The following is a 60,948-nucleotide window of genomic DNA, read 5'->3' as shown; positions in this document are numbered from 1 at the left end:
CTGTTCTCCCACTGGGGAGGGGGGGACCTCAGATAGGACGAGAATCTTCTAGTTTGGTGGTTGATTCATGCTACCAAACTGGGTAGGTACAGAAATGAAGGCGGATCAACATGTTACTCCCTATCGATGACAGGATGTACCACTCATGGAAGGGATAGTCGTAGTCCTGGAAATGGTTTTTGGGAGTCAATCTCAATCCCATCAATCAGATTTTACAGTGTACCCCAGGGTGGGTTGGAATAGTATTATTTCAGTTATTTTCAATTATTACAGTCTGTTATTGCAACTTAATATTTTTTTAGTAACTGTATAACACTGCTCCGTGTAATTTCTTCATATTTTAAAATTTTATCTACAGTGACATAGTGCTGCAACTTTATAGAATTTATAAAAATAAAATCCAACATATCATCATAGAAAAACTCTTTTCTGACCTATCACAATGATGTTGAAATACTAACAGTTAATATGTTCATAAAAAAAAAAAAAAAATTCTGAATGTAATCTAAAATCCACAGGATTTATCATAAAATTTACAGCCAGACTATTTATCATAAAATGTTTCAAAACAATAAGTTCCTCTGTTGTTCATGAAATTACACAAGTTTTAATTTAGCCTTTCAAAGACAATAAAAAGTGTACTTACCATTAAATTCACCTGTTCCATAGATAAACTATTTTAACACCACTAATTAAAACAGTTATTTATTAATTTTTTATATTATTAAACATTTTGGCAACATTATTTGGCTTGAATATTTTTTATTGTTGTTTTGACAACATGCCAATATCTAACAGTGAACAGAATATCACTGTTAAATAATTGTCATACATTTGATGTGACAAAAAGCTAAATGTTTCAATTTCTAATCCCAAAGTGTTTTGATTTTTTAATTAATCACCAAATCATATTAATTTTATCCAATCAGCTGAAATTTATTTTTAATTTGTTATTACAAGAAAAAAAAATGGACCTTTAAGGAGATAAATTATAAATAATTTCCAAAATAAAGTGCTAACCTGAAAAACAGTTGAGCCCTCACGGCAACAATAATAAAAAGTAAAAGGAATAAGAAGTAGGCACTTACTGTTTCTTTATTTTATCTGCAACTCCATTTCAAAATATAAAGAGTCCTATTTTACACAAAATGGAACAAATAAGAGTGAAAGAGGATTTTCAATAATTAACAAGGACAAGAAAGCTTCGGATCTGTATCAATAAATAATCTGTAAAAGTTTATTTAAAAACAATAGATCACATTTTTGGCCTCATGCAATCGATATACAAATATTTACAGTAACAATATATCGTCTCTGATGAATATGTAATGATGTGGATCCTTGTTGTGACAACAAAACATGATCATGCTACAGCTTGTTTCTATACACTTTTCTTGCTTTCATAAATAGCTCTCGGGACAATGCACTTGCATTTGTTAAGGATCAAAAAGTTTTTAAAATTCAATAATACACACAAAGTTTTCTTTTTTAATCACTATCAAAACCTAACAAAGTTCTTTTTTTCTTCCTAGGTTTTGGTTTTATTGCTTCATCGTCCTGAAAGAGAAATCATATTTCAGTTTAATTTATTAAAAATGTAATAATATAAAAATAGCTCAGTATAGAAATGAATTATACAGTGGATGATTGATTAACAAACACAATTTGATCAAAGACGACACTTTTTAAACATTCCCTCCTTTAGAAAATTCAATTTATTCATTCTAGAAACAACAAAAATTAATAAAAAAAAGTTCTAATTTTATCAGTCTGATATGTAAGTTTTCCCACTAAATTATAAAAGAACAAGGTTATTTGCTTAAATTCGGCTTAGAACAATCTTTTCAAAATTTTATGAGCAACTGCCACATTTTCTTGTAGAAAATGGAAAATCAGAATACCATATTTGATTTTATTGATGGATTAGGTATCCATATTTGACTTGGCCATTTCTTGAAATTTTTTTATGAATACAAAAAAGTTTTTAAAATGAGATATGACAGTAGTGCAGTAAAAAAATGAAGCTATGTAAGTTGACTGAAAGGATCACAATGATTAGAATCAACAGAGCTCAATGTCAAATTTCTTTTCATGGCAGCAGAGTTGCTGTATATGTAGCAACATTAAAGATTTCAACATTAAATATTTTTTTCTTCTTTTGCAGCAGTAAGGGTCATTTCTAAATTTTCTATAAAAATTACTTTTTAAAAAAAATATTATTAATAGCATGTTTATTTTAGGTTTCTTGTATACTATATAAGATATTAAAAGACTGGAATTTTTTTTAAAAATTTGTTTGAATTATCACATTTTTGATCCATTATTATTATTAAAATTACTTTTTAAAAAAATATTATTAATAGCATGTTTATTTTTGGTTTCTTGTATACTATATAAGATATTAAAAGACTGGAATTTTTTAAAAAATTTGTTTGAATTATCACATTTCTGATCTCCATTATTATTATTAATAATAATAATAAAATGCATTTTTGGAAGTAGGTCAAAGAACATAACTCAAAACACATTGAACTAAAAGGAAGAAATTTGCTATGTGATCTTTAAAATCAAATTAGTAGATTTCTATCAAATTTTGAATCATATTGAAACACTGGAAATTATATTCATATTAAGCTTTGAACCAAATCTGTTGAGGTGTGGATCATCAGTTGCTTTATACATTTGATCACATGTGAATATGGTAGACCAAAAATGCAGAAATTTAATAGATGAAATTTATTATGTGATCTTGTTACAGCAATTATAGTTTCATGTCAAATTTTAGTTTCATCTGTTGACAAAGAAGCATCTAACTGCATATCAGTTCTCACTAAACAATGAAAGAAAAAAAAAAAAGCTTTATGAGCAAGATTCTGAAAATAAAATTCTGAAGACTGGTTACATTCATGGTCTTGATCAAGGTTCCTAATTTTTACACAGAACAGAAAGGTGATAAAATTTTTACCAAGGAATATGTGAAAAAGTTTTTAGGATACCATTGTTTTTTTTTTAACAATAATTGTTCATACAAGTGCTTTTTTTTTTTTTTTTTTTTTTTTTTGTGCAGTCTAATAACAGTTAACCAATTATCCACTATATGTGCAATAAATAAAAGGAAAACTCATCATTAAAATTTCTATTTAATAATTCTTTACTACTATTTCAAAAAGATGCTTAATTAATTTAAAAATCATTTTATGTCATATACACATATTATAATTCATCACTGCCATTTCAAAATAATTAAAAGTTTTTGAAAATAAGAAAATGTGCGATGCAATTCGTGCAATTATAAAGACTAAGAAGTAAAAATAAAAATAACCTCACGCATATCGGAAGCCGTTACAAAAATCTTGTATTTTCTCTTTTTATGATATACAGTCTAAATGAAAAACAAAAATAATTAAATTAAAACGAAATAAATTTGTTTAAATTTGAAATTTAAAAAATATAAAACAAAAAATTATAATTTATACCTTTGAACATTTAAATTATTCAATTAGGAATTGCCTGAAGTAATGAAAGAAATAATAAATTTCATATGAAATTTTAATCTGTAATCTACATAACAATGACATAAATTTAACGCTGGTTTTTAGAGAAGTTAATGCAGCCAAATCAAATAAATACATTATGAAAAATGCTGATTTAAGAAATGCAGACTAATATTTACACAGCATTTATTTAAAATAAGATTTATAGATTTTTAAAAAATACCTCTGTACTATCTGTTTCTGTATCTGAATCTAATATTGCAGGTTTATTTTTCATATTCTTTGGTCCTGATACTTTCCCTCTACCCATTCTACCTGATTTTGATGTTTTTATATCATCCAGTTCTTCTACTAAGGCAAATAAATCACTAAACCTGTAAAAAAAATAATAATAAAAAAAATCATCTAACTAATTAAATTGACAAGAAATTGTAAAGTAATCATGAAAATGTTAACAGTTAGTAATAGAACTAAACATTACATTCCAATTATACAATCGTTAGAGTTTCTACTCTGAAAAACACTGAAGAATTTTTTAAAAATGGTTTTAAGAAAATTCAGAGATTATTTAATAACCTATTTTTAAACATAATAATAGAAATTAGCTCAATTTTTCCTAAATTTCTAATTTATCTTTGCTATTTTGTTGACAATCTTTGAATAAATAAAAAATAGTACAGCACAACCATTGTAATGATATTTTACCATGTTTAAATGAAGTGTCACACAACATGCAAACTACAATTATTCAAATTTATTAACAATGGTGAAAATTTTTTTAGCATTTTATCATTTAATAAGTTAAAAAAAAAATACCTTCTAATTTATTGAAGGATCATTCTTAAAAATACATAAAGCTTTTCTAAAATTTAATTCTTGTATAGAATTACAAAAGGCACATAAAATATATTTCTGCAGTACAATCTCTCGTTTTTTTTTTTTTTTTTTTTTTAAATTTTTAAAGCAAATGTTTAAATTATTTTATTTTATTTACAAAGATTTATTAAACATTTAAATAACACACTTTTAATGTATGGAGCCACGCTAAATGATATTACATAAAAGTATTTTGTTGACCGACAAAAGAAAGTTTAGGCAATTATGCTGTTTGAGTCATTTTTCAGAATTCTCTAATTGAAATGTTCTTGTAAAAATTATCTGAATAATAATTCCTCACACTTTTCAAAAACCATTCCAATTCTGCGTCTATCCACAATCTGAAGAAATCATGAATATTGCAATAGTATTATATCTATTAGAAAAGCCTACAGTTGAAAATATTCCTATGTCAAATTCTATTTCTATTAATAGAATTATTATGGCAAAACTAAGCACTAAGTCGATTTCTTCTTCTCTTCTAAGAAATAATAGATGGACATTTTGCTAAGAGAGTAACTAAAATAAAAGCATATTCCTGATAAATAATTCTAAATTTATAGAGAAAAATAGCTAATTTTTTTTAAAAGAAATTTTATTATTATTATTATTTTACAACTGATAAGATAAGCATTAACATTATCCTATTAAGCTAAATCTTTGACCATATCATTTTTATATAATTGACAATTATTAGGGCTTCCTACAGCTGCTTGCTGTGTATAAATTGCTTAAATGTAAACTTGAGTTTAGTGCAAATTATTACTAAAATAATATGCCCTAAAAAATGTTTGCTTAAAATTTCCTATATTTACTAAACAATTTCAAATTTATGCAAGTATTGTTTGCTTTAAACCACAAAATATTTTGTATAATTTGAACAGATGTAATTCTACAATAAATTTCATTATCCTTTTAAAAATGCAAGTTGAAAATATTTTATTAATATTGAAGTCACAGAGATAATACAAAACAAGATAAATTTATTGGTGTCAACTTACTTTGTTTTCTGAGTATCGGAACAAGATGCTTGTACTTGCAAAAGAGCAGACTGAATGACATCTGAATTAAAAACTAATAAGAAAAAAGAAAATTAGACCTTTGTTGAAATAAAGATAATATTTCTACAGGAAAAATTATACAGGAATTCTACAGGAAAAATTATATCAAATTCTTTTTCTTTTTCCCCCACCAAAAACTTTTACAAATCTTTCATTAATTTTTATAAACATTAGTGGAATTTTTATATGTTATATCTATTTATCCACATATTCGTATCGAATAGTCAAAAACAATATTAAAAATTAAAATGGAAATAAAGAAAATGTGGTGGGGGTGGAGCTGCCTCAGCAATGGTTATGGAATGTGTTACAGGAATGTTCAAATAGGTTAGTGAACTAAATATTTTGCATTGTAATAACTGAACTCTATTTCATTACTTAATTTGAGAATATTAAATTAACTTGGATTGCTAATTCATATAACTTTTTTAAATCATAATTTGTATAGCAATATTTAAAATTCATATAAAATTTACTGAAAACTATAAAAACAGTATTGCACTATAAATATGTGACAAATTAAAATATGCTAACAGAGGCCCAGCATAATGAAACAAATAATTTTAAAAATAAGTCGAAATCTGCAATATAACAGAATTGTCAATATATAATTCCTTCTATTCTCAGATAATGCGATTTTGAAGAAAATAATAAAAGCGTTAGAAAGAAAGGACGGAACCTAATACTTACAGGCATTTTGTTTACATGTAATTCGAAGCTGATCCAAATGTGCAAGTGTTTGATCAACAGTTGGTGCTAGAGCTTTGCTATTAGGTTGTCTAAATAAGCAGAAAAAAATCATTACTAAACTTTTATATATAACAATGCACAATTAAAAAAAATTATCAATAAACTGATTACCTTCTAAAAGCAGTATAGTGAAATCACATGATTTTATTATACTGCTAATATTTTGATACTAATATCCATAAATATTTTAAAACAATCATAATAAAAAAAGGAAAATTTTAAAATTTTAGCAATAAAAATTTAATCAATAGAAAAGCAGTGTAATAAAGTGTTAAATTTAATTTTGATTTACAAATTAAATTAAAGCAGCTGACGTTCTATTTTTTAATTTTTTTTTAACAAATTCAAAACAATGAATTAAACAGAATTATTAAAAAAAAGAAGCAGATTGATGATATTTATTTTTAATTGACGATATTATTTTTTAACTTTTATTTTATGAATGAATACAAACACATACAATATATCACAAGATAAAGAAAAAATTCAAAACTTTATGCAATCGACATCAGCACTTTTTGCCATGTGATAATCGCATCAGAAATCCATAGTAAATGGTTCTAGATTGTTAAACTCATTATTATAATAGTCTGATCTCATAGATTTTTTGAATAGCAGGCATAAATTATATACAAACATGATTTTTTAAATATCTCAACAAATATGGCTACATTTCTTCCGATTATAGTTGAAAGCAATTAAGATATGCTCAATATTTTCATTTGATTTGTGAGGACGACAAGTAAATTTAACCTTCATATATGCAACCATCTTCTAAATATTTCCTACAGTAACTTATACATCTATTTATGATAATAAACTTTTTACAACAAAATACACATTTGGTTGGAAGAATGGATTCAGTCTTTGTATTTTGCAACATACAAAACAACTTTTTGAAGTGTTGCCGTTTTTTTAAAATAAACAATACTTCTTTGGTTGGGATTGTCCAAGTGAATAAAATAAAATTTTGATCATTTATCTAGCTATTGGTATATAGTATGTGTTTATCTACTATTATTCCTTATAAATAAATATTTTAAATTTACTTCTTTGCTGAAAATTACTTTGAGAAGTCAAAAATAAATAAAAAGATAATTAATACTTACCTTTTTCGCTTCAGAGCAGACCCTGATTTTAAAATATGAGATGAAACTAATTCTGCTAAGACTTCTTCATGTTCTTTTGCCCAGTATGTTAAAACAGTGACTGCAAACTGGTCATTTGGTTTCACTTCTCTGCTCATTATGTGCTTTAAAAGATCAGCAGTAGGCCTAAGTGCAATAAATACCATTTTAAACTAAATCTAATTTATTAAATGAATACAGTCATTTAAATAAAACCAATTTAATCAAGTTTTTAAAAAACTTTTTTTTAAAATTCACATCTTAATATACTTACATTAAAATTTTAGTAAGTTAGAAAAGATTTACAAACTGAATTATTCCTATTACCCCAATAAAAATCAATTTCAATTACAGATTTCTCTGAATTTTTTAAAACTTAAGTTAAAGCACCAAGATAATCACATTTTATTTTTCATAGAAAAATAATTATAATAATTCGATTATTTTTCATAGAAAAATAATCAAAGAATTGAATGCAAACTATTTCAGTTTTACAAATAAACACTGGATGATTTCCAATATCTAATAAAATATATATATTTTTTTTAAAGTTATACATGACTTTCACATTACATTGAAAATAAATTAAAGGATTTTTTTTTCACAAAAATAATTATACTTTGAATTCACAATCTGGCTAATTGATGGTATACATCTGTTGGAATCATTTTAACAATTTAGGATATATATTAGGATTTACATAAAGAAGGGGAAAAAAATGCAAAACACAGTTGTTCTAATCACATTTTCAAAGGAAAACATTGTGTATTAATGGGTTAAAATATTTACAGGTTTCAAACATATGAATTACTTCAAATGTTTTATTGTAATTTTCTTAAAAAATATACAGTTTCAGTTTCTTTAGTTTTAGTTATGCATTGAAAGAGCTATATATCATTATGATATACATTACAACGAGGACAGATATGAAATAGAAATAAACAAAAGCTTACTTTTCTTGCTTTAATAGCAATGCTATGCTGATTAATGCTTCAGAGTGAGCTGCAAAAAATAAAGGTTTCTTTTTTTTTAATAAAACCAATAATTTACAAAAAATTGCATGAGATTAAAAGTACATATAACAATTTATTTGAACACAGTCCCCTTATACATATAAATTACTGCTGATATTACAATAATTTAAATTGTCATTACATCAATTGTCTATAAATGAGCTAAAAATGCAACACAACTAGAAACAAATTTTATAAATGTTTTATAATAACTCAAATTTATTGTATTATGCAAAAATTGATTTTTAAGCATATACACATGTAAACAGATTAAAAATCATTGATTCCTTCCATTTAAAGGATTTGAATTCTAATACTTAGATGAGAAATGAAATCCAAAGAAAAAGAGCAAAGTCAATTCTTAAAAAGTTATATAATAAAGGATAATGAAATAATTAACAGAGAGAGGAACACTACTTCTATTATTTGGATGTACATTTTAAAATATAGTTACTAAAAAAATATTACAAAAAAAAAAAAAAAAAGGAAATCAAACCTTACACAGACCTTATAATTTTAAATCATGGTTAAATAATACAAAATTCTATTTCTCCAAACTACACACCTGAAATTTGGAGAAATAGAAGGCATTAAATATCTAGTGTACGGCCTGAAGAAGGTCATGCAACAGATATTTGATGGAACCCTATCTCGAGTTTTTATGACAGCGAGGTAGTAAAGATGATTCATAACAGAGATAACAAGCAGAAAACGATTAAAAACAAATCATAACATCTTACCAGAAAACTCTAATTTAGGAAGCACTGGAAGAATATGTTCAATGGGAATACTTTGGGCAGATATTAACTGCCACAGACAGAATTGCTCAAAAGATTCCCACTCTAAACTAGCGTCTAAAATGAAAAGAAAATAGTTAAAGTAAAAATTCTGAATGTAAACAAATAAAGTTTCCTTGTATACAAGAAAAAAAAAATTGCAAAAGCCTCATTTAATAATGTATATACATTATTCTTTCTTAAATAAAAATCATTGTACCTATGTATGTTCTAAAAAAAACTGGGCCTAATTCAAATTTTACACATTTAATATTTAAGACAAGAGAAAAGAATACTACCAATTTTTCAAAATTGAAAAATTAATAAGATATTCAATTAATTAGAAATTAACCAAAACTTTGCTATTTCCCAAATTCTCATTAAATTGTTTTCCATGTTAAAATTTTTAAAAAAAAATCTATTTCAATTATGTCAATTTCATTTCCATGTAACTAACTCTCCCTTTCAATTTCATTAATTTTTCAAGATTTAATAAATGATAATTGAATAAATGCAGACAATTTTGAAATAGGGTAATTTACAGATAATTGCAAGGTAACGATGAAATTTTCAACTACTTTACTTTTGGGTGAGAATTATCTATTGACTGTTTTTAAATATCACTAGTTTTAACGAATATTTTTAATTTAATTAAAAAAGATTTCAGACAATAAGAGCACTTTGTATATCATAGCATTTCATACAAAATTAACTTTTGAATTCGAATTATTAAGCATGAAAGTATTTTAATCCTGAACAACATTAGATATATCAACTAAATACCGGACAAACCAATACAAATACATTAGACTTATAAATATAACATGCAAAAAAAAATTAGTAGTTTAATTTACAATGTTGAAAATAAGTGAATAAATAAATATTACATAAAGAATATATAACCATATTACTATCAGCACATACATAACTTCATACTAACATCAAGTTCAAATTTTATATACTGTTTCATATATAAATCACAATAAAGCATTCACTGCATCAACTTGTGATGGAAAGGATACGTTGACCAAAGGACAGGGCAATTAATTTTTCAAAACCGGATACCCATAAATTTTTCATAAGAAAAAATTAAATTGAATCACAATTGTATGGGGAAGCAATTTATATCAATGCAATCTTTAATTCAAAGACTTTTTCAAAACATTCTTTAGAAAATTCTTCCAAGGACCATAGAATTACATATTTTAGATATAGAAATGCAAATAATAAGTTTACATAAAATATTTTCACAATTAATTAGCATGCAAAGCAGCAGCAAAGGTATTGTGACCTCAAAATCCATTTTGAGATGTTTGCTTTAGCTTATTAACTGAAGATGAATGCAACAGATCTTCTTAGTGCTCTTTTAAGCATTAAGCAAGAAAATAATCATGAATGCCTTTGCTGCTGGCCATCACATGGAATTACTAACTGTTATTTTTGCACAAACTATTAAAGGACAACCACAAGTACATTCACAGTTTAGTTGAAACAAAATTCATTAAAAAAGTATTAATTCCAAAACAATCTTTTGACCAGTGCTTGTTACGATTTTAAGATAAATCTATATATGACAGTTTTCATTGTTTAACTAAAAAAAAATAATAATAAATTATAAAGTGACTTTTATTATAATATACAAGGGACATTACTCCCTTCTCCTGCAAATTCTAACAGATTATTAAAAGAGAGAGAGAGAGCAAAATGAATTTATTACCAAAAGTTATGTACAATCATTGCCCTTTAAGATATAATTGTTGTAAAGATTCAGGTATCTGTCAGTGGATCAAGATTGTTAGTTCAATCAAGTTTACTGTTATCTCTTTCAGAAATATTGCCTGCTCCGTGATGGACGATGAGCATTATTCTTTTAAATTTCTTAAATGGTTCAGAAACTTTTGGCTTCCTAACCAGTTTTTCAATTTAGGGAAGAGAACAACAATCGCAGATTCTAAATAATGCTCTTGATGAAGAAAGATAAGGGTGCAAGTTGGTTGCAACAGAAGATCTTCAATTAATTGATCAAGAAGGTTTTACAAAGAAACAGAAGTTCAAGAAATTCCAGGAAACAACCTGCCTGATCAGAATGTCAAAATTTCAATTTTGGAAAGTGAATGTTTAGGCAATTCAGTCGCATATTATTTCCTTAAAAGAAAATTCAAAGAACTTCTAGACTATTCAAACAACTTCTAGGCACTGTTCTTAAGAGAAGGGAATATGAAACCTGGTCCAACACTATGACAAATGCCTGTATCTTAATGGTGAATATTATAAAATGTAATCCTGTTTGAACATAAAATTTTAGTAGTAAATTCATTTTGTTCTTTACATTTGAATGTTTCGAGGGAAAAAAACATGCCAAAATTAATATTGATTTTTCCTTTAGTTGAAATTTAAAATGTTCAACAATACAATAGCTATCCATTAAATCATTTTTCCATTCCATTAAATGTAATAGTTCACTAGAACTTTCTAAACCACTTCAAATCTTAAACAATGTTTTTTGATTATAAGGTAAAAAAAAAAAAAAAAAGAAAAGAAAAGAAAAGAAACTCAAAATTTTCATTGATTACTTAGCAGTCAATGAATTTTTAATAACTTCTTAAATTATGAAATATAAGCAGTATCTGAAGCAGTGTAAGCAGTTAACTTGATTCAAATATCAAACAAACTTAGAAATTTTGATTTCTGGTCATAAAAAAAAAGAAGGTAATCTCAATCTTTGTCTTTTAAGCAGAGTTTCCTTTATTTATAAAAATAAATATATAAAATAAAAGGTATAATCTTTATTAAAATAGATACAATTCTTTAAATTCTGAAGATCAGTAAAGATATGATACTCTAAATTAAAATACAAAATTTAAAACCCCTAAAATAGCAATTTTGTTATTTTTAACAACTGACTCCCGAAAAATTTTACTAATTGCTAACTTAAGCTAGACAGATTTTTTAAATTTTGATTTTATAAAACCTTTTATAATCATTTTTTATTAGAATGATTTTAAATGAATTAACTTTTCATTTCAATGTAAACTTTTTCACTTAAATTATTTTTAATAAATTATTAAATAATTTATTAATAACTAAAACAAATTATAATTTTTCGAGAACTGTACTCTTTTTACTAACAAAGAACTTTTTCCTACAAGGAAGTCCTATGAATTTCTAATCTTAGCTAAAAATATTTCATTATTTTTATAACAATTCATGATTGACCAGTTCTCTTAAATATAAGTCATGATATCAATAAAATTAATCTATCAATAAAAAAAAAGTCTCAATATCAGAACAAAAATTCTTGTAAAGAAGAACAGAAAATATTTAGATAGTATTATTGTCCCAAGAAATTTTAAAAATAAAGGTATCTAATCTGGAAATGCATTTTCCATTTTATGAATGTATAAGAACTAAGAATATATTACAAAAATGAAGCCATTAGAGCAGGGAACAAACAATGTAAAATGTTTCATTAATGACAATTAAAGATTATGAAAAATTGCAGTGTAAATCTTGCAAATTGAGCATATTGCATAGCATATAAAATTAAAATTAATTATTATTTTAAAATAAATTATTGCCCAGGTATCTTTATTGGGCCATGACCAAGTAGTATCAGAATTTTGTTTATAATATTGGCCTTGGTAATTAAATTAACTCTTAACTCTCAAAATGGCCAATCATTACAAAAAAAAATTTTTTTTTTTAAGTTTATTTAAAGGGAATGAATCAAACTTCTTAAAATTTTGAAGTCTTGTGAATATTTTATTACAAGAATTTTAAGAAAATTGGACTTGCCTACTTTCAAAAAGAATATGAATAATAATAATAAAAAAAGTAAAGACCAGAGTGGCAATTTAAAAAAGTTAAAAAAAAAAAAAAAAAAGATTTTGATACAAGTACAACTGCCACAAAATTTATTCATTATTCTTTTATTTCTGGCGAAATAATTCATCATTTAAAAAAATTCTTATGCAAATGTATGCATAACTTTGTATAGAAAGATTTTCATTCAAAATTGGGAGAGTGAAAATTTTTTGGATTCAAATAGGGCCACCATTTTAAAGAATTTATAAACCTTTGAATTAATATAGAACTGAACTATAAAAGAAACATTTTTCATGCAAATAATTACACAAATTTAAATATTAGTACTTTACAAAAAATACAATCAATTACATAAGAATTATTATTTTCTTAAATGTGTTTAACTTCCATTTTTCATCATAGAAAAGAATTATATATACATATATGGATGAGTCACTTTAACTAATACAAATATTTTAAAAATAAAGATGACTTTGGAAATAATCATTTAATCATTTGGAAATAATCATCTTTTAACTATTATTTAAAAAATGCACTGACTACAACTTTACTTCAAAGAGTAAGAAATATCAGAAATGTAACAATAACTTTTATAAATGCCAAAATTCATACAGAGGGCAAGTAATTCTAATTCTTAAAAACTACTTGCCTGAGAAGTAGAATACTGGCTCTAGACAAGTGTGGGCAAATGTAACATTTGCACCCTGAAAATACAATATCTTACATAAGATAGAAGACCATTTCTTTATGTATAGACACAAGTCAAACACATAAATTAGGAAAACGTTTTCCAAATCTATGGCTGCTGAAAAGCAAAATTGCAAGTCTGGTATCAGAAAAGTGAGTATATAATGAATAATGCTGGATACCAAATATCATTTGGCAGCCAGCATCATGGGGATTTTGAAGAAACTGACACCAGCCTTCAATGTTTTGCTACAAGTGAAACAATATACGGACAAATTTAAGTTTCTGTATTAAGGAAAGCATCTCTTAATAAAAATCAATTTCATAGGTACCCAAAGGGGATAGTCGGAGCCTTCCCTAGAGGCAGTAACAGTTTGATTACTTTTTTTCCTTCATTGTATTTGGCTCAACAGGAGTACAATTTAGTAGTTTATTTATTGAGTAACAGACTGAACATGGAAATTTTCAGTTGGTGCTAAAGAAATTGGAATCCAGTAGTAAAAAGGATAAAATTCCATCTATCTCAACCATCTTATTTTTTTCATTTCTTATTGATATTGTGTATATTTTTAAAATTTTATAAACATTTTTTTACTACATTTAATGGTAGCTTATAATTCTAATTTTTAAATCTTGATGAAGAAAGATATAGATATGGAACAATATTTTAATATTTGGTAAAATTAACTATTATGGAAGAAAAATATTTATTATTATTTTTCCTTGTAAAAGGGGCAATCGTCCCAAAAAGGTTGGGAACCTCTGCTCTAAACCATAATATAGTAGTTATCTGAAATAGCATTTTAGTTCATGTTTCATAATTATATGCCAAAAAATTACAAAAGAAGAAGAAGAAATGTCAAATAAAACAAATAGTAGAATAATATTAAATCATATTTTAATCGGCCAGATATACTGAATTGTATTTTTTAAGTGTAGTATATTCTTTTACACTGAAAAGGTTTCAGAAAAATTTAGAGAAATTCATTTCAAAGAGAAACAAACGCAAGAATTGGAAGAGAAATATTCGATAATATTCACAACAGAAAGAAAGAAAGAGAAAAGTTTTATTAAGAATTGAAATATAGGCTAACAAAGCCTTTGACTTATTTTAAATGAAAAAGAAAGAATGCTTTTTAAAATAAACAAAAAAGAAGGAATGCATAGAAGAAAGAAAATTTTCAGACTCCAAATACATTTAAGGTTAAAAGAAAATGGTACAGCATGAACTCAAAAGACTAAATCCAATTCAAATGAAAAAACATTCGACTTATTTCATACTGAAAACAAGCTATTAAAAATAAAACTTTAAAAAAATGAAACAAATTAATAATAAACCTTCCAGAAAAAATTAATAAATTAGAGTTTTTTGTGTGAACACCCAAAGGAAATTTTGATTATGTGCCAGGAAGACAAAATTTCCATCTTATCGTTATAATATTCTAAAAACAATAATATATATAATTTTTATATCATGAATAATTTCACTTCAATATTCTCTTTATTAGTACTTATTATATTACCCTAATTTCACATTAAGTTTTATTCAACTAAATATCAAAACATATTAGATTGAAATTGTATCTAGACTATCGTTATGTCTTACAGGATCTTACAGCAGATCATGGTTGGAATATTTTTAAGTGGGTGTGAGTAAACAGTATTTTATGTCCCCAAAAAGCTCAATATAAAAGGATCACACCTTCACAAACATTCACTGCAATAAAAATATTTTGATATTTTAATTTATATTAAATATAAAGCTTAATTCCAAAATTGATATAATTATAAATTATCAATAAATATTTCAAGAGGGAATATTACTCACTTAACACAGACAGAAAAGATTCTTTCTTAAACATAATAATATTTTTTTGTATAAGAAGGCATATAAGGTCTTGAAGCTGTAACAGAAAAAAAATTATTTTGCACTTTGAATAAAACACATACTAAATTTAACATATTCGAATTTTTAGAAATATGCTACAGACTGAAATTGAATTATTACTAAAAGGCAGGAACATTTTCAGCCAAATTTGAAGATAGATGGAGGAGAAAAAATGTTGGGGGGGGGGGGGGAATAAATCTCTGAGTTAATTAACATTTTAAATTTATCACTATGTTTGCTGATATTATTTTACAGAATTTCCAATAACATTGTAAAAAATTTCTAATACAGTATTGCTTCTTAATTCAAAGTAAAAAGACAGCATAAGCTATACCAGATGTACTTATCAAAAGCAACTTTTGAAAAAGAAAATAATACAATAAAAAAAAATTATGAGGGCATTTTTTTTTTGATAACATGATTTTTTTGATAAAAAAAAAATTAAAACCTGTAAAACTTGTACTAACAGGAAAACATTAAAAAACTGCACAAATATAACCTAAGTTAAAATAAGCAATATGAAATTAAATATTACCTGTGTTGGATCTATACAGGACACAATTAAATTTAATAGTTTTGCATTTCCAACTGCAATGCTTTGAAACTAAAAAAAAAAATAAAATAATATTAGACACACATTACAAAGATTTCCATGTTTGATTTACTGATTGCATTATATATTTTTAATTAAATAATTTTATTTGTTGACTAAACACTTTTTTGAATGATATTAGTATACACTGCAATTAAAAGCTCTGAAATATATAAAAAAAACTTTCTGTAATAAAGTTTTCTTTAGTTTATTTTATGCAATGTAAACAGATTTTAAACTTAACAGTTTGATCTATACTGCATATCAGCACAAAGAATGTGTATGGTTTATTATTACTACCTTTAATATAATATTTTTTTTTTTTCAAAAATAATTTTACTATGCCATTAAGAAACGAAGCTGAGAACCAGATTATATAGCATCAAAGTTCGAAAAAATTACATTCATTGCAATTTTTTCTTCTTCTTATTTTAATTGTATGATGCATTTAAATTCTTAGTTATTTCCTAACCATAAGCAAGGAATTGTATGGAAATCTATTAGAAAAAGATTACATTTTTTTAGACTATGTAAGGCAATGCAAAATGTCGACAGCTATCTTAAATCGATTCAGCCATGAAGAGGACTCTTTACAAAAAGTGTGCTTTTTGTTATGTCCATCACAGACACAAAAAAAATCAGATCATTAATAATAAGAGGAAGAAGAAGAAAAAATGTATATAAATTTAAAATTTCAAATAAACTATTGGATCTCAAAATTTAATTCTGCACCTTTCACTATAAAATTTGTTTTTCTATAAACCATATATATCAGATCTAAGTATTCGCTTTCAGTAAAAATGCATTAAAAAAATAATTGATAAAAAAATGCTCTAATTATTTTAACTTTATAGTTGAAAACATTTTAGATATTGAAAATGTCAAGAAATTAAACCAGACAAATAATTGTAATGAAAAAAAAAAAATTAAGTGTTGATATTGTTTTTCCTTTAATTTTAAGATAAAATTTTTCTATTCTTTTTCTTTCTAGAAAGCTTCGATACACTTTTAAAATCTTATAACATGATATTGTTCAAGAACCATCATTAAGCTGATTTAATAGTCTATATTATTTGTAATACAATCAATATAGAATACAAAACTAAAATAAAAGTTTGTTCTACTTAAGTCAAAGACCATATATAACAATTGTGAAATAATAATTACTTCAATACAATAATAATTCAAACTATTAAATTAAAAAACATATTAGTTACAGTTAATATTATTTAATTAATCACATTTCGTGTGTGCTTGTAGTTTAGTGTTGTAATCAATACATTAATTACATTAGTTATATTATAACTACAACAATTTTAACTAAACATTAATTTTTAAAATTAAGAAATATACGGAATGAAAATCATTACCTGTACATATATATCAGGTATTATATAACAAAACATACGAACATCATCTTCTTGACACATCTAAAATTAAAAATATTATTTATTAAAATTTTAAAAAGCAATCATGAATATTATATATGTATACACATAAGCAGCAATCAATGTTAAATCATAACAAAATATTTTAGGATGATTATAAGCATCCAATATTAAAGATAAAAATAAAACGTTGAAATAAAAACATATTAAATACCTTGAAGCACTATTTTATTATTCATCAAAAACTAATTTTCAAAAAAAAAAAAGGAAGAAGATAAATTTACAAATTTTAATAATGTATTTGCTACAAAGGATTTTTGAAATCAAATTTTCTCATTCCTTTAGATGAATTAATTTTTTTCAGAAATAATTCTACAATATTTTTAATAACTCAAGCATATGAAGTGTGTAAACTTACTCATTTTATTGTTTATTTAATCTCACTTATTTTACTTTTCAGTGTCTTTCTTTGACAGGAATCATTATTTTATGAAGTTGAGGTTATTTTGTTTTGTCTCAAGTCTGTGTCATTTCTAATTCTTTTCTGTTAGCAGCTCACTTTGTTTCGAACCAATTTTAATAATTGCTTTACATTTTTGTGAATATTGCAGGTAAAATAAATAAAAAAATACATAAATAAACTCTTGTAGCAAGAAAGCTAAACTTTAATCCTACTATATATATTTAAATCTAAAATATACTGCAAATAATATTTTTTTAAAAATCCTTAAGTACTTTGCCAACATACATGAGATTTTTTACCACACCTTTCTTTAATTAACATGTGACAAGCCAATGTGTATGAGATTTTCAATTACAACCTTCATTAGTTGATTTATGACAATCATATCTGAGATACATTTAACTGGATAACCATCTGTTCAGATGAATGTATCTTCTAGTGTGTAACACAAAGACAACTATTAAAAACATATATTACTTTCAATTTGATAAGCATTGAGAAAGAAGGCACATATGTAATAAGATTTTATATTGCCACTGTGTATTTGAAAACTGAAAACAATACATAGCAAAGCATCAGAAGACCAATCTCAACATTAATACTCAAAAAAATTTATGGTCTAGTATTAGATGCAAATGGTCAACTAACTGGTGAAATATACTGACAAGAAAAGATGAGAATAAGAGAACTGACTTTGTACAAATAGCAAATACTTTGACTACTCCTTCTTCCATTCTGTACAATGCAATAGCACAAATTATTTTTTCAAAAACAATATGATTGTACAAATAATCAAATAATAAATAATCAAAATTTTAATCGATACAAATAAATATTTTAGCTCCATATTCATTATATTTTCTTTTCAATTTTTTTCTTTAATTTCATTTTAAATACAAAAAAAAAAATCTCATTAAAAATGTCAAAGGATAATTAGAATTGTACTTCAGATGTGTGAAGAAATTTTTAATAAACTTCTCTACGCATCTTGTATAAAAGATATTAATTATTTGTAACTCTAATAATAGAATGGAATTTTACAAATTTTTATGCTTTAAATCAATTTGGATATTAAAAGATTAAAACACATATGAAAATTTGATCCTTTATTTAAGTGCTCAAAATTATAACCCTACAAAAAAATGTCTACAATTAAAAAGACAGAACGTTTTTACAAAATAGTATGAAAATTTTTTTTAAATTATTGTAAAATTCCACAATATTTCAGAATAAAATAAAAATCACGTACTTTTAAATCATTAAGTAAACTAGTTGTTAAATCTTTCGATTCACTATTTCTTGTAACAGGTGCCCAAGAGCCTTGAGTATTTACATAGTCTTTGTAGGTTGTCATTCTATTTTCTTGGGCTTTACTTGCCTTCAAATAATATAAAAGAAGATAACCCAGCCTAGGTTGATGCATAGACATTTCAGCAAGAATATTCAATAAAGGTTGCCGGTTGGGGTCATCTTCTGGTGTTTGACATAAATTTCTAGAAGAATAATTATTCAAATGTGATATTATATAAAATAAACATAAATTATATAAGCTTTGGAAACAAAATTTTAAACAGTAAAAGAAAAACAAAAAAAAAAAAGAAAAGAAAAAAAGAGTCTTAACAATTTATAAATTAAGGTTAAGAATCTGAAAAAACATTTTAAAGACAATAATACACAGTATGGAAATTAACTTATTCATTCTTCTATTACAAGACCTTAAATCTGCAATAACAAGTAATTAATTTTAATAATCATGAAACATAAACCTATTTCTTTAAAAGTGGAAGCAATACAATTATTAAAAAAAACATAAGCAATAAAATGCACATAATAAATAACAATAAGCTGATGAAGTCATACCTTTGTTCATAAATTTCTCAAAACTCAGACAATTAAAAGTATGGACTTTTGTAAAAAAAGTATATTGTGTATCACAACTGTACAGGGTATTGTGTAAAGCTTTCTATTTAGTAATTTGAAAGTATCAATCCCTTAATTGTCAAAAATTTACATAATTTCTGTATTCAAAAAAATGTTGAAATGCCAAACGTCATTAACGTCATGACAGTTAGAAGTTATTTAACTTAAGAATTGACAGAAAAGGCAAATCTTTTGAGATATATAAGGATCACAAAATTATTATAGCAACGTGAATGACAGATGGTAAGATGATAGTTTCAACGCACAGTTGCAAATGAAATATAAACTTCTATGATGAGAATTGGCTGCAAAAACACACAATCATTTCCAGAATTCAGATCAGTCAAAATTATTGTGGGGAAATCAACATTATGGCCCTTCTTTTGACAGAGTGATGATTTTTATCCATTAAAAAAATCTTTTAACTTTAACAAATAAAACCTATAATACTGATGTTATCAAGTCTAACTTCACAAGAATGGTAAAAAATTGCTGGATCTAATGAATCAGAATTTGTCCTATCTAGAGCTGGAGAATCACTAGGAAAGTGAAATATGAAACAGAATATCTTGACTCATTCCTTACTCTCTATTATAATTCTCAGACCATTCTAAGACATTATATCTAGACTCAATTTTATGGAAATCAGCCATATTTTCAAATAACGATGCTTGTTGTATACATAATATTACACCATAATAAAAAATAACAATGAAGTCTTTCACTCCTCTTGCCTTCCCAATTTAAAAAGAACATTTGTCGGACTGTATAAGGTAAAAATTTATCTCGATTCACACTTCCAAATTATAGGATACTTTCCAGTAAAATTGGATTTAATATTATTCATATACTCTACATCTATTTCAATTTGTACATAATACATTGCTGAAAGATGGTTCTATGAATTAAAAATTATTATTATTGGATTTCACAGAATCTTATGAATGTAACTTACCTAAACATTACAAAAAGAGGTGTTCCAATTGAGTCTTCAATTGATCTGAAATGAAAATTAAACAATTCAAATTAGTTTTAGATAAAATATTTTAGCTTGCCCCCCCCCCTCAATCAAAGTACTATTATAACATTTATATCAAAGCAATAACAATGCATTTCTTAATAATATAATACATTATATTCCTTAAATAAGCGTTAGTATTGTATTCCATCATAAAAATAATACACATTAAATTGAAAATATTTTTGAAAGCAAAAAATAATGTTTAAATTATTTGGAAATTTTAAAAAAATGGTAAATTGAATTTTGTTTAAAAAAGCTTATATTTTAAAAATTATACACAGTTATTTGATAAATGATATTTTTTAGACAATGCACATGATTAAATGCATAAATATAAATTAATTCTTTTTCTGTAAGAGAAAGTTGTTAGAAATCATTTAAAGAATAATTTCTATAGATGGCAAAGATTACTTCAGACATAAAAAGAAAATAACTCCAACTACCTGATTTATTTACTAGTGAAAATTTATAAATGAATATTCTATTTTGTACCAACTTTCATATGTTTTACAAGTATTATAAACTTAGTAGTTTAATAATACAGTCCCTGGGTCCTGTGTTTCAATTAATACATATTAAAATATCTTAACATCTCAAAAAATTCTTTATAATTTTATATTTCAAGCTTTCATAAAAATTTAATTCTGAAAGTATATATTGATTAAATCAATTTTCTGTAATTTATAGCTCAATAATTTAAAAGTGAATAATAAATGAGTGTTTTGCAAAAATTAAAACATTTATGATTTCAAATGTCATATACATCATTTTTAACAACTTTTTTTTTTTTTTTTTTTTTTTTTTGCAACCAACAAAACAGAATTCAGATGTATTCTAGGTTTAATACAAATTATTATATATTGATTAAATTTTTGGGTATAAAAAATAAAGAACGTGGAAAAGATTTGGTAAATATTGAAGTTTTTCTTTTAATAATCAGCTATATATATCAAATGAAAACATGTTTTGAAATAGTAATATGTTTTCATTCAATAGTTTTTTTTTAATTACCAGTAGATATTAATAAAAAATAATGAAAGTATTTTAAAATGTCAAAAACTTACTCATCATCTACTTCATCAGGAAAAATTTTTCTGCTAAATTCTTCACTTAATATTTGTGCTAGGCACACACCTAAAATTGAGGTTACATCTTGATCAAATTCCTATAAATAAAGTGATAAAATTAATTAGTTTAAACTGTAAGCATTATTTACATCACAATCAAACAACAGATCATCAAAACTATTATGTTATAAGTGTTGCCAACAATTTTAAAATTTTCTCTAAAAATCCATTTTTTAAAGATTCATCTCATTCTAAATTCCTTGTTTACAATTTCTTGCATTCTCTGACTTACTGTGCACCTAAGATATCTTTAGTTCTATTTTTGAAAAGCAACAGAACAAAAATAAATCAGTCATAAGAAATCATCCAAAATAAGCAATCCATACAAATCTTTTCATGCAAGAATTATTTAACTTATTCTTTAGGAAAAGAAAGGAAATTATGGACTACTTTACCAATTTTAATTTCAGTTTTAAAAACAAGGGGCATAGTAAAAATTATGCATTTAGGAATGAGAATATTTTGAAACCAAAAGGGGTTTCCCCCCTTTCGCAAACATGTTAAAAGTGTATGCTTTAAATAAAGAAGATAAAAATTAAAATATATTAATAACATTTAATTCTTTGAAAATGAGGTACAGTTAACTTTAAAATCTCATTAATGTCAAATTTTCCAAAATCATTGTACCTGAAATGAACTTACTCATATTGATCTTTAATTATACAGATGATTGTGACCCTATTTGAAAATTCCAAACTGAAAAATTATTCCGGATATAGATTATCGTTCATATATAAAAATGCATTTTTAAAGTAATATAATGAAATGAAATGAAATGTAAATTTAAAATTCTTGTTAAAAGTTCATTTATTTCCTTGCATTATTCCACAATGATGGTATTTTATTTTAGGTTTCTCCAAATTAAAAACTTTTGGGGAAGGATTGAATGTTTATGTTCTGGGAATTACTATATATATTTCCCTTTCACAAGATTAATGTTCAAGATCAAGCATTTGCATAGTTAACTTTTCGAAACCCAAAGTTTAATTTACAAAATAACTACATTTTACTTCTGTGGTTCAACTTTTAAAATTACATACACATGAATATTGCTTGGTTTAGACATCAATATAGATTCGCAAACTCCTTAATAATTTTCAAACCAGCATATATCATCTGGCTGAAAATGGCCACATTTTGATATCAAAATTTTATCATTTTAATTTATTTTTTGCTGTGATTAATTTCAATGCAATGTAAGGAATTCTAAAGTAACCTTTATTTTTTGATATCTTATTATATTTTAAAAATCTTTAATATCAATAAAACCATTTTAAGATAATTTATACCAAAATTTCAATAATTTTTTTAACTGAAAACAATTTTTTTTCTTTAATTCCATTAACATTTCTCTAACATTGGTGTTTTGGACATGATTTAAAAGAAATTTACTGAAATCAACATTTTAAAATAAGTTGGGTAATAATAGGTTAATTGGAAATCATCTGCACAACACATGTGTAATTAACCGGAAAGAGTTAATTCATACCTCTTGTAAGACAGCTTCAAGCAGCCTTTCTATAACTTCACATTTTGTTTCACAATCTCTGAAGAAAGAGAAGAAGAAATATCTTACTATAACAAGGAATTATTTATTTTACTATCAAATGCAAATCACTATTAAATCATTTTAGCATTAAATACTATTATATTATAACAAGGAATAACAGATGATTTTAATATATTATTAACAAAAAGATCAGAATAAAAGTAAATTATTTTCATAATAAATAAATTATTACTATAAAAATACAAGTGAAACAGTAATCCATAAATGAATAATTGGTTTGTAATTAGAATTCTTCGATCAAATCATGGAGACAGCAAGTCTTCATGATTTGATCAAACTGAATATTAGTTTCATATAAATTTACTATATCAAAATTAATCAGTATTGTAGAGTTGAAAAAGATGTTACAATAAAAGTGAAACAATACTCCAAAAATAAATAATATGATCAAATCATGAATACCTGCTGTATAATGTGCAATATTTAAAGAATTTAAATTACTTAACATTCATATAAGACAAAATAACACTGGTAAAAATTCAAAACAAAACAAAAATAAAGAGGAGGAGATTTTTTATTATATAATTAACAAATATTAAATTGAATATTAGTTTCATATGAATTTGAGCCATCAAGCTATGAAGGGAGAGGATTTTGAAATAATTTCAACATCTTTTTTAACTATTTTCCCACCCTACAATACTGATTGATTTTGATATAGTCAAAATAATAGATATAATTATAGCACAATTGCTTAAAATGCAATCACAGCATTAAAATTTTTTTAAATTTTATTAATACATTTTCAGTAATTTTTTAAGCAAATTTTTAAGTTTTCTATAAATTTTTTGTAGCTTTAAAATTCAAAACAATCCAAATACTCTCAATTAACTATAAACTATGCTTATTAATTACAAAATCTGCATTACAGTTATTTTTTAAACATTAGTTTAAGTGGGGGGGGAGGGATGTTAAGCCTAACGGATTATGTTTCAGCTATAAACATTTTTGTAAAGCAAGATAAATTCTTCAGTTGAATAAAGATAAGCTTTTTAAAATTTTATTAAAAGGCAAGGCTTTACTCTTTTTACTCTTTGCCCTTAATTCTTCAAGAATTCTTTAAATTCCTTGTTATCAGTTTGGATACAAATTTTTACTTATATATATATAGTATCATTTTTTTACTTATAAGTATACACCTTATAATATTTTTCTTTAGACTGTAGCATATTTTGTATAACAACTGCACTGAGTGTTTTAAATTTGAAAGTTATTAGAATCATTCTCTGGTTTTTAAATTTTCCTATTAACACAACTGTTCATGTGTTCAAATTTATTTTCATTAATCTAAAGCTTAAATTAAAATTAATTATTAAAAATTAAATGTATGTATTTTGTCTATAATATACAGCCCTGTAAGATAAAACAAATAAAAATGAATAAACACTTTTACATAAAAAAAATAACTGACTACGTAAAATATTTTGCACTGTTCATTTCGCAAAACTTGTATTCAAAGTGTTGCAAATTATTATTTATCAGTTATAGTTATTAAATTATTACAATGTTAAGAATTAGAATTGCATTGATTATAATGCATTATTTAATAAAACTGCTTAAGACTAAAAATAAATCTTTGCTGCCATTTTTAACTTAAAAACTAATGCTTTATCTCACTGCATTCTTTTTAAGCTTCAAAATCTTTCTTAGTTTTATTTTTTATTGTAACTTTTACTAATTTTGTATTAACTAATTTTCATCATATCAAAAATGAAAAATAAAAATTTAAATTTCTACCTATAATAACAAGAAAATATTGCTTTACTTATAAAACTAAATTCAATGATTAAGATTCTTCATACAAAGTTTCAAGGAATAAAAATTTATAAAAGAAAACCAAATAATAATTAATTGAATTAATAAATTGAAATATGAAGTTAAGGATATACATACTTTTCTTCCTGCAAACTAGCAATATGTTGTTTTATGTTGTCATTCAGTTGTTGTATCAACTCTGTAATTACAATTTGATCCACTTTGGTTTCTCTAATTGGTCTGAATTTCATGTCTCGTATGCGAAGTTTTTCTGCTTGAATATTGATAGAAAGAGAAAAAAAGAAAAAACATTTACCATATTAGATTATAAGAGAACTTCCACAATAAACACAAATTCTATAAATTTTAGATGAGCAGAAAATATGCCATTAAAAATATGCATACATGAACACATCTACAAACCCATTTTATATTTGAGAAAAGGTATTACCGAGTTATACACACACACACATATATCGGAGGATTGAAAAAAATAATTGCTGAAGAATAACAATCCAAAATAGCTTTTAAAAATTCAAAATAATAATGCAATACAAATAATAAACATACATATGTAAAAATTATTTTATCACCAAAGTAGAAAATCTTCTACTGAAACAAGAAAGCAAGCATGGAATTTTTAAACAAATATCTATTATTTCTTCATGATAATGACAGAAGGAGTTGAATTTTAAATTATTATCTAGATTTCTTTATTCAAACACAAGCAAGCTGTGCCATGTTTCAAATAAGAAAGTAGAAAACATGGTGAAGAAAGCATTCCAAACTTATAAAACCTTAGAAAAGAATTTTGCTGACATAGCATTTTGGTTTTGGCACTTGTTAGATTTTGCATGGGAAAATAAGAATTTGTGTAGTTCAGAAATTAAAGTTAAGTCTGAGTTTGTATGATTAGAAGATAATTATATTTAATACACAGTAAACTGAAATTATTTCATGTATACTAATTCATTTTGCATGTGATAACATTTTAGGAAGTAACATACAATTTTGATTTATTAACATTATTTATTTTTTCAAACTGCTAAGTTCAGCTTTTTTTCTTTTGTATTTGTAAGGAGGAGTGGAGAGTGAAAGGATCTTAGAGAATTTTTGACTTCTGTATTTCTTTACCATCAACTGCAGGCTAAATACTATCAATAAAACTTTGTGATATGATACACAAGGATTTCTGGCACTTTTCCAGCAAATTTAATAGATTTTCTCGAAAACATTTTAAGACATTTACTAATCCAAAATTTTGCGTGCTTTTGCAAAATGAGAATATATACTTCCATAATATCTATATTTTTTATGTTCAAGATTATTTAACAGTTTACCATACATTTAATCTGAAGTGTAAAAGTAAATTTGAAAAAATATTTTTCACAAATCAAAGAAACTTTAACAATGAAATTGAAAGACACCCAGATCACAATCACTCATGATGTTAACACATTGCATATGACGTTCTGTGCTCTCAATGCACTCGCACATTTTTGAACGCTCTAAAAGTATGCTTGGCAGGCAATAGGATGAATGTATGCACATTTTTAATTTGCATTTGCTATTATATTTACATAAAAGTAATCTTAAATATTTTATATATTTATTTATTATATAAGATTTTTTTATATTTTAAAAAGCTGTTTCCTTTCAAATTAAAATAAACTTTGAAATAACAAAATGCACAATAATAAAACACTTTATATGGTATGGTAAACAATCGGCACAGATCTACTGACATACTGGCTATACCATTACCATACTACCATTTGTTTCCACATGCTTGAAATGTTGTTATTCGGTTATTTTGCTAATCATTTGTCATAAGAATGCATAAGGCTTTGTTAGCCTGGTTAATGTAACAAAAAATATTTGCTTCTGGCTGGTTATGCAACGATTCAGCGAAAAAAACATGAAAACAAGATATCTTGTGAACCGGCAACAATGTTTGCCTAGCTAAAGACAAGAAATCTTGTGTCCAGTATACAATGTGTTAATTATTGTTACTCTTTGGCCCTATAGATTATATGTAACAAAAATACAGAGTTTTGATAACAATCTACAGGGTATTTTTTTGTAGGTCTGTAAATTATATGAAATTAAATGAAACTTGTTGAACAATGTATCAATTTGCTTATTTTTGAATGAAATCAATATGGAGTGTAAAACAGAATTGCAGCAGTTGCTACAAATATTGGCCAATTAAATGAAGTGATACTGTCTATACACCAAATGTTATAGTAGACCAAAGTTCAAGAGGTGAAAAAATCTGAGATTCAAAATAAAATTTAAAAAAAGAAAAGGTAATAATATCAAGGTTAAACAAAAACAGATGTAAAGAAAAGTAAACAGGACAGGAAAAGTACCGTAGGACATTGGTGATTTTGCAAGGAAGATACTGAAATGTAGTTCATCCGATCCATATTCAAATAAATTCTTATATGATTGTCAGTGCATAAAGATCAGAATACCTCTGTACCTACACAAGAATCAATTTAACTGCAAAAATGTTTACTTTTCCATGACTACTGGCCTTCCAATGAAAAATAAATGCAGTTTTAAAATGATGCATTTTACGTATTTATTTACTTGATTTTTTTCTTTCATTAAAATTATTCTTTCAATTTCCTGCAAACATATAAATGGCCCAAAAAAAGTATAAGATATGCTAATAATAGATTATGATGCTTATTTAAATTCATCAGAATAATATTTCACACAAACATTGCACACTTGCACTAACATTTGGTCTAAATGGAATTAAAATTCACCAAATCAACTCATACGAAAATTCTTCAATGGAAATTAGGTTTCAAATTTGGCACCTTACAATCGGATCAATGCAAGCCTTTCATTAATCACTTAAATCAATATTATGCAAATGCTATAGCAAAGAATTGATAAATTTTGATCATTTAATTCACAACTAAATCTCATACATTAACAGCTTTATTTTATCTTTTTTATACGTATAATTAATGTTTGGTGTATTATTAATCAATATTTCAATGTTGAAAATATATTCCAATTTATCTCAACTGAAGTCTAGAGACCTTTATTAAAAGAAATACCATCCGATATATAATTATGTTCATTTAAAAGATGCATCCTCAAATAAATGCTTTTTAAAGCTGCAAGATATTAAAATGGGTAACAGCTGCATAAATAAAAAAGAATTAAAAGAAATAAAACACATGCAAAATTTTGTGTAAGGTGGTAAAAACTAAGCAAGAAAAAAATCATAGGAAATTAAAAATATAATAAAAAATATACCTAATGGAATGTCATCTTCATCTTCGCTGAACTGAGCTTCATGCTCAGTATTATTGATGGATGTGTGATTTGTTTTAATGCTGAGATCGGATGGATCTTTAAGAGGCTCATCAACTTTAACTGAAAATAAATTTTGAAAAAAAGCAAATAAATAACATAAAAATAAAAAAATAAACAAAAAGAGCCTCATAATTATTTGTATAAAAAATTGTCGACACTTGTTTTGTATACACGTAGTGAGAAACTCTATTTTTGAGGACAAACCTCATATGATGTTTTTTTAATGAATATGCTTATTATTATTTACTTTTGCTTAAACAAACACTCAAAATAAACTCATGAACAGCAAATTAGCATTTTTTAATGCCATTCCTTATTTTCTTGACAATATAAAGACAGATTAAAGAATGTATATACCATCAGTCTTCCTAAAACTTACAAAATTCTTAATTTTGCCCCCTTTCACTTTAAATCTCACTACAACAGCGTGCCATTTTTATTTTGTGTTTATTAAAATCTTCTAATTTTAAAGTATTTTCCCTCTTGTGTATATAAAAAACAGTTTTTGAAAGAGAGTAATTATAGAGAATCGATGAAAATAACTGAATGTTGCAAGGATACTGGAATTCACTGAAATTCCGAATTCTTTCACCTATTATTGAGTATAAAATAAGGATATTTCCATTTCCAAGAACATAAGTAATAACACTAATCTTTTCCTAAAACGCTGTTTAAAATTTTAAACAAGTGTGTGAAAATTTAATGAGGGAAAAAATAAACAAATATTTGAATATCAGAATACAATGAAACATTTTTTTAAAAACTTTTAATTAGATATGATAAGGATTAGCTGACATAAAAATGAATCTAAAACATTAAGATGGAGCATTATTTTTGACACAATCCTTTGCATTGGGAAACTAATTAGATGCATATTTCTTTATTGAAAACAAGAGCTCATTTTAATATATCAAGGAATAAAAATGATATATTTATCAATTTTTCGTTAAAAAAATTATTTTGAAACACTAATCATTCTTTTTTTTTTTATATAATTTATGAAAATGATGCATTATTTAGAATGGTGCCAATGAGTGCATAATAAAATAGTGCCAAAGAGGAGATATCCAAATGCAAAGAATAATGTTAGAGACATAATTTGAAATATTTAATATTATATGCAAACTTAAAAGCATATTTACTTTCTGACTGAGAACAAAATTCTGGAAATGTTTCTTTTAATAAAATTTGCAACTCTCCGTCCAGTTTTGAACTGTCAAATAATGGGGACAAGGACCTGAAATTCAAACAGTACATTAAGACAAACTTTTCACTGTTAATAGTAATGAACAAATAATACACGCTAGAAATACTAAATCTAATTATTTTACTAAGCACTGTCAGTACTAACAAGACAATTATATTAGGTACAAAAATAAGATTTGTATTTGTGAGCGTGCTTCACAATAATTCGTATTACAAAGACATGCATAATATACACTTGTGTATTTCACATGACATTACTTTGTTTACAGAATTTTACTAATTGTAAATTAATTAATTAAATTAAATTTTCAAAAATTCTTAATACATATGAAACATATTATAATTTAATACCTTACATTTAAAAATAAAGTTTAAATAAATGTATTCTTTACAAGAATAATAAGAGTGATTTAAACTTAATCTATTATATGCTTTAGTGTTACTAGTCTATAAAACTTCTGTGTTTCCATTTTATTTTAATATTAGCAGGGGTGTTTGTGGGACCCCAAAAAATCCCCTGAAACTTTTACGGACTTACTACCGGCATTTTGGAGTTTCGAGAGGGGGGGGGGGAGAAATGAAAAATTACAATTATGAAGTATTGAATGACCTAATTATAAAAGTTCAATGAATTACTTTTTTTGCAAAATTAATAACCATAAATTTTCAAACATATAAACTACTACATTTTATGCAAATATTTTAAATTACCTGAATTAATTCTTTTAAAAAAAATTATCTAATTTCTGCTGCTTTTTTTTTTTTTATTTTCTGATGTTTGTGGGCTTGTCTTTCTTTTGTGGTGAACTTCATAATTGCAGGAAGGTTGACTTTTATTTTCCTCATTTACAGTTGAAGAAATTTCCTCGAGAACTGCACATGCAGAGGTAGAAGCAGTTTGTTTTTCTGCTAATGTAGAAGGTTTTTCAGAGACTTTTATAGGTGACTCATCTGAAATACATGTTTTTAAGTCCTCTTGATATGTTTTCCAACTTCTGTTCATATTCAGTAAGAGATCTTTGTGAATTGGATCAGTCATTGGATTTTTTGAGCCATATTTTTCACATGAGGTTTCTTTAGAAGCCATTAAATCATATTTAATAGTCTGCACTGCATCTAGGGAATCAATCTTAAGAGAGGTTCTATAGTCAGTGACAAGTATATCCATTAAGTTGAATGCACTTTCCACTAATGGGCCATGGAAGCAGCTAAGGCAGGCTTTGACCAATTTAGCCAATGTAGGATACTTATAATCATTTGTGAAATCATCTTTTAAATTAAAAACTTTAGACCAATATTTATCAATTGTACACTTGACTTGATTTCCACTTTCATCAGATGTGTAGAGCATTTCTTTGGTGATATCAATATCACTCTGGTATAACCTTATTTCAGCTTCTACTTTTGACTTTTCATTATCACTAAAAATATGGGACATAAAAGATGATAATTTTTCAAAAGCTAATATTGTACTGGTTTTACCTCTTAGCTCTGGATCTAATGCTGTAAAACTAATTAGATATGAATTTTTAAGGGGTAATTTCTGTTTCATATGCTGAAATTTCTAAATGAAATTCTCTTGCGTACATAAATAAAAAAATATTTCAATAAGCGAAACGAAAAATGTACACGTGCATCAATAAATGAAACGAAAATTTTACACAGCGAAGTAAAAAAAGTTCCGAAGCGATCAATGACAAATAGCTAATACGGCGAAAAATCCCCCTTCTCTACTTATTGGCGCCACGCTAGTAGAGATAAGACCTTTGAACCCAGAGTCACGTTATCGCACATCTGGTCGAACGAAGTCTCCCCCTTTTTTTTCTGCCGCGCCTACTTGCCGAAAAGAATCCAGAAGAGAATGTCCGAGAACCGGGGGGATGAGTCATAACTCGCAATAAGGAAAGAACAAAAAAGAAGTTTTTTCCCCCTTTTCACGCATTATCACTGCCTTTGGAGAAAGAAAGGAAAAGTTTTCACCACACACACTGACCTTGCGTTTTCTGCTTTAAAAGCAAACAAAATTACACAGATCAAAATAAATAATTCATTATTATTCCTACTTCCTTTTGAACGACGATCCCCGGAATTTCCGGGTATCGAAGTTCAAAATCCCCGGAATTCCGGGGTTTCCCCGGAGCACAAACACCCCTGTATTAGTGTAATAATTTAGACTTAATTTTGTTTTGGGGTTGGGTAGGTTTTGTTGAAAAATTCTATAAAAAGCAAAGAAACAACTTTATTCCAGCAAATGGGCAAATTTCCTTTTTAATTAAAAATAAAATTTTACAGTCATATTTAAGAACTACAGAAAAATATAAATTTTAATACATTTATCAACCCATGAAATTACTTTGTAACCATAATTACAAATATATATATATATATAATCAAAATTATGAAAATACTTAGAAGAATTTTAATGGACTTACGGTAAAACTCGTTTTACAAGGATTTGGCGAAGAGATGTGTGAATCCCTTGTTTTACCTGAGCTTTCAAAGGTAAACTAAAATTTGGCATTATCTGAAATGAAGGCCATCATTTATTTTGGGTATATAATAAATAAAAGAATAATATTGAATACAGAAAACGGACAAGTATCGAAATGAACACTCACCCTACACAAAAAATCAAGTAATGTTGCAGTAATTACAGGATGAGACCTCACGGAATGATATATGACAAGGATAGCAGGTTCTGAAACATTAAGACATTTAAAATAATTTACAAATTATAAACTGGTTGTAAGTACATCATGAACAAAAATGACCCAATTCAATTTATTCGTAAAAATATATGGAAGAATTGAATAATAATAATAATAATAAAAATATGCAACTGAAAATATTTTGGGCAAATGAATTTCTCAAACGCTCAAAATAAATCCGAAGAAAATTTTTGCATAATGTTTCAAATATACAGAATATGTTCATTCTGACCAATAGCTTATTTCTAAACTATTGAAAAACTATTAAATTATATAAATTCAATTTAAAAAATATTTAAAATAGGGGAAAGAGTATTATTTTATGTTTTTTTATCTGCATGTGTGTGTTGTGTGTCAACAAATTCATTCCTGAAAAGGTTAGATATTTTAACTTTTATATGGTCTCCTGTTTGTCTTGGTCATATTTATTGATACCTTAAATCATGTAACCAAAAAAAAAAAAAAAACTTTTTTATGAATAAATTAGACCAAGTAATAGCTATTTAACCTTAATAAAGGTCATACACAGATTTATTTTAGTTCGAAAACACAATACACCACATAAAAATTTGGCTTGACAGTACAAGTGTGTAGTTTGTATTATTGTGGTCACAGGAACAGAATGTGATTTTGATAGCATTATATTTCATCTTTCTGCTAATGAGTAATCAAGCTCATAACTTTATAAACACGTATACAAGAAAGAATAGTGGGCAATCATCCATTTCCAACACTTAAAAGTTTTTTTTTGAAGAAAATGAGGTTAATCTAGTTCTATATACAATATGAGAAGAGAACCCAATCACAGATTAATCTTCAAAGATGCATTTAAGAGACTACTTTTCCAGAGAACAGGCCATAAAAAAACTAAAAGAAAACGGACAGCCACCAAATCAAAACCTTTTCCCAAGGAATGCAGAGTCCTGTAGATAGCTCACTGGATTAATTCAGATAGGGGACTACGTTCAAGATATGGAAACTACATTCCACACCTTGTTTTATTTACCAATCTAGGTGTGCTCTATTTTTACTAATAGAGTAAAGTAAATTTTTCAAAAAGAAAGAAAAAAAAAAAGCTAATATGTATGTGTGTGTGAAATGATATTTTAAAATTTAATTTAATCCTAATTAATTTCCAAAGTTTTATCTTAATTCAGCACATATTCATTCTAAAATATTCGCTTATATCCTGATCCCATTCCACTTTTTCTATTTAATTAATGCAACAGAAGCTTTGTAAAAACACTTAAATCTGCAGTTCCCACGCCCCGAGTGAAGGGAAACAAATTGTGAACCTAAGTGAATTCCTTTTAAAAGATCCTCATAATTCCCTTGCTTAAATCGACACTGTAAAGAAATGGCTAACAGAATCTCATGGTATATAAGACCGGGGATAAATATTTCTGCCCTCTTTTATGGTCTTCTGCTCTTGTATCGCTGGTGAACAGGCGACAGTTCACCCGCACCTTTTGTGCATATGCCTCCAAGGATGGATAAAAGCGAAGTTTTATAATTCAAAGCATCTTCTCTCTCTTTGGCCTCTGCTTAAAAAAATGTGTTTATATATATATACATATATAAAACCTATTCTTGTATGTATTATCAAAAAGATTGCCTAAGTTTTTAAGATTCAACTTTAAGAGGTTAGAACAGAGATAAATTTTCCCAAGAAAGCAAGTATGAGAAATTAGTACAATGTGATTATATGTGTAAGATCTGGTGACAACAAAGTTTTAAAGTTTATATTCTTTCTTGTAATCTCAAGGAAATTCTATCATGTGTTAACTTCTTTAAAAGAAGGAGGAATGTAAAGCAATGTTTGAACCATAACAAACAAAAAAAAAAAAAAAAAAAAAAAAGATAGACAGAGAGAGAGAGAGAATTCTGTGGTTCATAATTTTTCTAAATAATAAAATATAGAATTACAATTTACTTATAGTCTATCAATATCAATATTTAACAAAAAAAATCCTAATATATTAAGAAAATTAAATTAAATATATTATATTTGTATTTATAGTCATTAAAAAGTATAAAAATAGCCCCATTAGAAATATTAATGTTTGTCTTTAATATTTCTAATGGGGCTATGTCTTATTAATGTAAGCCATTCTTTTGACTTGAGAGTTTCTATATACCTTCTAGTTCTGTAGATATTAAATTGAACTAAAACCTGAAAAGAATGCTGTAATGCTAAACACGTAACAAAATTTGTCATTAATTTCAGCAAATGTTCATTGCACATGAATTGTTTTAGTTCAGTTATTTTAGTATCACCCTTGGCAGCAACTCAGGATGAATTTCATAAATTTCAATCACGATCAGATGGTGCAGACGATAACTGAGTTGGAATTCCTTCTCTGAATTTCCATACCACACCAAAAACAGAATGTTTAGCGTAAAACTTTAGATTTCATGTGCATCAGACCCGAATATACAATAGACCTTCAGTGCCATTGAGTTTGGAATCTGAAACCCTCCACTTCCAAAGCTTAAACATTATAAGTGTAGGCCACTGTATTCTCTCATTGCATGAGGTATCACGATTATATCATTAAAAGTGCTTGAGGCAAAAAATAATCCACAAAACGTTTTTAGCATAAAGAAAAATTAATTTCTGATGTATGTCATTTAAAGAAGAGATAAAATGTTATGAAAAGGTGAAATATAAGATATTAGGTTAAAATGGAATAACCCAATTTTTAAATATTCTCACAAAAGGATTCTTAAAAGGAAATTTGTTGAAAAATTGAAAGATGTTTATTCTAATTTCTTACAATTATATAAAACTAAAGACGAAAGTTTATCAAGGTTATACTTTACCAATATTCATAATGCTGTCTTTTTCAGGATCAAAAAACAACCAATCGAAAAACAATGAAAGTTTTGCACTAGATGCAGCAACATTAGATGTACATGTTGTGAGTAACCAACCGATTACTGCCCATCGAGGAATGATGTCTGAACAAAGCACTTCGTTTGAAGGATGAATGACTCCACAAATGAAACGAATAAGATCACAGCGAAGAGTTTGACTTTCAGGTGTGGAAAGGTACTAGAGAAGGAAAAAAAAAAGTCAAATATACAGCAATAGATAGAAAAAAATGAAGATAAATCAAAAGTAAGTCATATGTGGAAGCAACTGATGTCATGTTATAAATAATTCCATGCTGTTGCAGAATAGATATAAGAGTCTTGGAAAGAAGGCAAGTAGTTGTATTTTTCCAGGGAAGATGTTTGAAGAATGATTTGTAATAGTGCAGCAGCTTTATCCATTCTTCAAATAAAAAGTAAGAAGAGTTATATGCTTTATATGGGCTTTTAAAATTGTGTCAATTAGGTCAATTTGAAAACGGACATTCAAATATCATTGACAATGACTGTACAGGGCAAACTGCAAACTTATCAATGCTAAAATTTTCATCATTGTTGAGAAAGTGATTCAAGAATATTGCAACCTAAGAACATTTTATGTATACTAAGCATTTCATATGGGAGTGTAATTCCATTATTTAAACCACCTGCAATATTGAAAAGTGTATGCAATTTGACTTTTAAAAGCCACACAGAAGAAACAATGTAGGCAATCTTGTTTCATTTTTTTTAAAATGATATACTGCAGGGTGAAAGAAATTTCTATATAATCAAAATACCGGAGATGAATCATGGTTTCACACCCACAGTACAAGATATCTTGTATATATATATATATATATATCCCTTAAGGAGGAGGGGACCACCTCAAAATATAAATTGAAAAAGTCATGGCTCTATGTTTCTCAATTGTGAAGATGTTTTGTACACTGAAATCATGACTAGAAGAATAAAAATAACAGCTAACTCACATTGAAAAATAACACTGTTTTGAGAAAATCTATTAAAGTATGCCAAAGTGGCAGAAAGTACTATTGCATTATAATGTCAGACTCCATGCAACTCATAAAACACCAACATTTCTAAAGGAATTCAAATGGACAGACTGGCCCCACCCATCATGCTTCTCTGAGTTAGCATTGCACATTTTCCATTTATCTTAACAAATCACAGCTGATGGCTACAGCCAATATTAGTGAATCACTGAAAAAATTAAATTGGCTGGAATGAAATGGCTGGAAAATAACAGATTTCTATTTTGCTGCAACAGAAAATATTGTACAGTGTATTAAATATTTCAATTAGATATTGAAAAAGACCTATGTTGTTCAATAAAGAATCTTTCCTTATTATATTTGTTTTTTGTATTATTTTTACTTGAATTTAACTTACTTTTCAATTCACTTACATATATATATAATTAGAAAATTAAAACTAATGCCAGGGATGATTATAAATCCAAAACACTAAGAAAATTAGCACGAAATAAAAAAAAAAAACAAAGTTTCGAATAATTTAGAATATTAATGTGATACACTAAAATCTAACCAGCCAAATTAAGAAAGAGTTAATATACTTCAGTAAGAAATAAAGCTCCTAATTTCGAAAAATAAAAAAATTCAGAAATACATTCACTTCTATTATATACTTACATATGCTTATTGTGGTTATCCTTTACTATTGATCAACTAGCATAATTATTGAATCGGAATTAGAAGCTTCATTTGTTAGATTTTCATATTAGAAAGTTAATTAAGAACAGTATAAAAAAGGTACAGAAAGAAATAAATTATATTTCAAATATTAATATGAAGTCAAATTTCAATCTGTATTTTAAGCAGCGTATTTTCATTAAAAAAAAAATTGTACATTAAATTAAAAATGAATATTTTAAAAATATTTGTTAAGAGTAATCATAAAAAATAGGCACACTGAAAAATGTGCATTGACAATTAAAATAAGCTAATTATATTTTCATAAAATTTCAGCAATAGTTATCAATATCATGTTTCTTCAACCTATATAATTAACTTTGCACTTCAAAAAGTGAGAATCATTGTTAAAAGATAGTAGAAAATTATGTTAGTTTCCTCCAGTCCTTTAAATAATTAGTGGTAAAATAAATGCATTCAAACATTAATTGCTTTTTTACAAACTATGCATACCTGTCTCTGGAACCACTCTTGATACCGTTTCTGATGACCAAATTTGACCTTGATTAAAAAAAGAAAAAATTAAAACATATTCACGTTTTTATCGCAATTTTCTAATTGAAAACTATAAAGATAAAAATCCCTCTTTAATATTTTGGATGCTCTTTAAGCATCCAAAATAAATTTACAAAATCTAATTAAGACAGTTTCACATATTTTCCATGAATAAAGCAAATGCATTACATTGATTATTTTTCTTTTTGTTTTAATAACAAGTTCTCAGAGTTAGTAGACAAATTTTATCTATAAAAATAAGCACTTTATAACAACCTTTAGAGAAAACATTAATGTAGAAGTTAAGAACATTAGACCAAGTCCTTAGATAAAATTCACTAAAATGGGCAAGCATCCAATTTTATATAAATACAGAGTATCACCAATAATTAATGAATATTTTTCACAAATATTGAAGCAAAATTATTTAAAATATTTTTTCTACAAGTTTTGATTAAAATTTTGTTACAGCATTTTCATTCACATAAAATATTTTATTAAACTACTATTAGCTAAATTAAGTAAAAAAATTACAACACATTATATTAATATTACAGCCTCTTGAAAGCAAAAAGGTCAACATAAGCAAACAAAATTTCATGCATCTTTTTAAAAAATTACTATTCAATTCAATTACTATTTCAATCAATAAGTTTTCTCATTAATAACTATTATTACCACATTGGATTTTATTAATAGTCAGTGGCTAATTCAGCAAGTGCATTAGCTTTACCTTCTATTTCAGAAATTTTTTCAAAAAAAGACTTTTTTATAAAGAAAACAAGTAATCAAATTCCTACCACTTTATGTCATTTGCAACAATTTCTTTAGTGCCTGTTCTACTAAATATAAATGATTTTCTTATTTATAATGAGCTGATGTTACTACATTTTAAAATTTTTAGTAATGTTGATTGCTTTTATTTTTGCCAACCTTCTACCATTCACTTTCAAAAATCCACAGTAAATTAAATACACATTTGTTTGATAAATTTCCTATAAAAAAACATTTAAAAACCTTTGCACCAAAATTATTTGCAGTTAAAAATAAGTAATTTTAAGTCACCTATATGAGACCATTAAAAATAAACAAATTTCAAGAACTTTTAATGATGCTACACAACATGAGTCAATATATATCTCAACATTCCTAAATAATTTTCGACTGGAACATACCAACAATTAACTTGATTTTTGGAGCAGAAGTGAAGCAGTTTTGAAGCGTAGCTATTCTGAAATGATTTTTTGTTTTGTTTCAGTCCCTTTTTAAGATAATAAAATGAATTTGAAAATAATCTTTATTATTCTTATTTTACAAAATAATAATTCTTATTATTATTCTTAAAAAAAATCCTTGACCCTATACCTATTTAAAAGATGTTAATAATTTTTTACTTTTAACCTTTTTCTTAACAATAACAAAAACAAGGAAACAATTTACACAACTTCACAGCTACAGTAATCTTGTTGTTTTGAATATAATTTTAAAAAAACTTATTGAAATCTATGTTTAAAATAAAGTCCAGATTTAAAGGTTAAGAAATCTTTACAAAAGGAATAAACAAACCTGTGATGTTAAGAATGCAATTTTCTTTTCCATGTCTGGTGTAAGCCTACATTGTAAAAATCGCCTAGAGGTCCTCATGGCTAGTAACTGTGCTATGCCTGAATATTAAACGAATAAATTTTAACTGAAAATAAAAACAATGAAAAAATATACTTATAATTTAACTACTATTAATACATACCGGTGAAAGAAGGTGTGAATGATGTTGGATTAGAATAAATATCTCTCCATAATTTTTCAAATTCAGGTATTCTTGCCACATTTAATAATAGCCTTACTAAATCTCTACCAATCATCATACATTCAGAAAACTATAAGATAAAAGAGACTGACCTTAAAAACAATAACAAAAAACATTTTAATTCTAAATTAGTCTTATCTGTGACATTTTCAAACTTCTTCATTATATAGAATTCTGTTATAATGTTTGAATAAAATTTAGATAGCACATTTTATAAAGGCTTATTCTTTTCCAAGATCGTAAAAAAATAATAAATAAAAATAAAACTTCAGAAATTTTACTTCACAGTAGTTTTATACCAAAAAGTACATGGACTAAACTTAACAAATCACCATAGATTTTCAAAAGAAAATATTCAGTTTTAAGACATGAACTGACTTGAGAATAACCAAAAATGAAATTATTTCAAGGTTGCCTCCTGAAAATAATAAAAGGAACTCTTTCTGATGAAACATTATCGTATATTATCAAGAGAGAGATTGCATTAAAGCCTTAAATTCAAATGACAAGATTTCCCACAACTAAATGTATTTTTTTTTAAATTTCAAACATAATTTAATCGCCACTTTTATAAATAATTTGATGGCTAAAAATATTTTTAAAGGAAATAAAGAACATGGGAGAATACTTAAGATTTAATTGAAAGTAAACACGACCAATATTTCTGGCAAACCAGTAAGTTGCTAAAGGTGATTAATTAGTAATATAATACTCAAATAGAATTGAAAATACTGAAGTGCTTTATATAACAGTACTTACTCTTTCTCGCAACAGTAAAATACAAAAATCAACTTCTTTTTGCCTAAGCACTGCAAATTTAGGACCAATATGATCTACTATTAATCGAAGGTATGTATACACAATTGTAGCTATTAAAACAGAAAACTTTTCAACCCAAGCCCTGGAAAAAGAAAGAAATAACGACCTACATTTAGTTTGCAATAAAAATAACTTAATAATATGTATGAATAACTTAACTTATGTATGAATGTATGTAATATGTATGAATAATAACTTAATAATATGCTGAATAAAACACGAATACTCCAATAAACAATTTTAAATTATATTCTGCCCACATATATGATAAAAATTTCAAAAACAGTACAGATTAGCAGATTAAAAAAATAATTTAGTTACAAAGTAATATTGTTTGTATTTAGAAATAACCAATATAGCATTGAATTCAATATTGCACAATAAAATCTGAGAGTCTTAAAAATACAAACATACAATCATTCACATACAAAAAAAAACAATCTCCCCTCCATTAACATTTATGATGATATGAACATATTATAAATGGATTTAGTAATATTTTGAGTATTTACCTTATTGGCAGCAATAGGCATAAGAGCTTCCATTTAATCTCATATTATTTTAGAACACAAATCAAATGGTTATTTCAAGCACAATTTTAAATGATTAAAATCATAGTGTAACAGGTTATAATTATCTTTGAAACAAAAGATCTTGTAATGTAATCAACATATAAAATAAGGAAGTTCTAAAATAATTTGGTCTGTCAATCTTAAAAAAGGATAATAAGTTAATTTAGAAAATTAAAGCATGATAAAATACCTGTTTTCAAGAAAAATATCTAATAGTGATTCTGTTAACCAAATATTTTTAGGTGATAAATCTCCACCTGAAAAGGATAAAAAGATTAGTGGAAAGATTTCTGTATTTGTTTACATCCATAGATTAACACTTAAAATAAAAGAAATAATTTTCCCAAAAATTAATAGAGTCAACTATTAGAAAATGTACACTTCCGAAACTGCACTGCTTACATAAAATTAATTAATTCATTCATTCATTAAAAATAAAACATTCATACCATTTCAAATCATAAATATAACAGAACAATTTAAATTATGGGAAATAAACAGGCATTCTATTTATATTCCCTATAAAAATGTACTATTTTCATATCTCATTTAAAATTTGTAAATATTTACAAAATAAATAATTCAATAATATTGAATGCTAAAATTTTTAAAGATAATTATAAATGCTATAAACATACATAAGAGTTTCATACGGAGAAAGAAATATACCACAGCAAAAACTTTGAACAGTTTTTTTTTTTTTTTTTTAACTTTAACAAGGAGAGAAGTTAACATGAAATATTATATTTATATATACCATTTATATATAGAAATATACATGATATATTTCACTTTTATTTTGAATCATTTTTTCTTTTTAATGGTACTATTATTTTGGAGAAGTTAGAAGAATAACCACAAATTATTTCTGCCAAAAATTTGATTCTCATTAGGATTTTTTTTTTTTTTTGTTAAACTTTAACAAGGAGAGGAGTTAACATGAAAAAGTATATTTATATATATTATTTATTTACATAAATATACGATATATTTAATTTTTATTTTGAATAATTTTTTCTTTTTAATGGTACTATTATTTTGGAAAAGTTAGAAGAAAAACCACAAATTATTTCTGCTAGGAATTTCATTCGCACTAGGAAATTTTGTTACATATCAATGGGCTAATTTCTTATTTTATTGAGATTTTTGGTAATTCTGGACGATTTTCCTTTATCATTTCATTTCCCATACATGACGTTCATATGGCAAAGACAACAGTTTCATCCAATTTATTTCAAATTTTTTAAGATATTTTTCAGCACAGAAACATTTTGAAATAATTTGTTCATTTTTATGGCTATAATTTTAAAGGCAGTTACACATTTCATAATTAAATCTTTTATCAAAAATTTTAAAATTTATGATACAAATATTAATAAAATAAAGGAATAAAAATCAAATGTAGTTCAAACTCATTTAAAATCATAAAGTTTTATTAACCTGCTATTTGTCTGAGAAGATGAAAACAAAGGCCATCAACACCCGCTACAGAATTCTTTATCATTTCTTTTATTAGCCATATCACCTACAAAAAGAAAAATAATAAATATAAGTTTTTTAAATAATAATCTTTATGCACTTTAAATTTTTAATTCAATTTAAATGTGAAGATTCCTCATAACAGTAATGGATATAAACTGATGGTACATAAAGTTCCAATTCGTATATCTCTCTTCTAGGCAAAATAGCTTTTAGGAACAAAGATGACATTTTAAAAGAAACAACTCAGCATATATTTCTTGCAGTTAAAATTTTATCATGCCAAGTTTTAATTTGTCTTTTGGTACAATTATTATAATGCTTCATGCTAAGAGTAACAATTTCTATGATCTCAAGGCTTAATTTTTATTTAAAATGCATCCTTAATTTTCATAATTAAATAATGAAAATACATTGATATAAATTTCAATATCATAATGTTGCAAAAACATTTAAGGCCATCATGATACAAATAAAATTATAAACATCACTTCCCTCAACTATTGACAGTTCACAATATAAAATTAATTTTATATTAAGTATTTACAATAGATCATAACTTGAAATAGGTCAATAAAAAATAAAACAAATGAAAAAAACCCATGACTCTCAGGACAGAAAATTAAGACAATTGATCTGAGAATTCAGGATTTTTATATATCGAAAGCTATTTAATATAGCTTTAAAGGAAATTGATTGATTACTATTTTAAAGGTGTTGCAAAACTGATTTAAATAAGGAATATAAAGGAACACCAAAATATTGTCTGCATCTAATAGGGAAGTGAAGAGAAGAGGTTTCAATAAAAAACAAATTCACTGGAATATGTTTCATAATGAATAAAAGTTTAGGAATATGAATATAACTGGAGCTAAAAACCAGTGTTACTGATGAAATATCAGGATTTTAAAAGATAAATTAAAAAGTAAGAAAAGCATGAAATTATAAATGCAATCCCAATCTTCTCAATAAGCAGTATTATAAAAGTATTCATGAAAAAAGAAACATGAATAAAATATAATAAAATATATTTTATTTGGTTGCCAACTAAATAACTGCAGATTTTAAACAATTTTAATTTGAAAATATAAGTTTATAAAGATAAATATTGTCCACTTTTGTCATCTATCAGGTTCTGTTATATTTCATGTTCATAAAATTTCTGATTCTGTCAGAAAAATAAAATTTATTCAAGTTTAATTTCTGAATATCATTAAAAATTTTACTATTTACGATGCTTGGTATTGAACTAAATAAATGAAAATCTGAAAGTGCAAAATTATGATCATATAATGGATGTGAAAACACATCCCGGTCCTAGCTTCATCAATCTAAAATGATGCGTGAAATTTTGTATTATAATGGCGAAAAACAACAATTACAATTACTTTTATGATTTGCAAATACTGACAGCTTTCCTTGAATGACAAGTTGTTAAATTTTGAATTTAGTCATTTGGTTTCTTGGTAAAAGTTCAAGAATTACTTTATAATCTCTCCAAACTGACAACATCTTTTTTTCTGAAGAATCTCAACTTTTAATGTGGTTCAGATTGGTTCAACCTGTTTCCCTGAAACTCTTTTTCAATAACTGTTGTCCGTCTATCATCATTACATCATCCATTTATGACCACTACCAGTTCTTTCAGAAATATATCGACATTGCCACTTTTCAGAAGCAGAAATTGCAGATGCTGATATGTTGCATTAAATGAATTTCATTAAGTTAATGAGAGACCTACATAATCAAGTTTATTAATGCTGCTTAGGCTCTTTTTTTTTTTTTTTTTTTTTTTTTTTAATATTGAGTGAATTGAATGAATAATGCTGTATGTGTAATGATGAAATTAGAAGAAAATTTTCAGTATTTAATATTCAAGTAAATACTACATTGACATACATACACAAAAAACAAATTTAAAACAACATATTTTTCTCAGTTATACTCACTTGATTCCTACAATGTTCTTGAAGTTTATTAAATTTGTCTAAGATGATTTGGGTAAGATGATTTAAAACTAAGTTCAAGCCATCTCGGGTCAAATATGTTAGATCACGATAAAACTGCAAGGAAAAAGTTAGAGGTTAATGTTACATCAAACAGCTACAAAGTTTCAATCATAGTTTTATATAAAATGAAATATTACTATTTCAATAAATGTTTTTGATTAATACATGTTTAATTATAAATCTGAAAAATTTTAAAATTAACTAAATATTAAAATAATTTATTTATTTTGTAAGGTATTATTTTAAATATTTCCAGAGAATTGCCTCAATATCATGGGGAGTGTCTTGATTCATTCTCAGATGTTACTTTTATAATTGTATTTACATTTTTAATTTAGTTTCATAGTTTTCAATATCAAATGTAGCTGGCACAAGCTTATAAAAGTCATTGAGAAATACTTTCAAAATGATATAAATTTTACATCTGTATACTTTCACAATCAAATTTAACTGTTTTGCCCTATATGGATTTATTGCTACAGTAAAAAAAGAATCTGACTTGGCTCTTAAAAACAAAATCTTACATTGCTGAATTAACCAAATTCAATTCTTAAGTAACGAATTCATAAAATTTTAATCTTATTTTAGAAAAGATAAGTAGTCGACAGTTATTATGACTAAGTCAAAGTATGAATGAAAATTAATGTAGAAAAAAAAATGTACCAGTTTTATTCCATAATTAAAGATGCAGTGAATAAGTATCAATCTATCCCACTGATTATACTATTTATTAAAATTTATTCAATAAAATTCTAAGAGACCTAAAATGGGTTTATTAAACATAGTCAACTTTCACTATTTTGCAAAAGTGTTGAAAAATAGTGTTTGCAACACTTAGTTTACTGTTGTTGTTTTATGTTTACTAGTTGGAATTTTATGTACTGCATTTTGGAAAAAAGTCTGGATTTGAAAAGGGCATGGACAATTGAAAAAACAGAACTGTTGATATAGGGTGTTCTTTAAATTTACTCATTAAAACGATGACCATGTTTCTTGTAGCCGTAATAATTAAATTGTGAAAAAATACAGAGAAATTGACTGCATAGAATAGAAGCATGCATAAAAAAAAATAATAATAATTACTATCAAAGTTATCAATTTGAATGCTCCTGAAATGCTCATTATTTTCTCATCCAAATATAAAGTACATATCTGACACTACATCTTACAAATGATTAAATTAATATCCAGCTAACCGTATGCATCTATTAAATTAATTCAGTTGATTAACCCTATGCATTAATTCAGTACTACAATTAGTTAATACAAATGCAATATCATAAGGCTTGGTTGTGCATAAAAAAGTATAACTGAATATGAAGTAATGAAAAAATACATTTAGATAAAAATCATTGTATTTTTTAAAAAGTCAGAAAAGATAATTTTTTAGAGAGAAATTAATCCTTTTCCAAATAATGTAAAAGAGATTTTATTTATAAACTATTATTTGTGAAATAAGAAAAACTGCCATAAAATTAGCAAAGAAATGAGAAAATCATATAAGCCACAAATGTTGCTACTTGCTTCCTAATATCAAATAGATTATGTATATAAAAAATACACACTCTCATTCATCTAAAACACATTTTTCTTTCAACTTTAATTTTTAAAGGCAAGCCTTTAGATATATTACTTCAACAATGAAAAGCATTGATAATTTAAATATATATATATCCATAATAAAAATGCCATATTTACCCTGGCTGAAGTGGTGGGTTCAATTAAAATATTTATTAAAAGACCTAGATTGACATCATCATGTCCTTGGGGATTTTTACATACCTATAAAAGAAAATTTATTGATTATTAATTTATTATACTTTTGATTAAAAAGCATATCCTTAGATTTCATAATGAATAAAGCAATAAAAATGTCATATCAGCTATATAAAATATTGACTGATAAATTAAATTTCAAATATTGCCATATAAAATTAAACAGCTAGTTGTATTCATCAAAATAGCATGGAATAGATTTCCCATACCTAAATACATAAAAAATTCACTGATTCTCATGCTCAAAATTCAGTTATAGAGATAAATTTTGTTAGTTGGGTAGGAAAATACAAGATAAATAAGTAATTAGTTATGAGATAAATAAAAAATCCTCATAACTAATTTTCTCCTGATCAATACTTTTACTGAACCTTTTTTCTACAATGCATTTTTTTTTCTTTAGTGAGACACTGACTGTCACCAGAGATTTATATTATGAGAGATTTATATTAGCTAATTATTTATATTATGTCTACAAATCAAAATAGCTCCAATTATATTAAAAGCATTTCAATGAACATTACTGCTTTAATAAAAAAAAATTTAAAAAATGATAATATATCAAAAAATCAGTTTATTTATTTTATTTTAAAACTAAATGGAATTGCAAATTGTTTTTTCAAAATAATGTTTCCAAATGAATAAACTAAGGACATTTTTTTTATAAATGCCAGACACTGTCCATAAAAGAAAAATTTTAATAGAAAAGATTATAAAAGAAAGTATTAAACATCTACCAAACAAAACAGTAAGAAATTTTACTTACAACAACACTAAGAGCATCATGTGCCTCCTTTTCTGATAAACCATTGGTAAGATTCAAAACAAGTTGACAACAACGCTCGTATTTCTAGGAAAGATTAAAAAAATGTTTTTATTATTAAACACATCACATCCAAAGTATTAAACAACAAATTCATAAATATGTCAAACAAAGTTGAAAAATGCAGTATTATATTTTTCTAAATTCATCTTCCTTTAGTTTGATTTTTGTTTTGCAATAATTAACTTACTTAAAAGATCAATCACTTAGGGTACCTTGAAAAACATTTCATTTATATTATTAATACATAATTATTAAAAATCGTTCCTTTCCTTTACATTAAGCCCGTAAAACATTCATTTAATAATTATTAAAATTTGTTGGAAATAAGTTACCTACTTCAAAGGTAATTTTAAAAATAAAACATCTTAATATGAATTATATGTGTATATTTGTAATCAAATTTAACTGAAAAGAATTAACAGGTTAGAAATATTGCAAATGTAGGGTGAAATAATACGATGCTTTCAAAAATAGAGCACATTACTTTTCTATAATGAAATTAATTTCCAAAGAGATTATTAAAAAATAAATAAATAAAAAGACATTAAAAATGAATATTAAATTTTTTTTTAAATAATTCATTGCATTATTCCCTAGTAATGGCATTTAAAAGAAGGGAAAAAAAAACCCTAATTATAATGAGAAACTATAATGAAATTGAAATTTTTAATTAGAAAACATATGTCATTTAACACATTATAAAAGGCATTAATTTGTAGTTGGTATAAAAATATCTTGCTGAACAGAACTAATCAAATGATAGCAAAAAACCATACAATGAAATAAAGCTATTTTTTTTTAATAGTATAACTACAAAACAAGCTACCCTGCTATCATAGCATCCAAAATAATTGAATGACAATTATCACTACATCACTGAAGTCATTAATGGCACAGTGTAACCTCCTATAGGTGATAGGCCCTCTCATTGGGAAGCAGAAACTAAACCCTACACTTTACTTTACCTCATCTTACGAGAAAATGAAAAACCAATCACATATATGAAGCTTTTCATCTCCCTTTTTAATGTGAAAAGAGAATGACAAGCAGTAGGAGGAAAGTGAAAAGCCACTTTGGAGTTAAATTATTTAAAGTAAGTTAAAGTAGTCATGGTTAGTATTTAGAGTTTTAACAAACTATCAAGCTTAATTAATTATAGTTTTAACAACGGAACCAGTGGGATTGGTTTTTCTAAAACATTCTCACACACTATCCAATAAACTTATCATGCCAGAGAACACCTTACATGGCATTGGCCAACAATAATCATGAAATATTAACATTTGTGTGAATTTTACATTTTTACTGAGTCTATCGTGTCATCTTGGTGAGTTACTTGACAATTATTTCCTGGCATGCATTAATAGTATCCAAAAATCGAATTTGTGCTTTAGATAAGTTTTTCTCAACCAACTGAAAAAAAAATTTGACACGAAACTTCACTTTTTATCACAAAATTCCATACCAATTGATATATTTAAGTCACTGTTTTTTTAATATAGTGTTTCTGAAGTGTTCACATGTTTCTGAAAGTAAAGATTGACAGACAATCAACCTGCAATTGGATTTGGCTCAAAATTTAATAAGCGTCTACAGTACAAATATTGAATCTGTGTACAAAATTTTATCTACCTAGCTGTCTTCATTTTGTAATTATTGTGTTCAGTTGTGTTGAACAGCCAGGATTTTCTATGAACAGATTTTACTCAAAGTTGTTTAGAAATCTGCAAATTTGATGTAAAGACCATATGCTAAATTAGCTCAAAGCATTTTTGAATTATCTTTGCCACAGACAGACGGGCAATCCAAAAATATGTTTCTTGAACTCAGAGAGGTAAAAAAATGAGACGATTTGTCAAAATCTCAAATTCAAATTTTTAAACGATTACTAAGCTTTCTCTATACTATTTATCCGAGAAGGTAAAAAGGTGAATAAATGATTTGATGGAACAATAAAAGGTTTGATTTTCAGAACAACAATAAAATATACTGTAGCATATCATATTCAATAATATTTTTAAAATTAGGGAAAAAAATTCACAATTAAATTAGCAAGATTGAAATGATAATTATTTGTTTATTACTACATTAGCTGCCACATGACTCACTTGTAACTGACACCCACTATTTAATTAGATTATTTATTCTGTATAACAACTGATAAAAAAGAAGGGGATCATCTAATTAAATAACTGATCCAAATCAAAGGCACAAACTATGATAGTGAATGTGTAAACATTTTAGCATCATTAGTGATAGTGTAAAAATTATTTTAGCACTATGAGAATATTGTCATTTTATAATTAAAATTATGAAAATACCTCATTTCCACACTCTCACCCTCAAAATTATGTTGGAAGCAATTTCACCAAAATGTTTTCTTGTTGCATTTTGAGCAGTACATCTAATGGTTCATTCTACAAAATGTCCCTCATAAAAGATAAGCTTGTAACCATATGCTGCAACTAGCTCATGTATGTCAATAATGATTGATTATTCTTCCAACAGTTTTTGCAATAATTTTAAAATGTTTGAACTTTAACAGGGGACAAGTCCTATATCAATGAATAGATGGCATTATAATTCTATACTAGTCAGACACACCAGTATTAATGTGCCCTAAATTTCTTTCCTTTTAAAAAAAATATCAAATGAAGTTTGTTCTATTGTTTAAAAGCATTTATTGCATTGTATATCTGCTACATCACTTTCTTCCACCTTTTAGATTACTTTATAATTCTTCCTTTCCAAAATTGTTGGACTTACTTGCTAAATATTCCACAAGGTGCATTTCAATTTTTTATTATAAATCAAAACTGTTTAAAATGGAAAGAATTTTTTTAATGACTGGAACAAATAATAGTTGGAAGGTGTAGATCTCGAAGATCAAAATGGATGTAGCAAAGCATCCCAATCAAACTATAATAGCTTTTCTCTTATATTTAATACAAAATGCATCTTTGCACTGTTTGTGATGAAAAATGTTTAGTTGTCTTACCAATTCTGGACTTTTTTTTTTGTTACGAAAAATTTCAATTTATCAAGTTGATGGCAACATCTGGCAGAACTGATGGTTTTATCAAGAGGAAGGTAGTAGAATTTCTTTTCCCAGCAAAACAGCATTCTTCAATCGAAGTCTAAGATGTCTGCTTTACAAAAGTTGAAGGTATTTCTTTTATCTTTGGGCAAGACATGGTTTTCCATGTAAAGTATGGGATTTTGTTACAAAATTCTTTTGCCTCCAGTGACAAGCCTCTATGAGAAGAGATCTCTTTCATGCCATTAGAGAAGCAAATTGCATCATAAAGCTTGCTTTCATCAAAAGGTGTAAAGACAAAATTTCAAATCAATTAATATATTTAATTCTTCTCAGGTGATTCTGTACAGTAGGGCTGGGAACATAACCTATATTGTGCATTTTCAGTGAGCATGGAATTGATAAGAACAGTTTTAAAAATAAATCTTTGGGTGACCATGACCTTCATCTTTCAAATCAAAATTGCTAGCTCCAAATTTCTTGAACCGATTGCAGATTAGCTTAATCATTATAGCACCATTCTCACCTTTTTCAGAGTAGTGATGCATAATATGCCACAAATGCTTCTACACTAAATGGTGCAGAATTGTTTTAAAATAGACTGTTCTCTAATGAAATACACTTTAAGAGCTCTGGAATGACTGAAACCGATGCCATAGATGGATAATAGATAATGCCTCCATGTTTATATAAACATAATTAGTTAATCATTCCTAATGTGGTTCGAAAGGAACTTATGGGATATTTTAATATTAATGGAAGCATATTTTTACTATTCTTTTCAAATCTTTCAAGGAATATTTAAAGTTCCAATTTTCCAGTCAAGGTAGCTTCTATAGATACATAAAATAGTTCATGTCATTTACCCAAGTATCTAATACATGAACTTTATTGTCTAGTTTAGCTTTAGTTTAGTTATATTAACATTCCATTTTAAGCAACGCTAGAGTTATTTTGGAATGGACCTCATAATTTTGAACAGCAGTCAGATGACGAGGACAATACCCGAGGTGGCACCCCCCCCCCTCCAAACTTTATTGTCTAGGTAAAGAAGCCTAGTTTTATGTGTCCAAATTATCATCCAGTAATCCTATCTTCACTAATAATGAAAATGAATGTGAGAGTGTCTGTGCTGGCACACTACAGGCCTGACCAACTGATTTAAAACTACCAAACTTGATAGATAAGTACTTTGGAGGTTGGGAATATGTATATTGGAATGTTTTTTATTTATTTTTTTTATTGTAATTAAGTAAACATCAGAAAAAATGTTGAAATTTTTTGCCACAACTTGCAGAAACATTACAAAAAATATAATTTTTACATCCTCTTAATATTAAAAAAATAATAATAATTTTTTCAATAATGCTAGTTTTTTCCATCATATAATTTGTTTTCAACTTTTAATAATCTTTAACAAATTTTTATATTTTATTGATGAGGTAAAATTCATATGGTTTTCATTGCTGTTACTATCTCATCCTAGTATCTTTTACACTATTGAAGATCAGATATGAAGATTAAGCTAATTTTTCAATATTGACTAGGTTTTAATATAAGTCATTCTTTTAATAAAATTTTTTGTGCTTATAATTAAGGGTTAGATTCAAAAGCAAACAATGGTAAATTTTTCAAAAATACTTCTATTTTCAAACACTAATGCTCTTTCCTATGAGATAATTAGATGTGTACAGATATCGATAGAAAATTAGCTAAATGCTAGGCTTCTAAAATAGCATGATTCATAGGCCAATCAAAATTTGAAGCTTAAAAAATGTTACTGCAAAAGCCATTTACAGCTAAGTAACAGAAAATACTTAAATAAAATTTTTAGCAAGCACTAACCCAATAAATTAACTGATTACCAAAAGTGGCTAGTTAAGAATAAAGGAAATATATATATGAGTATATGTATGATTTGGCATTCTACAGGGCAGCCCTTTGACCTGGAGAACCAAACATGGCACATATACATTGTAAAAAATGAGAATGCGCATCTCAAATTTATTATTACTATTATTGCAATTTTAATAAACAAAAATTAAGTGAAATTTAGGTGTTCTTAAATGATAGCTCCCAAAAATATTACTACACAAAACTGAATTTTAAACAGTTTTAAAAAATTATATTTTTAATGATATTAATTTTAATTACTATGATAAATTAATTTTTTCTCAAATTTTGGTAATTTTTTAAAAATACTTTGTTTTAAAAAATATTATTTTCAATAATAAATTTCATTGTTGGTAAGAAATTCACAGGTAAGAAAAATATTATTTTCAGATTTCCTGTGAATGGATTTTCTTTAAAATTTCACTAAATCTACAAATTTTATGTACACCATATCAAATTTCATCCAGGTTGCTCAAAGCCCTTTTGAATTATCAGATTCACAGACTAAGTTCAAAAATATGTTCAAGCAGATTTTAAATCCAGAGATCCATCAAAAACTCAAGTTTGAACTTTTTGTCAACTACACTGGTTTCTCTTTGTATAATACTTATATGGAAAAAGGGAAAAAGAGCTGAATTTTGAGCTAGATTTTTTCAAAGAAAATTTTAATGGTAAATTCAATATTCTTAAAATGCACCATTATTATGATTATAATCATTCATAAAAATACAATTTATTAATTATTTCAATAATTTCATAAAAAAATGAGCCTGAATCACAAGTGGAAAATATAAAATGATAGAACCATAGAATTTAAAAAATACTTTCTTTTCATAAATTTAAGAGTTTTACAAGGAGTAATAATAGTAATGTAACTCATAATGAACAACAAAATATGTACTACTATTCCTGATAATTAATAATAAAATTCAATGGAAACTGATAACAGTTCAGAAACGAATTTTTTTTAATGCACTATTTTTTGGTCAATCCCTACACAATATTTTAGCAGCACCTCAGTCAATTAATCATAGTCAAGTGCTAATTACTTCATTTGTTATTTCTTACTTTTCAGATACTGAATTTTAAGATGCAAAATTCATTAAAATTAAGATTTATACCAGGTTTCTTTTAATAAAAAATAAATTATGACACAAATTAAAAAAAAAAAACTTTTATTTACTTTTACTTTTAGCAATTTTATTACTTTTAATTTTGGTTGTTGTGCAATTTTTTAAAAAAGAATATTTCTTTGGATAATTTTTTTAAATAGATTTCATTGTTAGACTGAAATTCTAATTGTTTCCATTGCTTAACCAAATATTCAATCTCGCAATCGTCTTACTGTTTAAAACTAAGGAAGAGTTATCTTTAATATCTGTATTAAATAAAGAATAATAAAGTAAAATTGCAATACCATGTAATTTAGAAGTGACGTTTTTAATAGCCTTAGGACAGCATAGGACTAGATTCTATTAGGAAGATGCAGAATCTCAATTAGTTATCATAATAAAATAACATGGCCTTAATACCGGATATAATTTAAGGTTTAAAAGTTATTTCTTAGAAAAATTATGGAATTATTAAGAACATTACTTGAAAGTAAATGCAACTAGCATTTTTGGAAACTAGACAGTTTAGTTATTTTAGAAATGTCATAGAATCAATCAAAAGGTTGTGTTTCAGATCACAGCCACATCACCAATTTGGTAGAAATTGGTTCACATGATTATAGAAGAGTTCAAGCTAAATATATTTAGTTTATATTTTATGTCTTTTTAGTTTTCTGTCTCAGTAGTTAGTGAAAAATCCTTACATCATGCTAAAACAAGAATGCAATCATACATAAAATGACAATGTCTTTGCCATGTACTAGGTACATTTTAAATCATAAAATAATAATTTGGCAATAAAATCCCTGCAACATCAATGATAATATAATGTACATCTATCAGTATTTTACAGAAACTAATCAACAATAAATAGTTATCACCAGGTAAAAGAAAACCACAAGAAAGATATTTGAACAACAGTCATCATGACAACAGTGAAGCAAAAATTACATTTGAATCCTCATGGCCATCACCATTCGTAGTACACCTCCTAAAGGAGGTACATCCCATCATCAGAGTGGGTGTAGTTTGACCCAGCAACATTATTATGCCCACCAAGGTAGCTATAATTGGCCCACAATACTGAAAGATTCTCATCCATGTATTTGGAATGGACCCAGTGGAAGCCAAATAAAAAAGGAAAGGGGAGTTTTACCACTTTCTCAAATAATGACCTTATTACTCTTACAATAGATGCTATTTAAACCATTGCATTTTTACTATAAAGGAGATTTGCAATCATTTTGAAGATAAATCAAATTACTGAAAGGTAATCTGCAAACCAGCAAAGCATTTACTCATACAAATTCTAAAATTTTTCCAAAATTTACAAGCAGTCAATAACCAAAATGCCAATGCAAAAATTAAAATGAGTAAGAATACCCAATTTAAAAAAATGAGCATTGAAAGAATTTTCTTTTCCAATTTTTACTATAAACAAAATGTGGTCAGCTTAATGTAATCAATCTGAACTAGTATTAGTACAATAAACAAAACTAGTATTATTAAGCAAGTAAATAAATACCCATAATATAATTTTTTAAAATGCAAACTATAAATAAAAATACATATTTTAACACATTTCCTAAGAATGAAATAGTGGGGGGGGGGAGAGAGGGTGAGCGTGTGTTGAAATAGAATCAAGTACAAGACAAATTTTTCTTATCTTTGTAAAAATGATACAGGTATTTTTAAATACAACTAATTTGATTTTTAAAAAATCATTTACAGCATTTTCTCTGTTTGTTAGAGCAGCCAATAAAAAAGGTTATTATCAAACAATTTGGGTTAAAATGACGCAACATTATATTGCAAAAATGCATTTGCAAGTTGCAGAGGTAAACATTCTATTACAGCTCATATATAATTTAATATTAAAAACTGTTTAGTGATTTTCATGTGCTGGTCAGAGAGAAGTTGGTGTAGAGGTACAAATCCTTGATTTTCTCCATTCCTGGTAAAATATATAATGCAAGTATTATGAGGTTTTAAGTCAGTTAGTAAAACTTATTTTAATGACCTTTTAATTAACAACATAAATGTATTTAATTTGCTACAAAATGGCAAAAGTTAGTTTTGAAATATTTCAAGTAGCCACATTTTGACCAAATATTGAAAATTGTGTCCAAATCAAGTCTTTAAAGTGACAAATTAGTTTTTTTTTTTTTTTTTTAATTTTTAGTATATATGCAAAACATGCATTTTGTAATATGTAAATATATATGCATTTGATTGTATGTAAATATATATATATATATATATATATATATATATATATATATATATACACTTTAATAATCAGTTCTCTTAATGGCAAATATATACATGAAAGTTATGCAAAAATTGTTGGCAATTTACAAGTTTCAAATTAATGGACTGTCAATAAATAATAAAAACAGAGTTCACTATTTAATAAATTATGCATAGCTATGAATTATAAAGAAGGAAAATATTTTATATCACAATATCCAATAACCTAATGACCTTTTACAAAAACATAAACAAGAACAATTTTGTAGAAGGCTATAAAACTGTTGTTTCTAAGGATTGCATGAACTCGTAGTACTAGACTTCTCAAGAATAAATCAAAAATAATTATCCTCCCACAAAAACTACTTAAATGTCTGAAGCATGACCTTCAGTTATTTGGGTAGTAAATGTCTTTATAAATGTAGTTAATGTAGTTTATAAATGACAGTAATAATTTCAAAAACAGGAAAGAAATAAAGAAAGAAGAAGAAAAAACTAACTCTCTGATTATAATACATTTGAAATATGTCATAAAAATAATTAAGTTTTAAAACAATCAGTCATCTACATGCAAATCTTATAATGCCAAATGTTAACAAACTACATATTATAAGTCAAAAACATTTTCTTCGAAAGAAACATTTTCCAACAGTATTTATCAACAGCAGGAAAGTTTATCCTTTATTAAACGTCCCTTTAAACTTCTGGTTATATCCCATTTGGCTCTTCATAAAATGTCATTATTTTAGTTACTGAACTAAAAGAATGTATTTAGGCAGTGAAAAGTAAAAAAATAATAATTTCAATATTATCAATCAACTGGTTTATGTTCAATTTTTCATAATTTCATAAGAGAAAAAGAAAGGGAAAAACAAGGGCATTGGCAGTAAAAAAAAAATTGCAAATAGTTTCATAATTTATTTTACACTTTAAGCCAATATTTTCCCAAATATTGGTAAACTTTCAACATTCGCAAACATTTATATTTCTACTTATGTTCTTGATACAATAAATTCTGTAAACTAAAATTTAAAGTGATTCATATACTAATGTTTACTATAAGTTATAATATACTTCCTTTCATGACTGATTTTATTTTGGATTAGAATACCTTTTTAAAACTATCTTTATATAATGTACAAACTTCTATCCAACTGCTGCTACTTTTGATTTCACACCCACCATAATTAAATAAACTTTTATTTGATACTAGAGATGGAGAAACTAAATTCTGTGTTTATTCCAATTTATTATATATTAATTTTTATAGGATCAAAATTAATTTGATGTTACTTCAATGAACTTAATACAACTAAAATAATATTTCGAGTTTAAGCTGATAAAACTGGTTACAACAGAGGAATGAGAAATAATCATAAAACAAACATTACTTTGATGATGATACAGATAATTCATATTCTATTTCACTAAAAATGATATTGAGAATTACTACTTTAATATAGGATTAAAACTTGTGACATGAAAAATTAGTTTTAGAGCCAAGATCTTTAAAAACTGAAATTACAACTTTCATAATAAAATGCAAGTTTAAATTATTAATAACCATAGATAGGAAATGATTCGCCGATATACAAGAAAATATAATTTAAAAATGTTACTTTTATTAGACGAATAGGAATATTAAAAATATATTAAACCTAACCCAACAACTATTTGAAAACATTCATAGTAGAAAAGAAATACTATCAAAAGCTATCATTCAAATGACAATCCAGAAACTATTCATAACTGTGCATGTTTTGTTTTTAAACAAGATCAATTTTATATTTCAATCAAAAATTGTCCCAAATGTGGCAATTTTAATCGCATGCTTATCATTAAATAATAGGAAAAATGGATTATTCTACATTTTATTCAAAAATAAAATGGAAAAAAAATCAATGAAATTATTATTTCATGATTTTTTAATCATGGATTTAAAATCCTTGAAGTTTTCTTTGTCTTTTCGCACAACTGAAATTTTTTATATGTTGATTTTTTTATGAAAAATTCAAGCGGTTCAATTTTTAATTGAGTGAAACGCGCCGCTTGCATGATTTATAAACACGTGTTAAAGACCAATTAGTGATATATTCTAGAAGATAATTTCTTTGATTATCTTAGCAAATCGGCACATAAAATGGGGTGCGTTTTCCAATAATTAAAAAAAAACTTCAAGCATAAAAAGGCCAAACCGGCAATAATTTTAAGTTACATGAAGTTAACTTATGGAAGTTACTTATAAACTCAGCGCCATCTCTTGCATGATTTAAAAACTATTGTCACATGTCCGCTTCTAATGCGCGTTACGATGAGAAACGAACAACGAATGGCACTCCATGAGCTCAGCAACGGTCCACGAAGCTAACTCCGACAAACAATGCAAAAAATAATTTACCTCGTCATTTTCGTCTTTAAAGTCAATAGGCGTTAGCTGAAACAGTCTTGGTAATATACTTTTCGTTGAATCCATAATTTGCTATCAACAAAGGGTTGAATTTCTGCATCTACCTGACAGCAAGTACACTTACTCACAAGGGTAGCGCCATTTTTGCGCATTAATACAAAATCGTCCTTCCATGAGGACTACATTTTGTTGCGTATGACCACAGTATAGAAGAAGTGATGCGCGCGCCAACCGACCGGAGTACTTACTTATCGTTCAATTCTCGAAAGAGAATTGGCGGTGACGCACGTGTGCATGTCGGCTCTTGTTGAATTGGATTATCTCTTCGGGAATTTTTATTTATTTTATTATTATTATTATTTTTTTTTTTGCAAATCTTTTAGAAACCCGTAATAATGTAAATTCGCGCTTATTATAGCATGCTACCTGTGCTGCTGCATATGTGTAATTAAAAATTTCGCCATGCAACAGTAATATTTGCGACCGGAAGTCATTTTTATACTTCTAACTTTAATATTTCCGTTCCAATTTTATAATAATGGAAATCATTGTTTAAAAATTATTTCTAAATGGTGGTGATTATATCTAAGCATATACTAATATAAATAGAAAACACTAGTTTTGAAATATAATACGATTCTGTATGGTTTTTTTAAAAAAATTATTTTGCCTTAAGGTTTTCTTATAAGTAATAATAGCACTTCGCTGCTTTATTTTTTTTTCTATTAAAGTACTATATTTCAGATATATTCAGTATAATTTTTTTTTATAAATCTGGTGAAACCGCAAGATTAAAATTCTTTTATTTGAAACGAAGTGCACCAGAGGAATTTTGGAATGTGGAAATTAATTTACGGTGCAAGTTAGTATTTTCTTTTATATATATTTATTATGATGCAACGTTTAGGAAGATGTATTATCCTACCATTGAGCGCAGTTGCTCTAATCCTCGTATTAAAGCGCGTCAATTTCTTTGACTACATGCTTTTTGCTTCATATATAATGTTATAATTTAAGTTTTATTATTAAATGCATAAATTATGCATATTATTACAACAATTTTACTCTAATATCCCTCAGTTTTTTATTACAAATGTTCTCATCGCAAAGATTGGATGTTTTAGAAACTTCTTGAATTTAGAAAAAAATATTAACATTATTTTGAGTTGATTTTAGACAATCATTTGGACTTTCTTAGTTAGATCCCCGAGTTAAATTAAGTTTGTAACTAAGCAACTACAATAACACACTATTTAAAATATGTAAATTAATAACTAAAAGAAAGGAGGAAGCATTTTTTGGCACCAGATTTATTTCTAACTCATGCTTTGAAACCATTGCTGTCTGATTTGAAAAAGGAACGCTAAATATATGTTTAAATTATCCGATAACCCCCAACGGAGGATTAAGTGTATTTTCGAATGAATTGCAAATTTGACAAACATTTAACGAAGTCGCGAAATTGTATTTTGAATAAAGACTGCCTAAGTAATGGTATTGAATCTTGCTGTTTAATTCTCTTTGGATTATTTTTAAGAACGTTGTACAAATTTATTGGATTTTTTTTTTTTTTTTTGAATTATTGAAATTTTACGACGCAGAAGAAGGTTTGGTAATGTAAACCACGTTTCTACCTATTATGGCATCATTTTGTAAAATTCATTGCAAATTTTGTTTCGATGTTTAATCAATTATATCAGATGTATTAGTTAGGCATGAGTTCAAATCAATTTCTCCAAGGACAAATCATTATTAGTGAAAAAAAATTATATATTCATTTATTTTTCGTTGTCTGCATTGTCTTTCCAAAAGAAAATTATATGCATTGTAAATTTGTACAAAATAGAAGGTGTAATCCCCACTAATTCCCGAAAGAAAAAAAAATGTGACTAACCAAAGCTATAAATGCAGATTTTTTTTTTTTTTTTTTTTTTTTTTTTTGTAGCGCGCATGAGTATTTTATACTTTGTAATATAATGAATATCCCTGACACAGTGAAAATTGGACGTCTTTTTATCAATCAATTGAAATTTGACACATAACTATAATTTTCATTACAAGACTTCTGTTATCTTAATCATTGTGTTTTTGATTTATCATGTTTACTTGCATTTGGATTGTGCAGATAGACCTACGTTCAGCCTGTTGACGGATGTTTCAAAATTTAATACGGATCTAGTATAAGTCAGATTCAAAAAATGTGCACCATTTTTTAAATTCCCTGCTCTTTGCGTTTTGTAGTTATTGCTTTCAGTTGCATTCGGACAAATGGACTGATTGGATTTCGTTCAAAATTTGATAAAATTTTACAAATTTCGTATAAAGATCACTTGCCAAATTTCAGCCATGTAGCTAGCAATGTTTTTGAGTTATTGTGTTCACAGACAGACATAATTCACTAAAAATACTTACTTAAAAATAATTTAAACATACAAAAATGAGCTAATGCATATGAATTTTTACCCATTGGGGGATAGATCAAATGGGGAAAAAAAAACATTCATCTGGGAAAGAGTATTAAATATTAAGAATTGTAGAATACATATTTCAATTATTTATTTATAATAAAATTTAATTAATTTTATTTAATTATTTATTCTGTGTAAAAGTGATAACACAAATTTCATCATAATTCTCTGAAACATTAAAATGGAATTTCATTGTTTAAGAAATTATTTAAAAACCATTTATTAAAGTTCCGAATATTAATAGAATTTTCTCATTTAAAATGTTAAGGCTAAAAAATAAATTGTTGAATAAGATAAATAAATAGACAAATAGAAGTTCGAATTTGTTGTAATAATATAATGCATTTTTAATTGTTTCTAAAAAGAATACTTCGATATTTACATTATTTTTATCATTGTTGATTTTTTTAAATTACTCTGCATAAAATAAATAAAGAATAAATTAGGCGAATAAAATTAAACTGAAAAGAGTTACATAATCCAAAAACTTGCTTTCCTTCTAGAATTAATTTGATCGTTTATGAAATTAATGTTTAGAATAGTTTTTTAGAATGACAGCTGGAAATGTTTTCAGCTGCTCTATCTTAGTTCTTCAGCGGCATTAAATATTTTTTATTTCGCTTTGTTTTCTTCTCTCTTTCACAATGTTTGAAAATTGGAAGTAAGAGTCACCAATTCATCCACTGTTTCTTGTTAGGTCATGTTTTTGATGAAAGCATGACAAATTGCAAATTTTTTGGAACAATGAAAAGAAGATAGCTCTCTTTACTTCGTCATCGTACGTAAATTTTGCTGCTGTTTAAGAAATATTTAGACGTTTGAATGT

At 26.0% G+C, this 60,948-nt stretch overlaps 1 protein-coding gene across 2 annotated transcripts; it reads right to left on the bottom strand.

Annotated features, from left to right (window-relative positions):
- Nucleotides 1–1,156: 1,156 nt before the first annotated feature.
- On the bottom strand, nt 1,157–57,819 carry LOC129959825 (integrator complex subunit 3-like). Of its 2 annotated transcripts, none has more exons than XM_056072721.1 (30): nt 57,646–57,819; nt 46,896–46,979; nt 46,052–46,135; nt 44,294–44,407; nt 42,306–42,390; nt 41,056–41,122; nt 40,234–40,375; nt 39,415–39,544; nt 39,234–39,331; nt 37,626–37,673; nt 35,410–35,641; nt 32,497–32,576; nt 32,311–32,402; nt 29,815–29,909; nt 28,613–28,732; nt 25,472–25,607; nt 23,498–23,555; nt 21,946–22,046; nt 20,816–20,860; nt 19,190–19,433; nt 17,460–17,519; nt 16,033–16,101; nt 15,438–15,513; nt 9,062–9,175; nt 8,262–8,310; nt 7,291–7,455; nt 6,122–6,210; nt 5,372–5,444; nt 3,718–3,868; nt 1,157–1,557 (listed from the first exon to the last, which is right to left on the bottom strand). In XM_056072721.1, exons 1-30 carry the CDS (start codon nt 57,718–57,720, stop codon nt 1,489–1,491), a joined length of 3,045 nt encoding a protein of 1,014 aa, XP_055928696.1. In that variant the 5' UTR covers nt 57,721–57,819; the 3' UTR covers nt 1,157–1,488. The 2 variants fall into 2 exon arrangements, with proteins under 2 accessions (XP_055928696.1, XP_055928704.1); XM_056072729.1 differs by having other exon boundaries at nt 1,158–1,557; nt 25,472–25,604.
- Nucleotides 57,820–60,948: the final 3,129 nt, after the last annotated feature.

This window comes from Argiope bruennichi, chromosome 2, assembly GCF_947563725.1.
Source record: "Argiope bruennichi chromosome 2, qqArgBrue1.1, whole genome shotgun sequence".
Classification (NCBI taxonomy): Eukaryota; Metazoa; Arthropoda; class Arachnida; order Araneae; family Araneidae; genus Argiope; species Argiope bruennichi.
The sequence above is the reverse complement of the archived record's forward strand: the minus strand, read 5'-3'. Positions and strand labels throughout refer to the sequence as shown.

Bases quoted from the DNA above. Each gene is read 5' to 3' on its own strand.
- LOC129959825 (XM_056072721.1), bottom strand. From the start codon at position 57,720: ATGGATTCAACGAAAAGTATATTACCAAGACTGTTTCAGCTAACGCCT. The intron at 39,545-40,233 runs GTAAGTACTGTT...TTTATCTTATAG, and splicing joins TTTTACTGTTGCGAGAAAGA to TTTTCTGAATGTATGATGAT. The intron at 19,434-20,815 runs GTAAGTTACATT...TTATTCTTCTAG, and splicing joins CCTCTTTTTGTAATGTTTAG to AAATTTATGTCAAACACCAG.